Below are 72,089 nucleotides of genomic sequence, written 5' to 3' on the forward strand. Positions count from 1 at the left end.
GAAATCTGGGAGATGTTGATGGACAGGGAGGCCTGGCGTGCTGTGATTCATGGGGTCGCAAAAAGTCGGACACGACTGAGCAACTGAACTGAACTAAACTGAACAGAAGGTGAGAGTTGTCATTGGCATGTATGAAAGAAAGATTGTACTTGTTTTGTGTGATAGAGAATGTAACTGGGACCAAAAAGTTGGTAGATGTTACAGAGAAAATGAATTCACCTTATTTTAAGAACATTTTTTTTCCTGACTGCATCTGTTGTGGAGGGTTGAGATATTCATATTTCTCATTGATGGCACATTGATATCATTGCTGCTTACAAGGCCCATACTTGTTTATTTTTACCTATTTCCATTTCTCAACCCCTCCAAGTAATTGTTGGATCTCCATGCAGTCCAAGGGACTCTCAAGAGTCTTCTCCAAAACCACAGTTCAAAAGCATCAATTCTTTGGCGCTCAGCCTTTTTCACAGTCCAAATCTCCCATCCATACATGACCACAGGAAAAACCATAGCCTTGACTAGACAGACCTTAGTCGGCAAAGTAATGTCTCTGCTTTTGAATCTACTATCTAGGTTGGTTATAACTTTCCTTCCAAGGAGTAAGCGTCTGTTAATTTCATGGCTGCAATCACCATCTGCAGTGATATTGGAGCGCAAAAAAATAAAGTCTAACAGTGTTTCCACTGTTTCCCCATCTATTTTCCATGAAGTGATGGGACCAGATGCCATGATCTTCGTTTTCTGAATGTTGAGCTTTAAGCCAACTTTCTCACTCTCCTCTTTCACTTTCATCAAGAGGCTTTTCAGCTCCTCTTCACTTTCTGCCATAAGGGTGGTGTCATCTGCATATCTGAGGTTATTGATATTTCTCCCTGCGATCTTGATTCCAGCATGTTTCTTCCAGTCCAGCATTTCTCATAATGTGCTCTGCCTATAAGTTAAATAAGCAGGGTGACAATATACAGCCTTGACGTACTCCTTTTCCTATTTGGAACCAGTCTGTTGTTCCATGTCCAGTTCTAACTGTTGCTTCCTGAACTGCATACAGATTTCTCAAGAGGCAGGTTAGGTGGTCTGGTATTCCCATCTCTTTCAGAATTTTCCACAATTTATTGTGATCCACACAGTCAAAGGCTTTGGCATAGTCAATAAAGCAGAAATAGATGTTTTTCTGGAACTCTCTTGCTTTTTCCATGATCCAGTGGATGTTGGCAATTTTATCTCTGGTTCCTCTGCCTGTTCTATAACCAGCTTGAACATCAGGGAGTTCACAGTTCACATATTGCTGAAGCCTGGCTTGGAGGATTTTGAGCATTACTTTACCAGCATGTGAGATGAGTGCAATTATGAGGTAGTTTGAGCATTCCTTGGCATTGTCTTTCTTTGGAATTGGAATGAAAACTGACCTTTTCCAGTCCTGTGGCCACTGCTGAGTTTTCCAAATTAGCTGGCATATTGAGTGCAGCACTTTCACAGCATCATCTTTCAGGATTTGAAACAGCTCAACTGGAATGCCATCACCTCCACTAGCTTTGTTCGTAGTGATGCTTTCTAAGGTCCACTTGACTTCACATTCCAAGATGTCTGGCTCTAGATTAGTGATCACATCACCATGATTACCTGGGTCATGAAGATCTTTTTTGTACAGTTCTTCTGTGTATTCTTGCCACCTCTTCCTCATATCTTCTGCTTCTGTTAGGTCCATACAATTTCTGTCTTTTATCGAGCCCATCTTTGCATGAAATGTTCCCTTGGTATCTCTAATTTTCTTAAAGAGATCTCTAGTCTTTCCCATTCTGTTGTTTGCCTCTATTTCTTTGCATTGATCACTGAAGAAGGCTTTCTTATCTCTCCTTGCTATTCTTTGGAACTCTGCATTCAGATGCTTATATCTTTCCTTTCCTCCTTTGCTTTTCACCTCTCTTCTTTTCACAGCTATTTGTAAGGCCTCCTCAGACAGCCATTTTGCTTTTTTGCATTTCTTTTCCATGGGGATGGTCTTGATCCCTGTCCCTGTACAATGTCTCGAACCTCATTCCATACTTCATCAGGCACTCTATCTATCAGATCTAGGCCCTTAAATCTATTTCTCACTTCCACTGTATAATCATAAGGGATTTGATTTAGGTCATACCTGAATGGTCTAGCGGTTTTTCCCATTTTCTTCAATTTGAGTCTAAATTTGGTAATAAGGAGTTCATGATCTGAGCCACAGTCAGCTCCTGGTCTTGTTTTTGTTGACTGTATAGAGCTTCTCCATCTTTGGCTGCAAAGAATATAATCAATCTGATTTCGGTGTTGACCATCTGGTGATGTCCATGTGTAGAGTCTTCTCTTGTGTTGTTGGAAGAGGGTTTTTGCTATGACCAGTACATTTTCATGGCAAAACTCAATTAGTCTTTGCCCTGCTTCATTCCGCATTCCAAGGCCAAATTTGCCTGTTACTCCAGGTGTTTCCTGACTTCCTACTTTTGCATTCCAGTCCCCTATAATGAAAAGGACATCTTTTTTGGGTGTTAGTTCTAAAAGGTCTTGTAGGTCTTCATAGAACCGTTCAACTTCAGCTTCTTCAGCGTTACTGGTTGGGGCATAGACTTGGATTACCGTGATATTGAATGGTTTGCCTTGGAGACGAACAGAGATCATTCTGTCGTTTTTGAGAGTGCATCCAAGTACTGCATTTTGGACTCTTTTGTTGACCATGATGGCTACTCCATTTCTTCTGAGGGATTCCTGCCCACAGTAGTAGATATAATGGTCATCTGAGTTAAATTCACCCATTCCAGTCCATTGTAGTTCGCTGATTCCTAGAATGTCGACGTTCACCCTTGCCATCTCTTGTTTGACCACTTCCAATTTGCCTTGATTCATGGACCTGACATTCCAGGTTCCTATGCAATATTACTCTTTACAGCATCAGATCTTGCTTCTATTACCAGTCACATCCAAAGCTGGGTATTGGTTTTTTGCTTTGGCTTCATCCCTTCATTCTTTCTAGAGTTATTTCTCCACTGATCTCCAGTAGCATATTGGGCACCTAATGACCTGGGGAGTTCCTCTTTCAGTATCCTATCATTTTGCCTTTTCTTGCTGTTCATTGGGGTTCTCAAGGCAAGAATACTGAAGTGGTTTGCCATTCCCTTCTCCAGTGGACCACATTCTGTCAGACCTCTCCACCATGACCTGCCCATCTTGGGTTGCCCTGCAGGAATGGCTTGGTTTCATTGAGTTAGACAAGGCTGTGGCCCTAGTGTGATTAGATTGACTAGTTTTCTGTGAGTATGGTTTCAGTGTGTCTGGCCTCTGATGCCCTCTTGCAACACCTACCATCTTACTTGGGTTTCTCTTACCTTGGGCGTGGGGTATCTCTTCACGACTGCTCCAGCAAAGCACAGCCACTGCTCTTTACCTTGGAGAAGGGGTATCTCCTTACCACTGCTGTTCCTGACCTTCAACGTGGCATAGCTCCTCTAGGCTCTCCTGCACCTGCTCAGCCACTGCTCCTCGGGTTGCTCCTCTGGCCGCCGGCCCTGGCCTTGGACGTGGGTTGCTCCTTCCAGCTGCCGCCCCTGGGCTCAGACCTGGGGTGGCTCCTCAGGTTCACCGCCCCTGGCCTCGGGTGCGGGGTGGCTCTTCCTGGCCGCCCTGACCTCGGATGACAGGTGTCTCCTCCTGGCCGCCACTGACCTCGGATGCAGGGTGGCTCCTCCCAGTCGTTCCTGCGCCGTCGCAGCCTGGCACTCTGGGCTGCTGTCCCTGACTTCGGACGTGGGGTAGCTCTCGGCCGCACTTAGTGGGCCGGCCCACCCCCGCCGCCTGCGCTTAGTGCCCTCTTTATTCTACATACACAGTTCTAGCACCTTGATGAATTTCCAAGTATGACTACCAGAAATGAACCTAGTATAGGCGAATCATCGTGTAGTTGAAACAAACAACTGATTTCATTCCAGACACTATACTTCTCTCAAAGATGTCTAACCTGGAATAAGCAATAGGGATCATGTACTCTAACTGTTCCCTAACTTGCTTCACACTTAACACTGTACTAGATATACAGCACTTTGCAAACATGCTTTGGTTAACTGATTGTACACAAGCTTACAGCTCTCTGTTGCATACAACTGAATAATAAATCAGCATAGGCTTAGTTTCTTATACTAATGTGTCTAGAACTGAACATCTATCATAATCTCAAGTGGCAAATTTCAACAGAGAACTAAAATTTCTACAAGTAGTTAAATTCAAAGATCTAATCAATGAACTTAAATGGGGTCAAGTGTGTGGTATTTGAGATAAAATGAATCAACTATTTTCTGTTGGTTTGGAGGTTTGACACAGTGTTAATGTCAAGTGCTTATTTAACTTTTTTTTTCATTCTTTTTTATGGCTGTAGTATTTTTTTTATTTTTATTTTTACTTTCTTTTACTTTACAATACTGTATTGGTTTTGCCATACACTGACATGAATCCACCACGGGTGTACATGCAATCCCAAACATGAACCTCCCTCACACCTCCCTCCCCAAAACATCCCTCTGGGTCATCCCCGTGCACCAGCACCAATGCGGAGTACATCATGTAAAACGCTGGACTGGAAGAAACACAAGCTGGAATCAAGATTGCCAAGAGAAATATCAATAACCTCAGATATGCAGATGACACCACCCTTATGGCAGAAAGGGAAGAGGAGCTAAAAAGCCTCTTGATGAAAGTGAAAGAGGAGAGTGAAAAAGTTGGCTTAAAGCTCAACATTCAGAAAACAAAGATCATGACATCTGGTCCCATCACTTCATGGAAAATAGATGGGGAAACAGTGGAAACACTGTTAGAATTTATTTTGGGGGGCTCCAAAATCACTGCAGATGGTCACTGCAGCCATGAAACTAAAAGATGCTTACTCCTTGGAAGAAAAGTTATGACCAACCTAGATACCATATTCAAAAGCAGAGACATTACTTTGCCGACTAAGGTCCGTCTAGTCAAGGCTACGATTTTCCCAGTAGTCATGTATGGATGTGAGAGTTGGACTGTGAAGAAGGCTGATCGCTGAGGAATTGATGCTTTTGAACTGTGGTGTTGGAGAAGACTCTTGGGAGTCCCTTGGACTGCAAGGAGATCCAACCAATCCATTCTGAAGAAGATCAGCCCTGGGATTTCTTTGGAAGGAATGATGCTAAAGCTGAAACTCCAGTATTTTGGCCACCTCATGCGAAGAGTTGACTCAGTGGAAAAGACTCTGATGCTGGGAGGGATTGGGGGCAGGAGGAGAAGGGGGCAACCCAGGATGAGATGGCTGGATGGCATCACGGATTTGATGGACGTGAGTCTGAGTGAACTCCAGGAGATGATGATGGACAAGGAGGCCTGGTGTGCTGTGATTCATGGGGTCGCAAAGAGTCGGACATGACTGAGCGACTGAACTGAACTGAACATATAAAGGAATATATTTGGTTGATACACTTATTTTAGTTGTAGAAATAACTATGTTGTTCTTCTGATGCCACAATTATTTATCATTTCTCTGACTTTTAATTCAAATCCACCTAAAATGGTGAAATCAATATGACTGATAACCACAGAAATGGTTATCATGTTATGAAACAGAAATGGTTAACATGTGGATAAACAAAAATTTAATTAAAATAAAACACTTTAATCTTTAAAGCTGCAAAGAATCTATGCCGAAGAATATCTCTGCAGATTGTATTTTGGATTATGTGTTTCTAGTGCTGAATTATATGAATATTTTTAGAACACATGAATGAAGGAAAAGTAGAAAACTCAAAGAATATTCGAGGTCTTACTGAACTTGTTTAGAGATATTAGTTTTTATTCTCACCAGTGCATTCCATAGTAGACACAATTTTTTTTTACCTCCTTGCAATTCAGAACACTCTGAAACACAGCATAAGCTTTCAGTGTATCCCTCTAAAATTGAAAGTTTGCTTATGAATCTTAAGAATACATTTTTCAGGCTCTGAAAGTGAATATACCATAACTTTTTGCTGCATATCTGCCTGAAAACTTTCCCAGAAATTAAGCATGCTTGGATAAGTTTTATTTACATATCTGCAAGTCGACAGGGACACAAAGCACTTTTACAAGGAAAGGAAAAATACAAAGTAGAGCAGAAACAGATGTGACTCTTCAAACTTCAAGAAGTCCTATGAGCATCTGATAATCCATTTCACTGTCTCTTCATTGCCAATAGGCTTATTTATCACAACTTCCACAGTTTGATTTTTAAGCACTCTTAATTATAAAGTGCTGTTGCAATTAGCTCACTAAAGAACACAAGGCAAATTGAAGAATTATAATTCATTTCCTAAAGACTCAGGAAGATAGGAAGTCAGGAAGGGATTCATGAACTTTTGCTAGGATACTCTTTGGGCTTTGGTAGAAGTCAAGAAACTGAACTGATATTCACTTCTGATTGTAAAATATGATTATATATCTTTTATGCAATTTTCATTTCTCTCATACATAATGCCTGAAGAGGAAGGAAGCAGTTAATTTGGTGAGATGTATCATATTTTGGGGGGCCCAAATTATGAAACTGGTTACATGAAAAACTGTGATAAGCAAGCCTTAGTTGAAATATAAATTTGATTTGAATGCCAATCAGCTTCATATTAGACAGAGCAGAATACTTACTAGGCAAAGTATCATTGGGGAAATCAACTTTTTCTTTCCTGATATGCTCATCAAAGCTATAGGTACTAATTGGTTGCCTACAAATATCTACTCCTCCCTCTTCTCCCTTGCAAAGACACAATTTATTTCATGTTTCCACTCCTTCCCCACCTGACTCAGAGGCTTAGCCTTAGGCATAAATCTTGATCAATTCATAGGAACAACCATGTGGTCCTATATTCTCATTGCCAGTGTTTGGTTTAAGGGTAATCACTAATTGTGGCCAATGAGACATAAGTGAAGATTTGTTGGGAGCTTCTGAGAAATAGACCCTTATTTCTCAGAAGACACCAATGGCATGGCCCCATTTCTCCCTCTGGACATTGTCATATCTGCATGAGATATATGAAACTGCTGCAGCTGTTCTGTGACTACAAGGGCGATCATTACTAGGATGAAGCTGATAACTCCAGAGAAGTAGAGAATAACAGAATAACAGAGAGTAACAGAATAAACCAACTGAATACATGTGTTTATCTCTTCTCACCTGAAAATCTTAAATGATAATATAATAATAATATTAATACTGATAATACTAATACCAGTTGCCATTTATTCATCAGTACTTGGGCCAGACACTGTTCCAAGTATTTTACATGTACTAAATCCTATGATATAGGTGATTTTTTTATCCTTATGTTTCAAGAAGAAAATAAATGAGAAGAAACAGAGACCCAGACAAGTTGCCTATGATCTCTTAATGGTAATATGGAACAAGGACTCAGACCCAGAGAGTTCAGTTATAGAACCTGTACCCTTAAACACTATGAGTGATTAAAAAAAGCATAAATCTAAAAGGACAAAGGAGATGAAACTTGATAAGTAATATTAGATTTTTGAAAGACAGAAAATGGAGAAATGCTGACTGAACAAATCTGATAAAAACCCATGTCAAAGGCCTACAGAGGGAGTGCTAGTAAGGAGCAAACTAATACAATACCTGGAACTTGGGAAAGGCTCAGGAGTTTAAGACATCTCAGAAGATGATGGGAAAGAAAATACAAAACAGGAAACAGAATTATGTAAAGACTATGAAAACTAGTTAGATTCTCAAAGGCCCTTCTTCACCTTAATAGTTGACTAGGTAGGTATCTATCCTTTAGAGAAATTAAAGTCTCCAGTAAAATCAAGCAAAGTGGCAGGTGGAAGAAAGAAACATTTTTTTTTTTTAAAAACAACGGGATAAAGTAAAAGTTTTCATACTGACCACTAAGATCCCAACACTCTTTCTGGCTCCCCAGATATAAACAACCAGCCAAGAGATGAAAGAAATCATCTCTGAAGAACCAGGGCTTCCCCAAAGGGACAAAACCTCACACATTAAAAACCTCATACAGATACAAATCGGAAGCACTCTCCCCCACATCCATGTCTCTGTACAATCAGTCTGCAGGGAAGATTACCAGTTAACTAACAGAAGAATATGGTGTTGGAGAAGACTCTTGTGAGTCCCTTGGACTGAAAGGGGATCCAACCAGTCCATCCTAAAGGAGACCAGTCCTGGGTGTTCATTGGAAGGACTGATGCTGAGGCTGAAATTCCAATACTTTGGCCACCTCATGCAAAGAGTTGACTCACTGGAAAAGACCCTGATGCTGAGAGGGATTGGGGGCAGGAGGAGAAGGGGACGACAGAGGATGAGATGGCTGGATGGCATAACTGACTCGATGCACATGAGTTTGGGTGAACTCCAGGAGTTGGTGATGGACAGGGAGGCCTGGCATGCTGTGATTCATGGGGTCGCAAAGAGTCAGACACGACTGAGCGACCGAACAGAAGAATAATGAAGGAACAGAAGAAGAGAAGGATGGCAGAAGATGAGATGGTTGTATGGCATGACCGACTCAGTGGACATGAGTTTGAGCAGGCTCCGGGAGTTGGTGATGGACAGGGAAGTCTGACGTGCTGCAGTCCATGGGGTCACAAAGAGTGGGACACGACAGTGAGACTGAATCGAAACAGAAGAACGAGGAGCTTTCAAATCGCTTTTCAGTATCACTCTTAAATATAAATATAAATTGACAGCTCTTTTTTCACTCTTAAACATGTGTGTAGAGTCAAGAATGACTAGAGATGTAATACAACTTCCAATGTGAAGGGCTTCCCTGGTAGCTCAGATGGTAAAGAATCTGCCTGAAATGCAGGAGACATGGGTTTGATCCTCGGGTTGGGAAGATCCCCTGGAGAATGGAATGGCAACCCACTCCAGTATTCCTGCTTGGAGAATTCTGTGGATAGAGGAGCCTGGTGGGCTACAGTCCATGGGATCACAAAGAGTCAGACATGACTTAGCAACTAATACTTTCACTTTTCCAATGTAAAACACAGACCAAAATGAACAAACAGATATAGGGGAAAAAAAGAGAGACAATTCAAGAACACATAGATAAAAATATTTTTAAAACCCTCTAATTCACACCTTTTTCATACTGTAGAAAGCTGAGCGCTAAAGAATTGATGTTTTTGAACTGTGATGATAGAGAAGACTCTTGAGAGTCTCTTGGACTGCAAGGAGATCCAACCAGCCAATCCTAAAGGAAATCAGTTCTGAATATTCATTGGAAGGACTGATGCTGAAGCTGAAACTCCAATACTTTGGCCACATGATACAAAGAACAGACTCACTGGAAAAGACTCTGATGCTGGGAAAGATTGAAGGCAGGAAGAGTAGGGGATGACAGATGACAAGATGGTTGGATGGCATCACTGACTTGATGGACATGAGTTTGAGCAAGCTCTGGAAGTTGGTGATGTACAGGGAGGCCTGGCATGCTGCAGTCCATGGGGCCAGTTGGATACAACTGAACTGAACTCACACCTTAGACAGACAGAAGATTTAATGTCCATGAAAAAAAAGGGTGCAACATAAAAAGAGGAATGAGAGAATAAGAATAATATCTTGGAAACTAAACAATATCCAATTATTTTTTAATTTTATCAAAAGAGGTGAAAAGAGGAATTGAACACAAATACAGAAGGTAGAACAAAAAAAAATCCAAGTGATAAAATAATAATTACAATAATAATAGCAAATTCTGTACAGCTTTAATGTCAGTCACTGTTTTGAGCACTTTACATGTATTAATCCATTCTTTCTTCAAAATAATCTATAAGATGGACATTATTAACTTCCCATATGAGAAAAATGAGTCACAGAGAGCATATGTGACTTGTCCAAAATAAAAACCTAGTAAATAGGGAAGCTGATTTAGAATGCAGGCAGTCTAGCTTCAGAGTAAATGCTAAAATAAATACTATACTGCTTCCTTAGAGAAAAGGAAATAAATGGTCAAGAATTATACAATAATTATAGGATCAATCCAAGAAGTCTGACAATTTCTAGCAAGAAATAATGGAAAATTAGGAGAAATTAAACTAATAACTAGCATTTACCTAAAATTTTATATAGAAAAAGTACAACACTGGACTGTTAAATAAAACATAATCTCCTTATTTTTTCAGGAAAGAGACAAAGAACTACAACAAATTATGAAGGTATGTGTAGCAGCCTTCAAAATTCAATACTTTCTTATAAAAGTAAAGTGCTTATGTCCTTTTTCTCCCCCTTACTTTGTAAGGCAACAAGATTTCTCATGGTGACCTTCCTTCTCTGAAGGTCTCTGTTAATTTCTCTCCTACACCTTATAGGAAAGGTTTAAAATTTTTCTTTCCTCTTCATGCAGGTACTCTGCAACTGAGTTCATGCTTGAAAAAAGATTAAAAAACAGACTCATAGCATTAGCTATAAAGTCAGGCTTGGGTAGAATAGCCCTAACAATGGTAAAATGGAAATGCCATTGAAGAATACAGCAAAGATTGCAACTAGGCACCAGGGGATTTAAAAGCCCTATCTCTGGGACTTCCCTGGTGCTCCAGAGGTTAAGACTTCACCTCCCAATGCAGGATGTGCAGGTTCCATCCTTGATAGGGGAGCTAAGATCCCACAGGCCTTGAAGCCAAAAAAACACAACATACAACAGAAGCAATATTGTAACAAATTCAATAAAGACCTTAAAAATTTTAAAAAATAATAAAAAGCCTTGACTCTTGTGTTCCTATAATAGTACCAGTAATATAGTAATATCTCAATAAATACATAATTAATGAATGATTCTTTGTTACAGTGTTAGAGATAATAAGAACTTTTTTTACACGTAATTTGTTTAAAAATATTTCCTTTCTTACCTATCATAGACTGAGATATGCCCATGTTGCTCTGTAGGTGAAAAAAAAAAAAAACCTTTAATAAAGACTCCCTCAAGAAATTTTAAGTGACAGTCTCTAAATGATTTGTCAAGTACAAATGGTGGTATTATATAATTATATATCTGTTACAATCCAGATCTTTGAAAAAATGGGAACAAATCAAACATTTAATAGATGCTTCACCATATCCTATTGCTCTTTGTCTCTAGCCACATAAAACCAAATCAAGGTCCAGTTCTCAATTTTAATATGATGGTAGCCTGAGGATACCACCATTTACATGTCCACTTAATTTCTGGTTATTTAAAATATATAAATCATAGAAACACTATAATTATTCTATAAAATATAAACTACAACTTTCTATTCAAAAGTTATTAATGCTCTCTTTGCTTTGTTGAAAACTGATTTATCATCCATCTATCTACATATTTATCTATACCTACCTACCTATTTTATTATTTTAGCTCAGTGAAGCTAAAACAGTATTACTAACTTTGGAATAGAAACTTACAGTCTATTTCACAGAATAGCTTCATGGACAATTTAATAGGAGAAAATACCATTTCCACAGAATGAACTGGGCTCTCTAAAGTTATAAGAACCTATGAAAACCATGGTATTCTAGGCACCACAACACCATCCAAGGTCTTAACACAGACATACTTAAATTCTTACTCATATCTTATTAAGTAGGATTCTCAACCTACTTAAAACAGTGGTCTTCATTTTCTTAATGTTTTTGTGCCCTCATCTTGACATGTGTATATAGCAGAAATACCTCTCTCTATTTTCTCAATAACAAATGGTAGAAAAAAGAAACTTTAAAACAGAAATCTGGCTAGGATTCCACTAGAACAACAGGGTCCAAGAATGTCATCACTGTTCTTTTGACTATGCATTCAACCATGACCCACAGGATTTTATTGTCTTTGATGTTGCAAAATATTGCAGTGTTGTGTGGTAGTGAGGAGGTGGGAGAAGGACAGTGTATAATGTTGGTCTTTCTTTCCTCCTTAATAGAGCACAGAGGTTTTCATACCTGGTTTATGTAAGAATCCTCATTTCTAAAGCTTTCTAGGTGATTCTGATGGTTAATGAGGCCTTAGAAAGAATGGGATAGAATATCAGATAAGAGCATGAACTTTGAAGTCACATAGATTTGCATTCAGAACTTGAATATTCCTTACCAGTCTGTGATCTTAGACAAGTTACCTAACCACTGTAAACCTCAGGAAGATAATGCTTATCTTGTAGTATTATTTGAGGAGAAACTGAATTAATATATGTACATCTACATGGTCTATTGTCTAACAATAATGACCAATCTAGAAATGGAGACTATTTGTGAATTCAAACAACAAAACCTAGAAAGTACAGAAAAAAATAACATGTTAAATCTTTTGATATACACAGCCCTAGATGACAGAAATGCTTCCCCACTGCCCCACTCTGGCTTTATTTCCACCCCCAACACACATACAGCCTCTCAATGGCTGCAAAGATAACTTTTCAGCATGAGGGAAACTCTAGCAATGTTGATTTAGAACTTCATTGGGGCACTTCAGTATCTTACACCATAAGCCTTGGTGCAAGTCACACGTTACTCTTTTCAAAGGGAAAGACTCATTTCTATTATTTCAGAGATGTCACATATTATGAGAGTAACCCAGAAAAGAAATTGATCTTGGGAAATGCAATTTCAGCAGAAAAATCTGGACCAGGAAGTCTGTAGCAAGGTCCTAAAATGTGCCTGGCTCTCAGGGAATCATTATCACATAAAGCAAATGCTGATAATCTGCTTTATTTATAAAAGACTGACCAGGTTGAAATTGTCAAGCAAGTGACACCTGTTGCTCACCACCAGGAGCAGCAGTCTTAGGATGTCAACTCATTGCATGGTGTGTAGGTGTCAGGGTCATCAAGAGACAAGAATGACACAGGCACTGGATGGAAAAATGCTTCACTTACATAAAGAAGAGCCATAGCAAGATCAACTTCAATAGTGAGTGTTGGTCTCCCCTGGTCAGCGGGTCTAACCCCACAGCCAAAGATAGAAGGTTTACACAAGCTCGTTTTGTCTTGAAAAGGAAGGATGCTGTCCCTCCCCTTAAAACATATAGCAGTGGGCCAGCCAGGCACCGTATGCCACAGGTGCTTAAGGATAACAAATAAGTTCATATCAAGCCTGAAATAGAAAATGGGGAAAGATATTCCCAAATAAATAGATATGTCCAGCTTACAGTTAAGAATTCTTTATCTCCTTGCAAAGAAGTATTCCAGGCCAAAGGCATGAATATTCACATGTGACTGCACAGGTCAAAAGACTACACAGAAGTAGCTGTCTTTTCCAATGGGAATGTATCTGCAAATTTCCTATATATACACTTGCCAAGTACTCAACTCAGATGCTTACTTTTCTATGGTAATAAACTGAATACTGTAAAGTTTTGACTAGGCAGAAAGACTTTAAAATGTATTATACTTAACTAAGGATTGAGATAACATGACTCTTCCATGGTTGAAAAACTTTCCATGTCTTCCTGATCCTAAACTCTTCTGCTCTTGTCTCAAAAAAAAAAAGAGAAAAAAAAGATCTCTCTTTCTTGAAAAAGCTAACCTTTTCCCCAGAGCTCATTATTCCATCCTAAAAGTATATTCTGATAACTCATATCATCAATTGTCCATTTTTCTCTCCTCTATCTTCAATTTTCACATTACATGCAAGCTTGCTCTCTACCTACAAGCACTTTGAAGCAGATCAAGTCTATGCCCCTAACAAAAAGCAATTCCCTTAACTTTCAGTTCAGCTCAGTCATGCCTGACTCTTTGCGACCCCATGAATCACAGCACGCCAGGCCTCCCTGTCCATCACCAACTCCCGGAGTTCACTCAGACTCACGTCCATCGAGTCAGTGATGCCATCCAGCCATCTCATTCTCTGTCGTCCCCTTCTCCTCCTGCCCCCAATCATTTTACTTCCCTTTATTTCTCCCTTTCTAGTTATCCTTCTTTCAGAGAAGCGCTCTCTAGCTATCCTTCAAAACCATTTTACTGACATCTGGATGTAACACCAACGAAACAACCCTGTCAAAGATCAATAATATCCATCAATAATAGTCTTCTGTGGTTTCTTCTTCCATTTGTCTCCTCTTTAAGCTCTGTGGCTCCCTTACTTCCTGTTTCTCCTTCTAATTTAAAAATTTCCTCAAACTCTTTAATTGGATCCTTTTAAACCTATCTCCATTCTTTAAGCATCTCTCACAAAATGATTTTTGCATTAAAAAATAATATTTTTAAAAATTAAGTATCTCTAAAAATTCTATTATTGCTTGGTTCTGTGTTCTGCTTGGGATCCCCAGGTGGCTCAGTGGTAAAACATCTGACTACAGTCCAGGAGCACAAGAGACCTGGATTCAATCCCTGTGTTGGGAAGATCCCCTGGAGGAGAAAATGGCAATCCACTCCAGTATTCTTGCCTGGTCCATGGGGTCACAAAGAATTGGACATGACTGAGCTTGCATGCACATGTTCTGTTTGGCCCATATTCTCTTGTCTCATAACATGACCTACTTCTATAATTTTAATAACTCTATCTCCAGCCCCAATCTAACCCCTGAATTCCACAATTTAAGCAATTTCCAAGTAATTGCTCTGTAACTCCTCATGACTGGCTAAAAAAAATCACACCATGTCCAATCCAGTATCACTTTTCCCGACTCCTTTACCTGCTCCCAAGGCTATGGTTTTTCCTGTGGTCATGTATGGATATGAGAGTTGGACTGTGAAGAAAGCTGAGCACCAAAGAATTGATGCTTTTGAACTGCAGTGTTGGAAAAGACTCTTGAGAGTCCCTTGGACTTCAAGGAGATCCAACCAGTCCATTCTGAAGGAGATCAGCCCTGGGATTTCTTTGGAAGGAATGATGCGAAAGCTAAAGCTGCAGTACTTTGGCCACCTCATGCAAAGAGTTGACTCATTGGAAAAGACTCTGATGCTGGGAGGGATTGGGGGCAGGAGGAGAAGGGGACGACAGAGGATGAGATGGCTGGATGGCATCACTGACTCGATGGACTTGAGTTTGAGTGAACTCTGGGAGATGGTAATGGACAGGGAGGCCTGGCGTGCTGCAGTTCATGAGGTCACAACGAGTCAGACACGACTGAGTGACTGAACTGAGATGAACTGTGATCAGTTCTTAGATCAGGCCAATAGCATCATCCTGTGCTAAGTCGCTTCAGTCATATCTGACTCTCTGCCCCCCTATGGACTGTACTCTACCAGGCTCTTCTGTCCATGGGATTTTCCAGGCAAGAATACTGGAGTGGGTTGCCATTTCCATCTCCAGGGGATCTTCCCAACCCAGGGATCAAACCCACATCTCTTATGCCTCCTGTATTGGCAAGTGGGTTCTTTACCACTAGAGCCACCTCAGAAGCTTCACCATCATCCTAGTTGCTCTAGTAAAAGACTAAAAATCAACTTCTTCCTCAGCCATAAAAAATATTATTTACTTTATTTTCAAAATAACTGATATTTATCTTCTACTCTAACCCAATGGAATTGTGTTAATAGAGATATAGACATATACAGGAAATCCAGAAGTCCCCACACACCTTAGAGAATGGTTACAGAACTCCTGAAGAAGCCAAAGTTGTGGGGTCTGGATAAGAAGATGCATAGGATAGAAACTTCATGACTGGAAATGTTGACAAGTAACACTTCAGCAGGCACCATCCAAAGCTCACTAGTGACTGGACATGATGAGGAGAATTTTCGTTAAGATGTCAAAGAAGACTCAGAAGACAGAATGAGGAGTTGCATTTTCTTCCCCATGCTGTAAGAATACATACACTTTCCTGAGCATCTAAACACTGTCCCTAAGAAGGAAGAAAAGAAAAAGACATCTCTTGAAACAGAAGATATATACTGACAGGCAAGCTTCATATTAAATTGGCTTGATATTTACAAGAATTTAGATAGCCTTTGACCAAGTTCAAGTTTCCTATCAGCAGGCGTGGGGGCTTGAGATCAAATGCATTCATAAAATCAGGGCAACTTCAATTCTTTAAAATGTCATATTGATAGGTTTTTACTCTATTCCATGGGTATTCTCTGTGACCTGGCCCCAACTTTTCTTTATACCTTTAAGATAATATTTCCCTTCATGTGTTTTTTAGGTTCTAGCAAAATTAAATTATTCACTATGAAATTTCACTCCTCCAGTGACTTTACTCATGGTGTTCACTCAACCTTAAATGCTCTACTTCCTTCACCCATGAAAATATGACTTACACTTCAAATCTCAGCTTGCTTATCAGTTCTTGCACAGAGCCTTCCCAGTTGCCCCAGGCCTGACCTCAACTGTGAGTAATTGCTCCTACTTCTACCATCCCAATCACATTCTGAATCTCTCTCTGATTGAAAAAATTCTGCAAGCCTCTGCTGAACTCACTGAAGCTCCTCTGCTTAACACGCTTAATAATATTTTATTAAATATTGAAACTCATCAGTTCACTTCAGTTGCTCAGTCGTGTCTGACTCTTTGCGACCCCATGAATCGCAGCATGCCAGGCCTCCCTGTCCATCATCAACTCCCGGAGTTCACTCAGATTCACGTCCATCGACTCAGTGATTCCATCCAGCCATCTCATCCTCGGTCATTGCTTTCTCCTCCTGCCCCCAATCCCTCCCAGCATCAAAGTCTTTTCCAATGAGTCAACTCTTCGCATGAGGTGACCAAAGTACTGGAGTTTCAGCTTTAGCATCATTCCTTCCAAAGAAATCCCAGGGCTGATCTCCTTCAGAATGGATTGGTTGGATCTCCTTGCAGTCCAAGGGACTCTCAAGAGTCTTCTCCAACACCACAGTTCAAAAGCATCAATTCTTCGGCACTCAGCCTTCTTCACAGTCCAACTCTCACATCCATACATGACCACAGGAAAAACCATAGCCTTGACTAGACAGACCTTAGTCGGCAAAGTAATGTCTCTGCTTTTGAATATGCTATCTAGGTTGGTCATAACTTTTCTTCCAAGGAGTAAGCGTCTTTTAATTTCATGGCTGCAGTCACCATTTGCAGTGATTTTGGAGCCCCCCCAAAATAAAGTCTGACACTATTTCCACTGTTTCCCCATCTATTTCCCATGAAGTGATGAGACCAGATGCTATGATCTTCGTTTTCTCAATGTTGAGCTTTAAGCCAAGTTTTTCACTCTCCTCTTTCACTTTCATCAAGAGACTTTTTAGTTCCTCTTCCCTTTCTGCCATAAGGGTGGTGTCATCTGCATATCTGAGGTTAGATATTTCTCCTGGCAATCTTGATTCCAGCTTGTGCTTCTTCCAGTCCAGCGTTTCTCATGATGTACTCTGCATATAAGTTAAATAAGCAGGGTGACAATATACAGCCTTGATGTACTCCTTTTCCTATTTGGAACCAGTCTGTTGTTCCATGTTCAGTTCTAACTGTTGCTTCCTGGCCTGTATACAGATTTCGCAGGAGACAGGTCAGGTGGTCTGGTATTCCCATCTCTCTCAGAATTTTCCACAGTTTAGGTCTCAAATTATCATTCTCAATATCAGTGATCACAAACAAGGCTGTAGCTGTTGAAGATGTGTAAGGTTACTCAGTCATAAAAAGAATAAAATAATTCCATTTGCAGTACTATGGGTGGATTTACAGATTATCATACTAAGTGAAGTCAGAGAAAGACAAACATCATATGATATCACTTACATGTGGAATCTTAAAAAATGATACAAAGCTACTTATTTACAAAATGTAAACAGTCTCACAGACTTTGAAAATCAATTTATGGTTGCCAAAGGTGAAAGCTAGGGGAGGGGGATAAATTAGGAGTTTGGGATTAAGATATACACTTTGCTATAGATAAATTGGAGAAGGAAATGGCAACCCACTCCAGTATTCTTGCCTGGAAAATTCCATGGACAGAGGAACCTGGTGGGCTACAGTCCATGGGGTCACAAAGAGTCGGTCATGACTGGGCACATCAGCACATATATAAAATAGATAATGAACAAGAACCTATTGTATAGCACAGGAAACTCTACTCAATATCCTATAATAACTTATATGGGAAATGAATCTGAAAAATAATGGATATATGAATATGTATCTACTACTGAATCACTTTGTTGTACTCCTGAAACAATATTATAAATCAATTGTACTTAAATATTAAATAAAAATTACAAAGAAAATGTGGAAGATCTTTCTGATTTATCATTGGAGATATTTTACTAAAGAGTGCTTTAATAAATACCTGATGCTTTCCAGCTTTCTATAGTTGATAAAATCATAAAATATTTAAAGTATACAACATGATGATTTGATACATGTATTTATTGTGAAAAAGATCCCCTCAATTGAATTAACACCTTTATCACCTCACAGATTTCTTAAAAAAAAAAAAAAAAGAAAAACTGACATTTTAAAGTCACTTGCTTCTGTAAATGAGATATCTTTTCTAGAGCTACCATTTGTCTTCAGAAGATACTCTGGAGACTGTTATCGAATCCATTAGATAATTTGAGAGAAGAAATAATGTACTTTACCCTGTCACACCACAGAAAAACTACATTTGAATGTATGAGGGTTCATTGGGAGATCAGGAAATGTTCAATAGGTCTACACTCTGCTTTGGCTTAGATTTAATTGCCTGGGCTAAATCAAAGGGTATTGAGTTAATTTAGAGGAGCTAACCCCTGAACTCTTGCCTGGAGAAATCCCATGGACGGAGGAGCCTGGTGGGCTGCAGTCCATGGGGTCATGAAGAGTCGGACACAACTGAGTGACTTCAATTTCACTTAACCCCTAAAAAATCTGAGTATTTCCATAGTTGCCACTAGAGGGCTCAGTAGGAGCATTGGTACTGGCTATCCTGGAAAGGTGCTGGGAGACCATCACAACCAGGAAGAGAGATTTTGGTGATGCTGACCAGCATCCTGTAGATGCAATCAATGGACATAGGATATTGGCCATCTGTATATAGAGGAAGGCAACCTCGGAAATGCCAAACATCATTCTAAGAAGACATAAAATGAGCCTAACACCTTAGGAGTTATGTCAGAAGAAAGAACTTACGACATTGAGAACAGCCAATGAACAGGATATCTGGAGCTCTACATAGAGGAAAAATATATTAAGGGACATCAATAAGAAGATAAAGCATTGATCTAAGGAAAATCTTTCTACCTGGAAGCCACCAGACCTTCTTATCCCCCAGAGTGGGTCACCCCATGGGGTAAAGGGATCAGTCATCCAATTTGTTTTGTGTACCTTGGGGAGGGTGTAAAATGATATAGTGGGCTTCCTGTCACTAAACTCTTAAAATTTACAGCTAACAGATGCTAGCCACTTTCTTCCCTTGGTTTTGGAGCCAGTATTATTCCTGGTCAGGGTGAATAGAAGGGTGTTTTAAACCATTACTTCAGGAATTCATGATTATGTCAATCTAGTTATTGATACCACTCTAAATTTGTACTCTAACTCTGTTGACTTATTCTCAAAATCCCTTGTTCCTTCCCATTTCTATTTTTTCTTTTTTTTGCCAATTATCCTAGGAATTTCTTACTTGAATTCAACCTTCAAAACTTTTCCCCTGCCACCTCTTCCTGGATATTTCCAACAGCGGCTTTACTTTCTCCTCTTTGATTATTGTTTATACCTCTGAGATTGTGATCATAATTGTCTGCCATTCCCTGAAGTTCTCCTAATTGTCCTAGATCTGCTCTCTTCCTTTCTCTGTAGTGTTCTCTTACTTTACAAATCCCAGGTTATCATTATTACTAGCTATTTAGAAAAGTTCCATTAGGTAGCTAGAATAATGGTTATTTGTGGATCTATAATCTTGTTTAGTAAGATATCATAATCATCTAAATCCTTAAAATTGGGTATCATAGTGCTAAATAAAAATTATTCATGACACTTCTTAAAAATGGTAAGGCAGATTTTTATTGGTGAGGGGTGCTACTATGATGGGGTTTTTACAGCAGAGGAGAGAGATTGAGATCAACTCCTACAAGAGCAAGTAGGAATTGATAGACAAAGAGTAGGGGGGGAGTCAGTGGATGGAAAATTAATGACAGGAAGCCTCTGAGGTAGGAGAATTTTGGTTCAACTGACAAGAAAAGATTTTTGTTGAAGGTTGACCAGTATGATAATATATTGAGGGTGGGAGATTGAGGAATTTGCTCTGTCAAGCTTGGGTGAATTTCATTAAACTGATCCAGCAGGATTTTTCCTAATACTGAAATAAATAGGCTAAGGACAAAGTTCAAAGGTGAGGCTTTGTCATAAACAGGCCTCAGTGGAGCCTACTTAATCTTTGTTCAAAAGATACAGTCTTTGTCTGTAGCCAAGCCAAGAAAGACAGCCTCCATTATACTCTGGGTCCAGAGAGCCTGTGGCCCAGGAAGAAAGTTACAATAGCTTCTGCATTTCTTTCTTAAAATCAACAATCTCTGGAACCTGCCAGGGCAGAATTAGGCAAGGATTAGAAAAACAGACATATGTAATCAGCACAGTTGTGCACTATTTGACAAACCTAGTTCTAAAATAAATCCACAAAATTGTTCTTTATTTTTGTATACTTGTGGTTAGCATAGTAGTTTTCTATCAACTGTATCTAGCTTCCCATATCTGTCTCTAATTTTATGAAGCCAAAATCATTCTCCTGAAAACATGAACTTAGTCCTGATTGCTCCTTCATGTATTTTCTTATTTAAGTGAACCTTGGGTCAAAGATGGAAGTCAGTTTTTTTCTTAGAGAACCATTTAGGAAATATAATGCTGCTAAATTTCTGCAACAAAAAAAGGGAGTTGTCAGTTCTCTAAAGTCACACTTTAAAGCTTATAAAATGCAAAACAACTGTGTATCTCCTCTACTCCCACCACCCTACCACCAACAGAATCTCAATGGAGATTACAAATGTAAATTTCACCAATTGCTATCTCCCTTAGAGATTAATCCCCATCTGTAAAACTTGTTCAATGAATCTGTGAATTTAACTGGGGAATCACTCTGGGGAAATAATAAACTGTGCACACATTTCTAGAATGTAAGTATTCATTCAGTAAACATTTATTGAAGGTTTATAGTGGGCCAGACAGTGCTCTAAGTAACATGGACACATAGGCAAAAGGCATAATGCCTCCCCTCAAGGAACATATTGTTTAGTGTCTGGGAAAGGGTTGGGGACAGGCAAATGAATGGTTAAAATACAATGCAATTAGCTCTAAAATCAAACCATTCACCATGGAGGAATCCTTCTACTTCAGTCTTGGGAATGAGATAATATTGTATAGTTTTAAGAACTTTTCAGAAAAATACATCTGGGTTCAAATCTCAGCTCTATCTAACGTCTAACATTGTGTTTTTAGGCAAATTTTCCATCATTCTAAGCCTCAGTTTTCCTATCTGTGAGATGGGGGTAATAACAATTCCAGATTTACTAATGCGTACTCTCAATGCTAGAGGAAAACACAGTAAGTGTTCAAATAATGTTAGCCAATGTTACCATATTATTAAACTAGGATAGGCTTTACAGAGGAAGTGGCACTAACTGAGTGGAGCAAGATTTATCAACCTCATCACTTTTGGTCTTTTAGGCCAAAAATTCTTTGTTGTGGGGGGCTGATTTATGCTTTGAAAAATGTTTAGCAGCATCCATGGCTTCTTTCTACCCACTCCTCCAGTAACAACCCCACTTCCAAGTTGCAACAGCCCATGGACTATAGTCCATCGTGTTCTCTAGGCAAGAATACTGGAGTGGGTAGCCATTCCCTTCCCCAGGGGATCTTCACAAGCCAGAGATCGAACCCAAGTCTCCCGCATTACAGGCAGATTCTTTACCAGCTGAGCCACAAGGGAAGCCCATAAACTGTCTCTAGACATGGCCAACATGTCCTAGAGGCAAATAGCACACATGTTTGATAACCACACAGATAGTTTCATTATCATAATATTCTGTTACAAAAACAACACTGACACTATTTATGACAATGGATTTTAAGAAGGTGAAACTGGAAGAAGAAAGGCCAGTTATAAAGAAACATTCTGATTTATTTTTTCCTCATCTCTTCATTAGCAACTTCTGTCAGCTCCAACTCTAAAATACATCTCAAATCTATTTCTTACCATTCCAGTTTCTATCATTCTAGTCATCTTTCACCTGGACACTTGCATTAGTTTCCTATCCAATCTCCCCACATCTATACTTTCTCCTCTATACTAGCCTGTTCCCTACACAGAAACAAAAATATGTATCAGATCACAATAATTCCTTGATTTGTATTTCCATTAAACCTAGACTAGAAATACAAGCTCAGTAGCACAGCCCAAAACGGCCTATGTGATCTTATCTGGGCTTCTAACTTCATCTCCTCTCACTTTTCTCTACTAAGCTTCTGTCACAGTGACCCTTTTGTTCTACATGGAAATCACTAACGTCATTCTTCATCCAGGGTTACACTTGTTTCTTTCAAGAGAGTTCTTCCCCCATTCACTTGACTGGTTCCTAGTCATCATTCAGATTTCTATTCAAATTACATTTCCTAGTAAGTGTGTCCCACCTGGCAACTCTGTCTGAAATACGCACACACATGCTCACCCAATCCTGAGTCTCTTGCATTACTTTCTTAATTTGAGTATATGCTAAGTTGCTTCAGTCGTGTGCAACTCTTTGCAACTCTATGGACTGTAGCCCACCAGGCTCCTCTGTCCATGTGATTCTCAAGACAAGAATACTGGAGTGTGCTGCCATTCCATTCTCCAGGGGATTGTCCCAACCCAGGGATTGAACCCCTATCTCCTGTGTCTCCTGCATTAGCAAGGTAATTCTTTACCACTGAGCCACTGGGGAAGCCCCTACTTTCTTAATAATACTTTCAAAAATTGTATTATTTATTCACTTGTTTATTGTCTTCCAGTAGAAAGTCTGATGAGAATGGGGATTAGTCTGTTTATTATTATACTGCCAGCACTTAACAGTGGCTAGCACATAGTAGGCTGTCAGTAAACATTTTTTGAATAAATATCTTCATAATATAGGAATGAAATGATGTGGGACAGAAATAAGGCAGTGAAAATGGGGAAAGAAAAGAAAACTATATTAATATGGTAGAAGAAACAGGAAATCTGGTGAGTAATTGGATAAAAGATATCATAATAGACAAGAATTAGGGGTAACTTCTAGATTTTTGTCTTCAACAAATAGATGAATGGTGGCAGATAATAAGAAAGGGAATATGTGATGATGAAAAGGTTTGGAGGGAAAGTTTGAAGATATTGAGTCAATATGCTTAGTCCAGTCATGTAGACGTTATGATAGGTAATTTTGAAGACCAAGTGACATTTTCGCAATGAAAGGAAACATGTGGGAATCATCCACTTACTGTGATAGGTGAAGCCATAGTAACTGATGAGATCACCCAAAGAAAGTATGCAGAGTAAAAGAAGAAAATTTAAGTCTATAGTCAACCTAGACAGCATATTAAAAAGCAGAGACATTACTTTGCCAACAAAGGTCCATCTAGTCAAAGCTATGGTTTTTCCAGTAGTCATGTATGGATGTGAGAGTTGGTCTGCAAAGAAAGCTGAGCGCTGAAAAAATGATGCTTTTGAACTGTGGTGTTGAAGAAGACTCTTGAGAGTCCCTTGGACTGCAAGGAGATCCAACCAGTCCATCATAAGGAAGTCAGTCCTGGGTGTTCATTGGAAGGACTGATGTTGAAGCTGAAACTCTAATACTTTGGCCACCTGATGTGAAGAACAGACTCATTGGAAAAGACCTTGATGCTGGGAGGGATTGGAGGCAGGAGGAGAAGGGGACAACAGAGGATAAGATGGCTGGCTGGTGTCACCAACTCAATGGACATAGGTTTGAGTAAGCTCCAGGAGTTGGTGATGGACATGGAAGCCTGGTGTGCTGCAGTCCATGGGTTCACAAATAGTCAGACATGACTGAGCGACTGAACTGAAACAGCATATGGCAAAGCTAACATGTAAGATTTATATTAAGAGGCATGAAGGCATATCACAGAGGAGATAAAAAGTGAAACATTTCAAAAGGTAGGAGAGTTTGACATCAAAATGTCAAGGGAGAAGAGTTTCATGGACTGTAACATAGCAATGAAGAAGCCACCAGGAATCTTGGCAAGAATAGTCAGTGAACCTCAGGAGATATAATCCAAACAGAAGTAATGGAAAAAATTAGAGATAAAGACAGATATGTTAGAGTAGACTATAATTTTCAGAAGGCTTTCATCCAAAGGAAGAAGGGACAGAATAATAGGAATTTTAAAAAATGAGAGCAGCTTGAATATGTATATGTATATATACTAAAAGAGCAGAATGGAAACAGAGTAGCTACATTTAATAAATATTAAAATATATTAAGAGAGTAGAGGTCCCTGAAAGTATGAGGACTATAATCCAGAAAAGAGGTAAATGGCTTAGTGACAAGAAAGTGTTCTCCTTAATTTTAAGGATGGGCACAGCTTTACAGAAACTCCATACAGTCAGCAAAAACAAGACAGAGAGCTGACTGTGGCTCAGATCATGAACTCCTTATTGCACAATTCAAACTTAAATTGAAGAAAGTAGGGAAAACCACTAGACCATCCAGGTGTGACCTAAATCAAATTCCTTGTGATTATACAGTGGAAGTAACAAATAGATTTAAGGGACTAGATCTGATAGACAGAGTACCTGAAGAACAATGAACAGAGGTTTCTGAAAATGTACAGGAGGCGGTGATTAAAACCATCATCAAGAAAAAGAAATGCAAAAAGGCAAAATGATTGTCTGAGGAGGCCTTACAAATAGCTGAGAAAAAAAGAGAAGTGAAAAGCAATGGAGAAAAGATACATCCATCTGAATTCAGAGTTCCAAAGAATAGCAAGGAGAGATAAGAGAGCCTTCCTAAGTGAACAATGTAAAGAAATAAAGAAAGCAATAGAATGGGAAAGAATAGAGATCTCTTCAAAAAAATTGAAGATATCAAGGGAATATTTCATGCAAAGATGGGCATAATAGAGGCCAGAAATGTTATGGACTTAACAGAAGCAGAAGATATTAAGAAGAGGTGGCAAAAATACATAGAACTATACAATAAAGATGTTAATGACCCAGATAACCACGATGGTGTGATCACTCACCACGAGCCAGACATCTTGGAATGTGAAAATCAAATGGGCCTTAGGAAGCATCACTACAAACAAAGCTAGTGGAGGTGATGGAATTCTAGCTGAGTTATTTCAAATCCTAAAAGGTGATGCTGTCAAAGTGCTGCACTCAATATGCCAGCGAATTTGGAAATCTCAGCAGTGGCCAAAGGACTGGAAAAGGTCAGTTTTCTTTCCAATCCCAAAGAAAGGCAATGCCAAAAAATATTCAAATTACTACACAATTGTTCTCATCTCACATGCCAGCAAAGAGATCCTCAAAATTCCCCAAGCTAGGCTTAAACAGCACGTGACCCGAGAACTTCCAGATATTCAAACTGGATTTAGAAAAGGCAGAGGAACCAGAGATCAAATTGCCAACATCTGTTGGATCATAGAAAAAAGAAAGAGAATTTCACAAATACATCTACTTCTGCTTTATTGACTACACCAAACCCTTTGCCTGTGTAGATTACAACAAACTGTGAAACATTCTTAAAGAGATGGGAATATCAGACTACCTGACCTGCCTCCTGAGAAATCTATATGCAGATCAAGAAGCAACAGTTAGAACTGGACATGGAACAACAGATTGGTTCCAAATTGAGAAAGGAGTATGACAAGGCTGTATATTGTCACCCTGCTTATTTAACTTATATACAGAGTATATCATGTGAAATGCTGGGCTGGATGAAGTACAAGTTGAAATCAAGATTTCTGGAAGAAATATCAATAAACTCAGATATGCAGATGACACCACCCTTATGGCAGAAAGTGAAGAGGAGCTAAAGAGACTCTTGATGAAAGTGAAAGAGGACAGTGAAAAAGTTGGCTTAGAGCTCAACATTCAAAAAACTAAGATCATGGCATCTGGTCCCATCATTTCATAGCAAATAGATGGGGGAAACAATGGAAACAGTGACGGACTTTATTTTCTTGGACTCCAAAATCACTGCAGATGGTGACTGCAGCCATGAAATTCAAAGAGACTTGCCCCTTGGAAGAAAAGCTATGACAAATCTAGACAGCATATTAAAAAGCAGAGACATTACTTTGCCAATAAAGGTCTGTCTAGTCAAAGCTATGGTTCTTCCAGTAGTCATGTATGCATGTGGGCTGCTGCTGCTGCTAAGTTGCTTCAGTCATATCCGACCGTCTGCAACTTCATAGACAGCAGCCCACCTGGCTCCCCTGTCCCTAGGATTTTCCAGGCAAGAATACTGGAGTAGGTTGACACTTCCTTCTCCAATGGATGTGGGAGTTGGACCAAAAAGAAAGCTGATTGCCAAAGAAATGATGCTTTTGAACTGTGGTGTTGGTGAAGACTCTTGAGAGTCCCTTGGATGTAAGGATATCCAACCAGTCCACCCAAAAGGAAATCAGTCCTGAATATTCATTGGAAAGACTGATACTGAAGCTGAAACTCTAATTCTTTGGCCACTTGATGCAAAGAGCTGGCTCATTAGAGAAGACCCTGATCCTGGGAAAGATTGATTGCAAGAGAACAGGACAACAGAGGATTAGATGATTAGATGCCATTACCAACTTGATGAACATCAGTTTGAGCAGCCTCCAGGAACTGGTGATTTACAGGGAAGCCTGGAGTGCTGCAGTCCATGGGTTCTCAAAGAGTTGGACACGACTGAGTGACTGAAGTGAACTGAAGAGCTTTACATTATGTAGATCAGTGGTAAATGGGGTAGAAAGTTCTGAGAGATCCAAAGGCCTGGCTACTAAGACTAGAAGAAACAAGAAGTAATCATAGCTGAAATTTATTGATCTCTGAGACTTACTGAGTCACATATATTTTCTCTGTGATGTAGGAGACATGGTCACCAACTAGAAAGGAGGTAGTTGAGGACAGTGGTGAAAATGTGAAACACTTTTGGTGGAAGATAGGGACAAATTTCTTCCATGTATCAAAGACATACAAGAGGGATATTATGCTAACCCCTTTGCTTATTTGCTCTTTAAAAACATCTGGAGACATAAACAGAAAGTGGACAAGTCAGTTAAATTCTTATGAGTCTTAGATGTCCTTCTCTGTAAAATGAAGGGTTTAGACTTGCTGGCCTAACTCTAAGGTTTTTCACAGATCTGCCATTCTATGACTTTGTTCTGTTGTCTCTAAACCAGAGGTCTTTATAAGACAGAGGACTTGATCATGTTTTGCTTCAATTGTGAGACACACTGGGACACCATCAAACCCATAGTGAAGAGGAAGGAGCAGGAAACAGACTATAAGGCTCTGTGAGGAAATAGAGGTTAGAGTAAGGAGTATGGTAAAGTTACAACACAAAAGGGGCAAAGCAATCTTGGGTGTAACCTGTATTAGTGATACCTAGGAATTATTTGATATCATGGTTGTGGTATGGCAGCAGTAATTTCAAAGTAGTGGTGATTTTTAGAATCAGATGGGTTTCCTTACCATAGTTCTGAGTTTAGAACATGATATACTAGTCTGGGAACACAAAACACTAGACACAGTCCATAAAAAGAAAGTGAAAGTCACTCAGTCATGTCCGACTCTTTGCAACCCCGTGTACTATGGAATTCTCCAGGCCAGAATACTGGAGTGGGTAGCTTTTCCATTCTCCAGGAGATCTTCCCAACCCAGGGATCAAACCCAGGTCTTCTGCATTGCAGACAGATTCTTTACCAGCTGAGCCACCAGGAAAGCCCAAGAATACTGGAGTGGGTAGCCTATCCCTTCTCCAGGGGATCTTCCTAACCCAGGAATCGAACTGGAGTCTCCTGCATTGCAGGCGGATTCTTTACCAATTGAGCTATCAGGGAAGCCCGCCTAAAAGGAAGGGGTCAGCCAAAGAGACAGTGATTAACAATAGGACTCTAATCTAACAAGAGAAATTGTGGATCAAATGAGAGAACAAGGCAGCATCCAAGATTTCACAAATCTGCTCAGTGGGCAGGTAGAGGCTCAGGTTTTCTTACACAAGCTCTATCAGATTTTAAGCTGCAAGACCAATTCCATTCCCCACTTGTAACTCCCATGGTACAGCCAGTCTTAGTGAGGACATCCTCATCTTTGTATTTAAGAAATAACTCTATATTATCCAGTCTCTGTCTCCAGTTTTATTCTTTACTTCCCAGAGTGAATTCCTTGCTGCATTCAGGCAGATGTATTCACTGGCCATTGAGTGCTTACACCTTTGTCTGCATAACTGCTCATGTAATTATATTTGGAATGCTCTCCATCATCTTTTCCATCTATCTGAAGTCCACTTATCCTTCAAGGCCCAATTCAATGCCATCTATATCTTTTATTACTCACCATCTGATGTCATTCCATATATCTACACTCTTACAGTAATTACTGCCTTCACCAAATTGTTATTTAAAAGAGGATTTCACCTTGAAACTATTATTTCTATCTGGTTCACCTTACTGTGTGAACCTTACTTCTATGAATAGAGAAGATACCCAGTGTTTGATGAATTAGTGCAAATCTTTACATACACGCTGAGAAGAGCCAACAGATAGAAGGAGGGAAAAAGGATTATTCTCATGATGTACAAATTTTGTGGCAAATCTTGTATATCCTCTTTTTTATTTTTTAATTTTCAGATTTTTTTTTCAACTTGGAAGGCCCTCAAGTGAATCATTCAGGATATTAGTAGAAGGAAAAACACAGCACTTTCCTAAACAATCTATACACATTTCAATACTTTTTTAGAAAACATGCCCTGGAAAGGGACCAGAGTGCCTTACAATGTGAATAAAAGGTGAAAGAAGAGTAGAAAACAAAGATTTGAGGTAATAAATCATGAATAGTGAACTAATTTCATACAGACTAGAATTACTAAATCCCCATCCTCTTAGAAGATGGTTTTTTCAGCGGAGTTAAAGGAATACATATTTGAAGAATAATCTGAGCAGAACCAATATCTTTAGAGTTCCTGTCACCACCACCAAGTTCCATTTTAAACTTTTAGATATTAATGTGTAGCTGACATTTTAACTTTGGCATAAGGCTGTAAAGAAATGAGTTCATTTTTAAAAGGGTAATATGACAAATGAATGGTGCTATGGTTTATGAATCTAAAACATGACAAATGCCACCACATTCTAGAAAATAACCCTTCTATTATTATTGTATTTCATCTTCCAAAATGTTATCTAAAGTGCTAAAAGAAGGACCACAAATGCGAGATGGAAGGAATTCCTAAGGAGAATGTAATCAATGTGATCAATAATTTCAAAAGATAGGTGCTCCATTAAAAAAGTTGTCTCTGATAGGGCCTTATTTCAAGGTGATTGTAATTCTACTTAGCTATAATGTTAAATGGAGAGTGAGCAACTTTCAAATTCTGAAACTGCCTCCATCATCAAAGAAAGTTGAAACTGGAAGTCAGTCACCATGTAGTGAGTGGTCAATTCTTATAGCTTCAGGACTATATTGCTTCAGTATGAAATATTGCTGCTAAGTCATAATATCATAATGCTTATACTAATAATGCTAGAATTGTATTTTGGTGAATGCTGCCAGAAAGCAGAATGACTTCTTTGACTTTTTCAACTGACTTCTTGGTGAAAGAGGAAACATTAAAAAAAAGGATAACAGATATTTCTACTATATTAGGGAATCAAAATAAACTCCAAGTGGTTTAGCATTTAGGGCAGAATTTAGCATTTCTAGAGTAGAGTTAGGTCAATGGCTGGAGTAGTTTTGAGGAACAATTTGCAAACTAAATGATACCACTGGGAACATACAAAGAAAGATTTTTGCACTGGTAGTTCCTTTTGATAAGAATATTTTAAAAAATTATATTAGCATTCATAATTTCACCATGGTTCATAGTAAGTGAAAATTCTTATAGGTTGATAATAGATGGCAATATCTCCAGATATCAACAGAAATTGTTAAGACGACTGGCAAATGGCACCATTTGTAGCGACTTTATTTCTGTTTAGGATCTGACCCTTGTCAAACCAGTTCATGCATGTTAACTCACTTCAGTCATGTCCTACTCTTGCAACCCCACAAACTTTAGCAAGCCAGGCTCCTCTGTCCATGGGATTCTAAAGGCAAGAATACTGGAGTGGGCTTCCAAGCCCTTCTCCAGGGGATCCCAGGAATCAAATTCGCATCTCTGGCATCTCCTGCCTTGGCAGGGTTTTTTTGTGTGTTTTTTTTTGTTTTTTGTTTTTTGTTTTTTTGTTTTTTTAATCACTAGCACCGCTTGGGAAGCCCTGTCAAACTAGTAGTCAGATTCATACAAAAAGTATGTTCATTAAGCAGACTGTCAATTTATAACAATAGACAATCTTTTCCAATTGCTGTAATACTTGTGCTTCTACCAGGATACCCCTTCCTGGAATTTCAAAACTCCAGGAAATTAATTGAGTAATTAGGGTGTTACTTGGTAAACATGGAATCACAACAAAGTGAAAGTTGCTCAGTCGTATCCGACTATTTGCAACCCCGTGGACTATACAGTTGATGGAATTCTCCAGGCAATTCTCCAGGCCAGATTACTGGAGTAGCCATTCCCTTCTGCAGGGGATCGTCCCAACCTAGGGATCAAATCCAAGTCTCCTGCATTGCAGGCAGATTCTTTACCAGCTGAGCCACCAAAGAAGCCCAAGAATACTGGAGTGGGAAGCCTATCCCTTCTTCAGGGGATATTCCCAACCCAGGAATCAAACTGGGGTCTCCTGCACTGCAGGTGGATTTTTTACCAACTGAACTACCAGGGAAACCTGGTAAAATGGAGGACTGCTTCACATAGGCCACAACAAAGTCCAGTATATCATCCATGATCCCACACAGAATGAATTTCTCTACAGACTAGAAACTATGCTCTGCAAATTTAACCTCTGGACAATGCTACCTTACTGGCTCTTTAGGCTCCTCTGTCTGTCCTTATGACCAGTGTTACTCCAACTCTTGGTCAGCCCTCGTAGGCTGACTTATCCAAGCCCTCCTTAGCCAAATTATCCAGAGGTGCATGCATTCTCACTTTTTTTGTGTGGGGGGAGAGGTGGGTAACTTCAGTGATAACAAGGAATTAGAAAGAAAATAACATTAAAACCATGACCAAAGAAGAAAATGATAAACAAATGTAAAATTAATGATAATAACAATTTAACTCCATTACTAAAAGGAGAAAGCACTGATTGATGCAGAGAAATGGAGCATCCTTCCTAAAACTTTTAAGGACTCCACTGAAGGCTTTGCACAATTGCCAAGCATTTCATAATGGCCATGTAATATAATATAATGTACTCTAAGAACTTCTTAGTGCAATACTAAATTAAAATACTCAACTTTAGTACTATGCTAATTTGTCCAGATATTCTAACTCATACTATTGAATTCTTAAAAAATACATAAAAATATATAGAGCATATGTAAAAATTAAGCCTATGAAATTACATGATATTGATCTATAAGGACTGAAAAAAAATTCATTATGTATCAGCTCTTGGCCCATTAGGACTCTTTGGAAATCAGAAAAAAGGTTGTCAACCACTTTTTAGAATAACTTTTCTAGGGTAATTCTTGCCTGTTTATATACACAGTCTTTTTTCCAAATAGTATATAATAAAGTTGATTAGTTTTCTGTTGCTTAAATTACAGTCACATTCAAGTTCTGTATTCTTGGAATTGTTCCCAGATTATTTTAATTAGGAGTTTTGGGGACTTCCTTATTGGTTTAACCATATAACATTGTGATTCATCATCTACCAGATGGGTATTCACATTAATTCCATGTGAGTTCAACTAGGTTGGCTATTAAATATCATCATTATTTCCAAGTCATTAGCAAAGAAATAGTACTTTGTTATTACCATCATATACAACAATAAGAATGTTTGTATTTCATAAATATTTTTTTCAATTTTTGCAAGTTGTTTCACATTCTCTATGCAGGAACCAGATTAGCAAATATTTTCATGTGTTCATACTTCTAGTCAAGGCAACAGATCTTTCTTAAGTAGCTACCACTGACCACATAAACAGCTCTATACAATGAACATGCTCATTGTTCCTCTCTATTCTACTTATTAGGCTGCTAAAGATATATGCTATTATTTTACAATTATTTCAAATGAAGTGATCTCAAATTCTATATATGAAAAATAACAGGGAAATTGTATGCTATAAAACAAAGTATAGCTGATTATGTGTGTGTGTATGAGCATGTCTACTCTGTAATTTGAGGTTTAACTGAAGAATTACGTGTCTCAAACTAAATTATGCATAGAATTATACTAGGAGAATTATACTAGGAGATACATGCCACAGGACAAACGTACAACATTTTTGTAAATTTTTTTTTATCTTAACTAATTGGAAACATTTCATATATAAACAAGTATAAATGAAGAGTAGAATGCAAAATGTGCTCTCACATTTTCTAAGATAAAACAGCAAGGCTACTGTGCTTCATGCTGCTAAGTCATTTCAGTCCTGTCTGACTCTATGCGACCCCATAGACAGCAGCCCACCAGGCTCCCCGTCCCTGTGATTCTCCAGGCAAGAACACTGGAGTGGGTTGCCATTTCCCTCTCCAATGCATGAAAGTGAAAAGTGAAAGTGAAGTTGCTCAGTCGCTCAGTTGTGTCTGACTCTTTGCAACCCCATGGACTGCAGCCTACCAGGCTCCTCTGTCCATGAGATTTTCCAGGCAAGAGTACTGGAGTGGGGTGCCATTGCCTTCTCAATGCTGAAGCTCCAATACCTGATGCAAAGAGCCGACACATTAGAAAAGATCCTGATGCTGGGAAAGACTGAAGGCAGGAGGAGAAGGAACAGAGGACAAAATGGTTGTATGATATCACCAACTCAATGGACATGAGTTTGAGCAAGCTCTGGAAGACAGTGAAGGACAATGAAGCCTGCCATGCTGCAGTCCATGGGGTCACAAAGAGTCAGACATGAATAAGCAACTGAATAACAACACTGTGCTTTCACAAGTGTCTTTTGGATATATTCTAGGTACCCTGAATATATCCCAGAATTCTGAGTGTATCCCAGAATCTTGGCTTTTTTTTTTGCGGGGGGGGGGGGGACAGAGATCCTATAGATAGAGTAGCAGTGAATCCAACTACAGTTGTTGAGTCCAGTAGTACAAAATGTCACTTTAACACCAAACTCAGTTTCTAAGAGGACACGCTGGTCTTGGTTGATTTTTATTTTACATTTTTAAATCCATATTAGATAACGGACTGTTTAGTTTCATATCTCTGGCAGTATCTAGCTCATATTAGCACTTCCTAGATACTCAGAAAATATTTGTTGACTCTAAGTTATTATTGAGTTTACAAATAACCCTCAGCTCATTTTTTTACAACTAAGAATCTTTTTGTAGCAAAATGTCCTTGAGCCAGGCTAATTTCTGACCTCAGTGTCCTTTGTGTTAACATTATTCCCACAGAACGGCACTGACTCTGCAAAATGCTCCACGATAATTTACATAATGCACTGTGCTTATCCTCATACTAAAAGACCAGATGTTCCAAAAAAGCTTAAAGGAGCTTCTAAATCTGGTCTAGGTCTCAGCACATTTTCCTTGCTTTATTCTCCATTTTAAGTTTTCCCACATCAATTATATCATTGGTCAGAGGTACAGAACTCTCCTTTACTCCAATTTATTGTACAATTAACAATGGTTTCAAAGAATCTCATTGAAAACTCTCCACACGGCTAAACAAAACAAAACAGGCCACACATGGTGAGCACATAGGAGAGAAACAAATTCTTTACCTGTCTTTTCCTAACAAAGAGAAAATAAGCTTTTGACAAATAAAATAATGTGTTTCTGACAAAACGTAGAATTGTGACACAGCCCTTTAAAGAAAATGCACCATCAAACTGCTTATATCACCTTAATTAAACAACATTTATGTCTTGGATTTTCAAAAAGGGAGAAAAATCTTTCAAAGATGGAAAGGCGACTAGAAACAAAGAGAAAAGATTGGAAGTGCAATCTGCTCAAAATTTAAATTTATATCAGCACCTCACCAGTCTATTTAGCTCTCTCAAAGCCACTTTAATAATATATAAAAATTGAATGAATGAACTTTCTCCCACCAAGTTGTTTTTTCCCCTTGTGTTTCAGTGAATGTTATCATCATATGTCTAGTCCTATAAGAGGAAAATGTAGGAAGCAACCTTGACACCACACTCTTCCTTCCTCCATATCTAATATATAACAAAGCTTTTTTGATTTTACCTCCTATCTTTAAAATCTGTTTACTTTTCTCATTACCACTTCTACCACAAAAGCTTAAGTTATCTAATATACTATTATCTCTTTGGGGGATTACAGCAATAACCATATACTTTCCCTGTATCCATTCTCTGTGCCCCACTCCATCAATCTCTATATAGCAGTCAGAGAAATCTTTTGAAAATACAAATCTGATGTCACACATGAACATTTCCAACTCATAATCTTTTAATAACCTTATAATATTAGACTAAAATCCTAAACAATCTTCTGTGGCCTGTTTCTTATCTATGTCTCATTTTTCCTCTCAACCAGATTTCAGCCAGCTGTCTGTGTCCCATTTGGGTTGACTTTTATTTCCCACTAGGCTTCAGGGCATGCTCTTTTTACAGTTGTGAACATTCTTTACCTGTACCATCTTCATTCCATTTTTATACAGTTAACCTCTGTTCATCATTCATATTTTATCAGATGTCTCTTCCTCAGGAAGTATTCTCTAAACCCCCAGGGTAAATCAAGTCTTCCGATTTTACAGTCTCCCTGATGACACTTTCTAACAATAGATACATAGATAGCCCATTGTGGTGTATGACATATAAAAATCATTAGCTTCTATGGCTAAGTACCATAACTGGCTTTAGTATTTTCAATTTGTTTTGTTTATAGCCTACTTTACCATAATGATCTCGCTTTTTAAACATTTTAAATAAAATCTATTGAGATATATTACACCAAATACACCATTTTAAGTCTACAGTTCAAAAAATTTCAACAAAACGATACCCATGTAACCACTAGCACAATTGAATATAAAACATTTATTTCACTCTAAAAGTATTCCTTGCACTCTTTCCAAACTCCAATCAAAGATAACTAGATATCTAGCTTCTACCATTCTGGATTAGTTTTTCCTGCTTTATAATTTCTTTTAAGTAAAATTATAAAATAAATGTCTTGTTTGAGGCCTTTTTTACTCAATATAATGCTTTTTTATGTATACAAGTCATCGTGTGTATCCGTAGTTTGTTCCTTTTTGAAAGTTTGTTCCACTGATGAATATTTGGATTAAATTCAGTTTTGAGCTATTATGAATATTTTCTATAAATATATGTTTTTTAAAATTTGTAGGAATATATGTCTTTATTTCTATGGGTGAATAGCTAGGAGCAGTATGGGCACGTAACATGATAATTGCATGTATCTCTTTGTAAGAAATTGTAAGATCACGTTTCAAAGTGATACTACCATTTTAAACATCCATCACCAATGTAGGAAAGCTCCAGTTGATACACATGTTCCCTAACACTTGACACTGTCTTTTAATTTTAATCATTTTACTGAATGCATTGTTATCAAACTGTGATTTTTAACTTGCATTTTCCAGATTAATGAATTAGACCATATTTTCATGTACTTCCTGAGCATTTGTATGTCTTCTTTAGTGAAGTATTTGTTCAGATCCTTGACCCATTTTTAATAGTTTTTTCTTCTTCTTACTGAATTGTAAGGGTTCTTCATAAATTCTAAATAAAAGTTCTTTGTCAGATATGTGTTTTTCCAAAAGTCTTTGATTGCTCTTTTCCTGTCCTTAATAATTATGCTTCAAAGAGAAGTTGCAAAATTTGATAAAGGTCAATGTATTAATCATTGTCTAAGGTAATCACTGACATGTTAGAGTTTAAGTCTGTCATCTGTTTCTGGTTTGTTTTTTTTTTTTTTTCTCCCTTTCTTTTGCCTACCTGTGAGTTATCAAACATTTCACACGGTTCCATTTTTTGAATATATAGTGTTTGGGGTATACATTACTGTAAGTTCAGTTTGTAGCTCTGGGTAATCCATATAAATATTTGACTTGCCAGTCTACTGGAATCAACATTTACCACAAATAATATAAACACACACACACACACACACACATATTACAATTCTGATAGAGGAAATATGAAGCCATGGACACTATAGCTACATCTGCATTTCAGCACTCTGGAGTTTGCAAATAGACTCTGCTAGACCGCTGAAGTTGGTTATAGCATGTATTGAAAGTCAGCATAGCCTAAGGGGTTAAAAGCCTGCCCTAGAGCCATGTGACTAAAGACTTCCTATCTCTACAATTCTTTGCTTTCCTTTGCCAAGTTTCCTCATCTGCAAATTAGGGATCCTAATACTAGCAGGCATGGCTTGGTTTCATTGAGTTAGACAAGGCTGTGGTCCTAGTGTGATTAGATTGACTAGTTTTCTGTGAGTATGGTTTCAGTGCGTCTGCCCTCTGATGCCCTCTTGCAAAACCTACCATCTTACTTGGGTTTCTCTTACCTTGGGCGTGGGGTATCTCTTCACGGCTGCTCCAGCAAAGCACAGCTTCTGCTCCTTACCTTGGATGAGGGGTATCTCCTTACCACTGCTGTTCCTGACCTTCAATGTGGGATAGCTCCTCTAGGCTCTCCTGTGCCTGTGCAGCCACTGCTCCTGGGTTGCTACTCCCAGCTGCTGGCCCTGGCCTTGGGCATGGGTGGCTCCTCCCAGCTGCCCCCCCTGGCCTTGGGCTCAGGGTGGCTCCTCAGGGTCACCACCCCTGGCCTCGGGTGAGAGGTGGCTGCTCCCGGCCGCCCCGACCTCGGATGTGGGGTGTCTCCTCCCGGCCGCCACTGGCCTTGGATTCGGGGTAGCTCCTCCCAGCCACCGCCCTGTCCTCAGATGCGGGGTGTCTCCTCCAGGCTGCACCTGACCTCGGACACGGGCTGTCTTCCCCCGGCTGCTGCCCCTGACCTCGGACGTGGGGTAGCTCCTTTCAGCCACGCTCAGTGAGCCAGCCGGCCCTCGCAGCTGCCTGCGCTCAGTGCCCGTGCCAGCCAGGTCATGGTAGAGAGGTCTGACAGAACGTGGTCCACTGGAGAAGGGAATGGCAAGCCACTTCAGTATTCTTGTCTTGAGAACCCCATGAACAGCATGAAAAGGCAAAATGATAGGATACTGAAAGAGAAAGTCCCCAGGTCATTAGCTGTTGAATATGCTACTGGAGATCAGTGGAGAAATAACTCCAGGAAGAATGAAGGGATGGAGCCAAAGCAAAAACAATACCCAGTTGTGCATGTGATTGGTGATAGAAGCAAGATCTGATGCTGTAAAGAGCAATATTGCATAGGAACCTGGAATGTCAGGTCCATGAATCAAGGCAAATTGGAAGTGGTCAAACAAGAGATGGCAAGGGTGAACGTCGACATTCTAGGAATCAGCGAACTACAATGGACTGGAATGGGTGAATTTAACTCAGATGACCATTATATCTACAACTGCGGGCAGGAATCTCTCGGAGGAAATGGACTAGCCATCATGGTCAACAAAAGAGTCCAAAATGCAGTACTTGGAGGCAAACTAAAAAACGACAGAATGATCTCTGTTCGTCTCCAAGGCAAACCATTCAATATCACAGTTATCCAAATCTATGCCCCAACAAGTAACGCTGAAGAAATTGAAGTTGAACGGCTTTATGAAGACCTACAAGACATTTTAGAACTAACACCTAAAAAATATGCCCTTTTCATTATAGGGGACTGGAATACAAAAGTAGGAAGTCAAGAAACACCTGGAGTAACAGGCAAATTTGGCCTTGGAGTGCAGAATGAGGAAGGGCAAAGACTAATAGAGTTTTGCCAAGAAAACACACTGGTCATAGCAAAAACCCTCTTCCAACAACACAAGAGAAGACTCTACACATGGACATAATAAGATGGTCAACACCAAAACCAGATTGATTATATTCTCTGCAGCCAAATATCGAGAAGCTGTATACAGTCAACAAAAACAAGACCAGGAGCTGACTGTGGCTCAGATCATGAACTCCTTATTACCAAATTCAGACGTAAATTGAAGAAAGTAGGGAAAACTGCTAGACCATTCAGGTATGACCTAAATCAAATCACTTATGATTATACAGTGGAAGTGAGAAGTAGATTTAAGGGTCTAGATCTGATAGAGTGCCTGATGAACTATGGAATGAGGTTCGTGACATTGTACAGGAGACAGGGATCAAGACCATCCCCATGGAAAAGAAATGCAGAAAAGCAAAATGACTGTCTGGGGAGGCCTTACAAATAGCTGTGAAAAGGAGAGAGGCAAAAAGCAAAGGAGAAAAGGAAAGATATAAGCATCTTAATGCAGAGTTCCAAAGAATAGCAAGAAGAGATAAGAAAGCCTTCTTCAGCGATCAATGCAAAGAAATAGAGGAAAACAACAGAATGGGAAAGACTAGAGATCTCTTCAAGAAAATTAGACATACCAAGGGAACATTTCATGCAAAGATGGGCTCGATAAAGGACAGAAATGGTCTGGACCTAACAGAAGCAGAAGATATTAAGAAGAGGTGGCAAGAATACACGGAAGAACTGTACAAAAATGATCTTCACGACCCAGATAATCATGGTGATGTGATCACTCATCTAGAGCCAGACATCCTGGAATGTGAAGTCAAGTGGGCCTTAGAAAGCATCACTATGAACAAAGCTAGTGGAGGTGATGGCATTCCAGTTGAGCTGTTTCAAATCCTGAAAGATGATACTGTGAAAGTGCTGCACTCAATATGCCAGCAAATTCGGAAAACTCATCAGTGGCCACAGGACTGGAAAAGGTCAGTTTTCATTCCAATTCCAAAGAAAGGCAATGCCAAAGAATGCTCAAACTACTGCACTATTGCACTCATCTCACTTGTTAGTAAAGTGATGCTCAAAATTCTCCAAGCCAGGCTTTAGCAATATGTGAACCGTGAACTTCCTCATGTTCAAGCTGGTTTTAGAAAAGGAAGAGGAACCAGAGATGAAATTGCCAACATCCGCTGGATCATGGAAAAAGCAGGAGAGTTCCAGAAAAACATCTATTTCTGCTTTATCGACTATGCCAAAGCCTTTGACTGTGTGGATCACAATAAACTGTGGAAAATTCTGAAAGAGATGGGAATACCAGACCACCTGACCTGCCTCTGGAGAAGCCTATATGCAGGTCAGGAAGCAACAGTCAGAACTGGACATGGAACAACAGACTGGTTCCAAATAGGAAAAGGAGTACATCAAGCCTGTATATTATCACCCTGCTTATTTAACTTATATGTAGAGTACATCATGAGAAATGCTAGACTGTAAGAAACACAAGCTGGAATCAAGATTGCTGGGAGAAACATCAATAATCTCAGATATGCAGATGACATCACCCTTATGGCAGAAAGTGAAGAGGAACTAAAAAGCCTCGTGATGAAAGTGAAAGAGGAGAGCGATAAAGTTGGCTTAAAGCTCAACATTCAGAAAACGAAGATCATGGCATCTGGTCCCATCACTTCATGGGAAATAGATGGGGAAACAGTGGAAACTGTGTCAGACTGTATTTTTGGGGGCTCCACAATCACTGGAGATGGTGACTGCAGCCATGAAATTAAAAGACGCTTACTCCTTGGAAGAAAAGTTATGACCAACCTAGATAGCATAGTCAAAAGCAGGGATATGACTTTGCCGACTAAGGTCTGTCTAGTCAAGGCTATGGTTTTCCCTGTGGTCATGTATGGATGTGAGAGTTGGACTATGAAGAAGGCTGAGTGCCGAAGAATTGTTCCTTTTGAACTGTGGTGTTGGAGAAGACTCTTGAGAGTCTCTTGGACTGCAAGGAGATCCAACCAGTCCATTCTGAAGCAGATCAACCCTGGGATTTCTTTGGAAGGTATGATGCTGAAGCTGAAACTCCAGTACTTTGGACACCTCATGCAAAGAGTTGACTCAGTGGAAAAGACTCTGATGCTGGGAGGGATTGCGGGCAGTAGGAGAAGGGGACCACTGAGGATGGGATGGCTGGATGGCTTCGCTGACTTGATGGACATGAGTCTGAGTGAATTCTGGGAGTTGGTCACAGACAGAGAAGCCTGGTGTGCTGCGATTCATGTGGTCACACAGAGTCGGACACGACTGAGCAACTGAACTGAGCTGAATACTAGCTCCTAGGGTTAACAAGCATAGTATGAATGCCTGACACTAAGCTTTGGATTGGTAAGAAACCCACTTAAAAAGACATCCTTTTTTTTTTTTTTTTAAAGACATCCATTTTGAATTAACATATTGTCAGCCATATGAAACACCTACTAGCAAAACACTCAGAAAACCCCATGAAAGTTTTCTCCTTTCAAAATTCCTGGGTAAGTAGATGTGTGTCTGTGCATGTGTGTGTGTGTACATTCACTTAGTCATTTCTGACCCTTTGTGACCCCATGGACTGTCATCTACCAGACTCTGCTGTCCATGGGATTTCCTAGGCAAGAATACTGCAGTGGGTTGCCATTTCCTTCCCCATGGGATCTTCCTGACCAGGGATCAAACCTGCATCTTCTGCATTAGGAGGGAAAACCCTAAACCAGGGAAACCCCTCAAAAGAACACAATACATCTTAATATCTGTTGGATTGGCCAAAACGTTTGTTTGAGGTTTTCCATAACATCTTACAGAAAAACATGAAGAGATTTTTGGCCAACCCATTAAAATTCTTGAATCTGTATAAACCTTTTTCTTTGGATTTTAAAAGCCACAAAGATTCTCTCAAACAAGTATCTTGAGATAAAGATCCAGTAATCCCTAAGAGTTTGTCTACAATGTGTAAGACAGATACCTAGTATTCAGTTTAACAAACCACCAGATGTCCTTACAATGGCAAAGTCTAAGAATAATTTTTTTCTCCAATTATCCTTGATCTATACATAATGAGAAATGTTTCTACAAAAAAATCTCCCAAGAAGATTGATATAGATTCCCTGCAAATAAAATTCTGGACCCAAAACCAAGGCCCCGTTCAAAAACATACCTTATATAATATCTATCATCTATAAAAATGTTATTAGCTCTATCCCCCAAATCAACAGTGTATTTAAAATATTTAAATAGTTTAAATGAAGCAGATGGAGAGAAGCTAAACCATATGGGATTTTATATTAGGTTTATGTTCAATGAAAAATTAAAGATGAGACAATATTTGCAATTCATCTGCAACTTACTTTACATAAGACCTAAGGTTTATTTTTAGGGCTGAGATTTTTGTATATTTTTCAAGCCTCATAATTTTCCTCACAAAATCAATTCTTTTGTTATTTAAAAAAATTTTTTTATTGGACCCAAACTTTAAAACTTTAACTACTATGATGTTATTTCTTGTACCTTTGTCCACCTTCAACACTATATTTCTCACCTTTCTATTGGGTTGGCCAAAAAGTTCACTGGGGTTTTTCTGTAAGATGTTACGGAAAACATCCCAATAACTGACATCATGTGATGACCACTGACCATTAACTAACATAGATGCTTTACACAAGATATTGAGAATGGACTATAAAAATAGAAAACAATAATATCTATTACTTTTCCTCCATTAAATTGCATTTTAAACTTCGATCTTTCCTATGAAATTTTAACCAAGAAAGTTATTATTCTTCTATGCTTTCTTATCAATCTGGAGTTATTAACTGGAATGACTTTTTAGCACCATTACTTTTAAAACTCCTCAGGTAAAAATCATTATCTTCCTCTCTGGACTTTCTAGTATACATTCTAAGATGAAGCCTCATTTAAGCCTGTATAATATAAAATGTTATATCGTTAGCTCAATTTTCACATATGTAACAGACTGGCTAGATTAGATGTATTCAGGTTGCTTCTAGGCCTTGACATTAGGTCTTTTAGAAATAACACCCAAAAAAGATGTCCTTTTCATTATACGAGACTGGAATACAAAAGTAGGAAGTCAAGAAACACCTGGAGTAACAGGCAAATTTGGGCTTGGAATGCAGAATGAGGCAGGGCAAAGAGTAATAGAGTTTTGCCAAGAAAATGCACTCATCATAGCAAACACCCTCTTCCAACAACACAAGACAAGACTCTACACATGGACATCACCAGATGGTCAACACCAAAATCAGATTGATTATATTCTTTGCAGCCAAATGGAGAAGGTCTATAGAGTCAACAAAAACAAAACCAGGAGCTGACTGTGGCTCAGATCATGAACTCCTTATTACCAAATTCAGACGTAAATTGAAGAAAGTAGGGAAAACCACTAGACCATTCAGGTATGACCTAAATCAAATCCCTTATGATTATACAGTGGAAGTGAGAAATAGATTTAAGGGTCTAGATCTGATAGATAGAGTGCCTGATGAACTATGGACTGAGGTGTGTGACACTGTACAGGAGACAGGGATCAAGACCATCCCCATGGAAAAGAAATGCAAAAAAGCAAAATGGCTGTCTGGAGAGGCTTTACAAATAGCTGTGAAAAGGAGAGAGGCAAAAAGCAAAGGAGAAAAGGAAAGATATAAGCATCTTAATGCAGAGTTCCAAAGAATAGCAAGAAGAGATAAGAAAGCCTTCTTCAGCGATCAATGCAAAGAAATAGAGGAAAACAACAGAATGGGAAAGACTAGAGATCTCTTCAAGAAAATTAGACATACCAAGGGAACATTTCATGCAAAGATGGGCTCGATAAAGGACAGAAATGGTCTGGACCTAACAGAAGCAGAAGATATTAAGAAGAGGTGGCAAGAATACACGGAAGAACTGTACAAAAATTATCTTCACGACCCAGATAATCATGGTGATGTGATCACTCATCTAGAGCCAGACATCTTGGAATGTGAAGTCAAGTGGGCCTTAGAAAGCATCACTACGAACAAAGCTAGTGGAGGTGATGGCATTCCAGTTGAGCTGTTTCAAATCCTGAACGATGATGCTGTGAGAGTGCTGCACTCAATATGCCAGCAAATTCGGAAAACTCAGCAGTGGCTACAGGACTGGAAAAGGTCAGTTTTCATTCCAATTCCAAAGAAAGGCAATGCCAAAGAATGCTCAGACTACCACACAATTGCACTCATCTCACACGCTAGTAAAGTGATGCTCAAAATTCTCCAAGCCAGGCTTCAGCAATACGTGAACCATGAACTTCCAGATGTTCAAGCTGGTTTTATAAAAGGCAGAGGAACCAGAGATCAAATTGCCAACATCCGCTGGATCATGGAAAAAGCAAGAGAGTTCCAGAAAAACATCTATTTCTGCTTTATTGACTATGCCAAAGCCTTTGACTGTGTGGATCACAATAAACTGTGAAAAATTCTAAGAGAGATGGGAATACCAGACCACCTGACCTGCCTCTTGAGAAATCTGTATGCAGGTCAGGAAGCAACAGTTAGAACTGGACATGGAACAACAGACTGGTTCCAAATAGGAAAAGGAGTACATCATGGCTGTATATTGTCACCCTGCTCATTTAACTTATATGCAGAGTATATCATGAGAAACACTGGACTGTAAGAAACACAAGCTGGAATCAAGATTGCTGGGAGAAATATCAATAACCTCAAATATGCAGATGAAACCACCCTTATGGCAGAAAGTGAAGATGAGCTAAAAAGCCTCTTGATGAAAGTGAAAGAGGAGAGTGAAAAGTTGGCTTAAAGCTCAACATTCAGAAAGCGAAGATCATGGCATCTGGTCCCATCACTTCATGGGAAACAGATGCGGAAACAGTGTCAGACTGTATTTTTGGGGGCTCCACAATCACTGGAGATGGTGACTGCAGCCATTGAATTAAAAGATGCTTACTCCTTGGAAGAAAGTTATGACCAACCTAGATAGCATATTCAAAAGCAGAGACACGACTTTGCCGACTAAGTTTTGTCTCGTCAAGGCTATGGTTTTTCCAGTAGTCATGTATGGATGTGAGAGTTGGACTGTGAAGAAGGCTGAGCACCGAAGAATTGATGCTTTTGAACTGTGGTGTTGGAGAAGACTCTTGAGAGTCTCTTGGACTGCAAGGAGATCCAACCAGTGCATTCTGAAGGAGATCAGCCCTGGGATTTCTTTGGAAGGAATAATGCTAAAGCTGAAGCTCCAGTGTTTTGGCCACCTCATGCAAAGAGTTGACTCATTGGAAAAGCCTCTGATGCTGGGAGGGATTGTGGGCAGGAGGAGAAGGCGACGACCGAGGATGAGATGGCTGGATGGTATCATGGACTCAATGGATGTGAGTCTGAGTGAACTCCAGGAGATGGTCATGGGCAGGGAGGCCTGGCGTGCTGTGATTCATGGGGTCACAAAGAGTCGGACACCACTGAGCGACTGAACTGAACTGAACTGACATTTTATGACCATTGTATGAATTAGAGTTCTGAGCAGAAAGTAACAGAAACTGATTCACTGATTTAATTCAAAAAAGATTTTCCAGAGAAAAATAGTAGTTCATAGGATCATTAAAAAAATAAAAAGATGTTGAAGCAACAAGCCTAGGATATAAACAAAAATGTGGCTGAAATCACAGGCCAAGTCTATTATACCATGGGACCTGTGTACTGAGGACATCCTTCTCGCTGTCACTGACCACCAAAACTTGCACTGGTGCAAGTACCACCCTTGCTACTCTCCCTGGAAACAAGTTGTTGCTATTGTTACAATCACTGCTTATTTTCTCATTCTTTGTTCCTTCTTGTCACTAGTTTTTAACTGTAAATTCCAGGACTATGCATGAGGTTGGCTGACCCTGTCAACCACCAAGCTTCATAAGATGGACAACTCCTGAAACAGAGAGAAGAGACTGAAGGGTGAGGGGAAAAAATGGCCACTACAAACAGGAACTTGTGAATAAATATTAACATGAAAACTACAATCACAGAAAACTAACCAAACTGATAACACAGATCACAGCCTTGTCCAGTGCAATGAAACTATGAGCCATGCCAGGTAGGGCCACCCAAGATGGACAGGTCATAGTGGAGAGTTGTTACAAAACTTGGTCCACTGGAGAAGGGAACGGCAAACCACTTCAGCATTCTTGCCTTGAAAACCCCATGAACAGTATGAAAAGGAAAAATGATATAACACTGAAAGAGAAACTTCCCAGGTTGATAGGTGCCCAATATGCTACTGAAGAAGAGCAGAGAAATAGCTTCAGTAGGAATGAAGAGGCTGAGCCAAAGTGGAAACAACACCCTGTTGTGGATGTGTCTGGTGGTGAAAGCAAAGTCCGATTCCATGAAGAACAAAATTACATAGGAACCTGGAATGTTGCTGCTGCTACTAAGTCACTTCAGTCATATCCGAGTCTGTGTGACCCCATAGATTCTCCAGGCAAGAACACTGGAGTGGGTACCTGGAATGTTAGGTCCATGAATAAAGGTAAATTGGTCAAGCAGGAGATGGCAACAGTGAACATCAACATTTTAGGAATCAGTAAACTAAAATGGACTGGAATGGGAGAATTTAATTCAGATAATCACTATATTGACTACAGTGGCCAAGAATCCCTTAGAAGAAATGGAGTAGCCCTCATAGTTAACAAGAGTCCAAAATGTAGTATTGAGTGCAATTGCAAAGATGACAGAATGATCTCTGTTCGTTTCCAAGGCAAACTATTCAATATCACAGCAATCCAAGTCTATGACCCAACCACTAATGCCGAAGAAGCTGAATTGACTGGTTCTTTGAAGACCTACGTAACTTTCTAGAGCTAACACACACACACACACACACACACACACACACACACACACACACGTCCTTTTCATCATAAGGGACTGGAATGCAAAAGTAGGAAGTCATGATATACCTGGTGGTGGTGGTTTAGTCACTAATTCATGTCTGACTCTTGCGACCCCATGGACTGTAGCCTGCCAGGCTCCTCTGTCCATGGGATTCTCCAGGCAAGAATACTAAAGTGGGTTGCCATTTCCTTCTCCAGGGGATCTTCCCGATCCAGGAACCGAATCCAGGTCTCCTGCACTCCAGGCACGTTCTTTACCAATTGAGCTATGAAGGAATCCCAGAGACAGCTGGAGTAACAGGCAAATCTGGCCTTGGCATACAAAATTAAGCAGGGCAAAGGCTAACAGAGTTTTGTCAAGAGAACACACTGGTCATAGCAAACACCCTCTTCCAACAACACAAGAGACAACACTACACATAGACATCACCAGACGGACAATACCAAAATCAGTTTAGTTAGTCTTTGCAGACGAAGATGGAGAAGCTCTATACAGTCAGCGAAAACAAGACCAGGAGCTGACTGTGGCTCAGATCATGATTCCTTATTGCTGAATTCAGACTTAATTTGAAGAAAGTAGAATAAACAGCCAGGCCATTCAGGCATGAACTAAATCAAATCCCTTACAATCATACAGTGGAAGTGATAAATAGGTTCAAGGGATTAGATCTGATAGAGTGCCTGAAGAACTATGGTTGGAGATTCGTAACATTGTACAGGAGGCAGTGATCAAGACCATCCCCAAGAGAAAGAAATGCAAAAAGGCAAAATGGTTGTCTAAAGAGGCATTACAAATAGCTGAGAAAAGAAGAGAAGTGAAAGGCAAAGGAGAAAAGGAAAGATATACCCATCTGAATGCAGAGTTCTAAAGAATAGCAAGAAGAGATAAGAAAGCCTTCCTAACTGTTCAATGTAAAGAAATAGAAAAAAAAAAAAAAGAAATAGAGGAAAATAGAGTGGGAAGACTCTCTTCAAGAAAATTAGAGATGCCAAGGGGACATTTCATGCAAAGATGGACACAGTAAAGGAGAGAAACGGTATGGGCCGAACAGAATCTGAAGATATTAATAGGTGACAAGAATACACAGAAGAACTAGAAGAAAAAGAGATCTGAATGACCCAGACAACCATGATGGTGTGATCACTCACCTAAAGTCAGACATCCTGGAATGCAAAGTCAAGTGGACCTTAGAAGCATCACTACACACAAAGCTAGTGGAGGTGATAGAATTCCAGCTGAGCTATTTCAAATCCTAAAAGATGATGCTGTGAAAGTGGTGCACTCAATATGCCAGCAAACTTGGAAAACTCAGCAGTGGCCAGAGGACTGGAAAAGGTCAGTTTTCATTCCAATCCCAAAGAGAGGCAATGCCAAAGAGGGTTCAAACTACTGCACAGTTCAGTTCACTCACTCAACGTGTCTGACTTTTTGTGACCCCATGGACTACATCACACCAAGCCTCCCTGTACCAACTCCAGGAGCTTGCTCAAACTCATGTTCATCAAATTGATGATGCTATCCAACCATCTCATCCTCTGTCATCCCCTTCTCCTTCTGCTTTCAATCTTTCCCAGCATCAGGGTATTTTCCAATGAGTCAGTTCCTCTGACTAGTGCACAATTTCACTCATTTTACATGCTAGCAAAGTAATGCTCAAAATTCTCCAAGCTAGGCTTCAATGGTACATGAACTGAGAACTTCCAGATGTTCAAGCTGGATTTAGAAAAGGCAGAGGAATAAGAGATCAAATTGTAATATCCGTTGGATCAGAGAAAAAGCAAGAGAATTCCAGGAAAACATCTATTTTTACTTCACTATGTTAAAACCTTTGACTGTGTGGATCACAACAAACTGTTCAGTTCAGTTGCTCAGTCCTTTCTGACTCTCCATGACCCCATGGATTGCAACATGCCAGGCCTCCTTGTCCATCACCAATTCCCAGAGTTTACTCAAACTCATGTTCATTGAGTCAGTGATGCCATCCAACCATCTCATTCTCTGTCATCCCCTGAACATTCTTAAACAGATGGGAATACCAGACCACCTTACCTGTCTCCTGAGAAATCTGTATACAGGTCAAGAAGCAACAGTTAGAACTGGACATGGAATAAGGGACTGGTTCTGAGAGGGTAACAGGCAGGAAGGCCAGTGGTCTCCAAATGGAGGAAATAGGCTGCAAGTGTCAGACATTTTTTTCTCTCTCTTAAGTGGCAGGAAGAAACAAACTAGTATTACTTTTTTTTCCCCTTCTCTATACAAATTCAAAAAGAGGTTTCTCTTAAAATTATGTGTTGCCATTACAACATCTGGTTCCATCTGAACTTAACTTTTCTTAAACCTTGAGCTAAGCAATGCATTTTTCTTATGGAAATGTTTGTCTTACTGATGTTAATGTACTATGTATTTACCCCAGACTCTGTCTTCAAGTTGGTTCTCCCTAAAGGCTCAGAACCTACTTGACAAACCAGTATGTTATACTCATTTTTCTCTTAATCTATGTTAATGCAACTATATTTGTATGGGAATCTGCCTTTCTTCAAGATTCATGTCAATCATTTTATGGCCTGGGATGACTCACCTGGTGCCAAGATTATCTCAAAATGCATCTTGTGGGTGATGGCCTGGTGCCATTCTCTGGGTTTTGAGACATTTCCTTTCTTTATTAGCAGACTGCTAGTAGCTATATAACATCCAACTAAAGACTAGCAGCGGGGTATTCTTTCTGCCCTCTTCAGGTGTCTATGTCAGAAGCTTTCTCTATCTCTTTTATACTTTAATAAAACTTTATTACACAAAAGCTCTGAGCAATCAAGCCTTGTCTCTGGCCCCAGATTGAATTCCTCTTCAGAGGCCAAGAATCCCAGCATCTTTTGAAGTTCAGCAACAACCTTTCAGTTCCAAATTGGGAAAGGAGTACATCAAGGTTGTATACTGTCACCCTACTTATTTAACTTAGATGCAGAGTACATCATGCGACATGCCAGGCTGGAAGAAACACAAGCTAGAATCAAGATTGCTGGGAGAAATATCAATAACCTCAGATATGCAGATGGCACCACACTCATGGCAGAAATGGAAGAGGAAGTGAAGAGCCTCTTGATGAATGTGAAAGAGGAGACTGAAAAAATTGTCTTAAAACTAAACATTCAAAAAACTAAGATCATGGCATCTGGTCCCATTGAAGGAGGAAACAGAACAGGCTCTATCTTGAAAGCAGGACTCCATCTTGGGCCGGACTGTGGACTTTGTGCTATATGCCCAGTATCTATGGAAATGACATACAAATGAGAAAACCAGGCCCCTGGAAGGAAGAGCCCCAGGGCTCTCCATGCCTAAAAGAATACCCTAATTATCTGTGTAACTGAATAGAATCATGCATTTTATTATGCTTATTGGGGTATGACCACAAGCCTATTGATAACTGTCCACTGTTAACTACCTACGCTTATGGCATAGGAATCACAGGTTTAAGGCATAAGAATCACAGGTTAACTTTGATTGTATCTTTCTTTTCTTTTCTTCAGACTAGTTTCAGAGAATTTGAGGAGGTGTGTTTGGGCACATACGCTTAGGGTATATACAGTTTTCACAAAAACTGGTCAGGGTCCTCGGCTAAGAGGAGACTCTGCCTTGGGCCTGCCGGTGTAATAAACTGCACTCCACTATCTGCATTCTCCTTCTGAGTGGGTTTGTTTCCCAAAACAGGTGGCTACAACACCATCTCCTCATGGCAAATAGATGGAGAAACAATGAAAACAGTGATAGACTTTATTTTTCTGGGCTCCAAAATCACCGCAGATGGCGACTGCAGCCAAGAAATTAAAAGACACTTGCTCCTTGGAAGGAAAGCTATGACAAATTTAGAGAGTGTATTAAAAAGTAGAAACATTACTTTGAAGACAAAGGTTAGTATAGTCAAAGCTATGGTTTTTCCAGTAGTCGCATATGGATGTGAGAGTTGGAGTATAAAGAAAGCGGAGCACTTGAAAATTGATGCTTTTGAACTGTGGTATTGGAGAAGACTCTTGAGAGTCCCTTAGATCACAAAGAGATCAAACCAGTCAGTCCTAGAGGATCCCTTCTCCAGGGAATCTTCCCAACCCAGAGATAGAACCCAAGTCTCCCACATTGCAGGAGGATTCTTTACCAGCTGAGCTATAAGAAAGTCCAAGAATACTGGAGTGGGTAGCCTCTCCCTTCTCCAGTTGATCTTCCTGAGCCAGGAATTGAACCAGGGTCTCCTGCATTGCAGGTGGCTTCTTTACCAACTGAGCTATGAGGGAAACCTAATTCCTAAAGGAAATCAGTCCTGAATATTCATTGGAAGAACTGATGCTGAGAGTGAAGCTGCAATACATTGGCCACCTGATGCGAAGAGTCAACTCATTAAAAAGACCCTGATGCTGGGAAAGATTGAAGGCAGGAAAAGAAGGGGATGACAGAGGACAAGATGGTTGGATGACATCACCGACTCAATGGACATGAGTTTTAGCAAGCTATGAGAGATGGAGTAGGACATAGAAACCTGTCGTGCTGCAGTCCATGGGGTTGCAAAGAGTCGGATACGACTAAGTGACTGAAAAACAACAACATGTATATATTTTCATGTGTCAATTGTTCAACATTGATATAGTAAATATAATTGCTAACACATGAAAACAGTAAAGATTTAAAAAGGATTTCCCTGAATAAGTATAATGAGTGAAATAGATCTCTAGGTCTTCTCTCAAAGGGTGTTACTCTCCTATGGGAAGAGTGTGTTCTGTCTCATCACTTCTGCTATCCACTTAAGAGAATCAGAACTACCAGTAGACAAGTTTATAAAATGAATATAGTTTCTCACCTGAAGTGACATACAACTACATTTTCAGGAGTTTATTGTCATTGTTTTACTAGGCGTTATATCAATTCCTTCACTAGATTCCAGCCAGTACTTCGGTTATGGCCACGGAATCTAATGTACAGTCTACCCCCACCTCTCCTAGTAAACCAAAGAATCAACCTTGTGCTTGAAAGTCTCTTGGAACAAGCTATTAAAATACCAGGAAAAACTGGAGTGTAAGCAGGAAAATAGAGGCAGAAATCAAACTGTAATGGTTTCACCAACATGGTAAAGGGTGAGGGTACCCAGTAATATGGTAGAGAGGTGGTTGACTTGTTCTTGCATTAAGTCAATATATTTTAGTGTAACATTTTAATTCCTTTAATGATATTCCCTTTTTAAAAAACTTATTTTCTTAGTGGTTGCTCTGAGGCTTACCTAATATAAATCTTATTAAAATCTGCTTCAGATTTATACTAACTTAATTTCAGTGATATATAGGAATGTTACACACATAATTTCTCTTGCTTCCCTTTATGTGCTATTATTTTACATATTGCAATCTATATTTATTACAAACCCAACAATACATTGCTATAATTATTTCTTTATACAGTTTTATATTTTTTAAGAAGCAATATACTAATATTTTTTTTACATTAATAATCTTATTTACCATTTCTTAAATAATTTTTTGTATTGAATTAACATGTAGAAATCCAAAGATATTTTTTGTTCTATTTGTAGTTTCAGACTACTGATTAAAAATTTGTCCATTGCAGACAAAAAAAAAAAAATGAGAAATGTCTCATGTTATAAGCTTGGTGCTTTGTTGAATAAAATTGGTTTCTATTTTTTTGTTGTAAACATTCAAACTTAGTGCTAAAAATTTTCCATCTTTAATTTCTGATCACCTAGTTCTGTAATTTATATACACGTTTCTGAAAAACTGAAAACTAGGGGCAAAAATTGATTGGGTTTTCTACACCTACCCCTCCCTGCAATTATAGACTCTTGAAAATGCTTAAGACTGTATTCTTCTATTATTTGTTCATATTTGACTAACATTCCTAATGAATTATTGAGTTTTGTTATGAGTAGTCCAATAATTAAAAGATAATTGAAGTCTCCACTGCTCATGATCTATGCCTTTCAATTAGAATTCCTCATCCAGAAATTTCCCCCTAATTCAAAAATGTCAGAATGTATGATGGAAAAAAATGTGCTCTCTCCACAGTTCTCTTTCAATAGGCTATTTTTATGCTTCACAATCCTAGCTACAGCACTTCAGAACAGACATGGGGGAAGTGGCATGCAAAATTCAAATAGATCTTTGATTCGGTTTACTAAAATGTGTCCTCAAATTTATTTTCACAACATTATATTGAACAAAGTAGGGTAGATGTCTAAGAACACATAGTATATAATTGAACATATATAAAGTTCAAGAAACTGTGAGACTTAATCATGACATTAAAGGTCAAAATAATAGTTATCCTTAGGAAGAGCAGGTGATGAAGGGGCATGAAAGGGAATTCTGCAGTGCTGGTAATATCTTATTTCTTCTCCTGTATGATAGATATTTGGATATATTCAGATTATGGCAAATCACTTGCAATTCATGCCTTTATGACTCAGCCCAATAAAACATTCAAAAGAAATATTCTTAAAATTTGAAGTTGTGATATATAGCATTAGGCTCCACCTAGCAATTAGTGAAGAGAGAAGGCAATGGCAACTCACTCTACTACTCTTGCCTGGAAAATCCCATGGACAGAGGAGCCTGGTGGGCTGCAGTCCATGGGGTCCCTAAGAGTCGGACACGACTGAGCGACTTCACTTTCATGCACTGGAGAAGGAAATGGCAAACCACTCCAGTGTTCTTGCCTGGAGAATCCCAGGGATGGGGGAGCCTGGTGGGCTGCCATCTATGGGGTCGCACAGAGTTGGACATGACTGAAGCGACTTAGCAGCAGCAGCAGCAGCCATTAATAAAGAGGAAAATTTCTTCTAAGAGAAGAAAATAGCATGATGTGATAGAAATATATTTAAAAGTCAATCTAGTACCTGTTTCTTTCATCAAATTAAAGCAGACCTGACTATAAAATAATTAATTTAAAGCATACTGACAAATAAGAATATAGAAAAGAAACTTGATACTTTCAGGTGTATGTTTAGGTCTTTAATCCATTTGAATTTTTATATATAGTGTGATATAAGGGTCCAGTTTCATTCTTTTGCACATGAATATTTGTTTCCCCAACACCATCTGTTGAAGACACTATCCTTTCACCATTGTGTAGTCTTTGTTGAAGGCTGGTTAAGCATATATGTGAGAGTTTATTTCTGGGCTCTCTATTCTGTTCCAGTGGTGTAAACATCTGTCTATTCAGTATCAGACATTTGTGATTATCTCAGCTCTACAATATACTTTGAAATCAGCAAGTGTGAAGCTTCCAGCTTTGTATTATTTCTCAAATTGCTTTGCCTATTCAGGATCCTTTGGAAAAAAAAAAATGACAACTTCTGATGACTGTCAGCATTTCTTGGCCTGTGGCCACATCATTCCTATCTCTGTCTCAGTGGTCACATTGTGTTTTCCTCTTTTCTATCAGTCAAATTTCCCTTTGCTTCCTTTTTATAAGGACATTGATTATTGCATTTAAGTTCTTCCCAGATAATCCAGAATAATTTCCCCATATAAATGGGGAAAAGTTAATCATATTTCAAAATGTTTACCATATACTACAACATTCACAGATTCTAATGTGTATGTGAACATCTTTGGGGGCCATTACTCAGTCAACCATTATAATAGATTTTTCAATAAGTCTGTTAATATGTACATAGACATTCTGAAAAAAAAGGCAACACAGTTTATTGTGCTTCAAGATTAGTGCTTTTTAAATTGTTGTATGATTCCTATTATATTTTCATAGTAAGTAAAACCAACTTAACTTTTCGGAAAAAACAGACTGTTAAAAGGCATGTTCATTTCTTGAGCTTACACTGTATATTGATATGATGTTCTAAAGACAAGTGAATTAGAAATGCATGGTTTACATTCCTTTTTTATATTTGATTACAATGTATAGTTTGCTGAACTGAAAATATTGGAAAATTAATTAAGTTGAATTTTGCATAGTTCAAAAAAACCACTGAACTGACACTGCATGTGTTACCATGAAAATGATTGTTTGCTTAAACTTCAAATCTATATGCTATTCAGAAGAATCAAAAGAATTCAGAAGAATCTTAAAATATGCTATTTTAAGAATCAGTTAATTCTTAAAATTAACTGATTCTTAAAAACAAGAATTATCCAAAGCAAATGTAATAGTTATCATAACTATTAATAAATGTCACTCAACTGCAAAAATGCAATTTATATAAAACAATGATTCAATTTGTTTGAACTCATCTGCACTGAAAAATTTTAATTAAAATCTTTTTCAACCAGTAATTTTTTTGTCAGTGCAGGTAAAAATCCCCGTTTCTCTTTTGAATAGTCCTTTATATTTTTCAAATTGCTTCAATATACATTAATCTCATTTGGACTTTAAAACATTCCCATAAAATATGCAAATAAAGTATTATTACTATCATTATGTTTGAGGTTTTAATTGACTTTTTTCAAACTATTGAGCTATTTATAACAGAATGTGTATGTAACCCAAATTCAGTGCTTATTATTTTTTAACCTTGATGAAATCTCTATAAAATCTGACTTAGACCTACAAGCTTCAGGAAACAAATTTATAAAATTTTCCATACGCTATTTAAATAATATATCCCCAAACATTTGTACTTTAAGGTGTCTACCCTTGGATATCTCACACTCACACACACACACACACACGCACGCACGCACACACACACACACACACACAAAGATGGCATTTACAAAAGAAATTCATACAGAGATTGTTGAAGCCATGAGGGCAAATAATTTCTCTAAGGAAGACTGGAAAGAGATCAAAAATCAGAAAAGAAACTTAGAAAATGCCCACCTTGTTTAACTTTGTTGACTTAATTTTCTCAAACCTAGATGAAACAGCTGACAGTTATTAGAGCTTCTCCAGCTAATCTGAGATACTAATAAATAATTTCATTTTTTTGGCATTTAAATCTGCCATTCATTTTATACTTCCTTTTACATTGAGCTCTGTTCTGTCTCCGGCTGTTGAGTTTTACAGAATTTTTAAGATGTTCTAAGATTCTTCTCCTCTGGCTATTGAATTAAACACAACTCAAAACACCTGCTATGAAGGGACTTGCAGATAGAATTAAGGTCTTAATTACAGTTGACCTTAATAGCAAGATTAGGCTAGATTGTCCAAGTGGGTCCAATGGAATCACAGGGGCACTTAGAAAAGGAAACTACAGTAACCGGTAACAAAGATGCCTCGGAACAGAGGAGATAGAAGAGTCAAAGATATTTCAACACGGAGAGGGCTTCTCTCCACTGTTACTAGTGCTGAAAGGGATAAAAACTAGGGGATGTCAAAGGCCTCAAGAAGGTGAGAACAACAGCCAGCTAACAACTAGCAAGGCAATGAGGCTCTTAGTCCCACAGCTGAATGAAAATGAACTCACTTTTCAACCAGTATGAACCTAGAGGATTCTCCCCTAGAGCAACCAGGAAGGAATACAGCACCACTGACTCTTACAAAGCCTTTGGAGCCCCTTAGCAGAGAAACCGTCTCAGCCATATACAGAATGTGAGATAATAAATTTGTTTTAAGCCCTGAAGTTTGTGATACAGTTATAGTAGGCAGGCAGCTAGGTAGGAGCAGAGAAAGGGGGGCAGGGGCCAGATGGCAGGAAATCACGCATCTTGTAAACAGCGGGGATCCATAGACAAAGGAAAGCAGGAACTTCCAGACTGACAGGAAACCACACATCTTGGATGATAGACAAAGGTCTGGGTAGCAAACAGAAAGGTGGGGAAAAGCAGGAATCTCCTGCCTCAGATTGTAACCTGTTGCTCATTTTGCTCTCATAAAAATAGCCTTACAGATACGAAGTACCCATCAAGCACTGATGCCATGACACTTCTGATCTAAACTACATAACGTAAAAAATCCCTCCTCTGGGGAAATTGGAGCTGGGATTAAAAAAAGAAAAATTTCACTCCTTTCCCAGTATGTCCCTCAGAACTGGCTTGCCAAAGAAACCCAGGGCAGCAGCAGCTCTTCACCTGTCTGCCCACTCTCCCTCTGAGAGTGGATCCTTGTTTAACTAAACTTTACTTTCTTAACCTTTTTCACGATGAAGAAAAAACCTTAATTCACCGGCAGCAATACTATGGCAGGAATAGAAAATTAACCGAGCTGGGAATTCTGGAGTGAGGAAGAGAGACATGGTTGGCACCCTCTATATTTTCCCATGTTCTTACCTTCTCATCCGCTAGCTCTGACTCCTCCAGGATTAGAAAAGTTCTTACTTGCTTCATGCAGTTATGATCTAGAATTGGTGCCTCCTGAGAAACAGAACCAGTAAGGTGTATACAGATATATGTAAAACAGAAGATAGGAATTGACACACGTAGTTATGGATGCTGAGAAGTTCCCTGGTCTGCCGTCTGCAAGCTGGAAAAATCAGGAAAACCGGTGGTGTAGTTAAGTCGGAATCCATAGCCCTGAGAACTGGAGCACTGATTTCACAATGTGGGTCCAAAACCCAAGAACCAGGAGTGCCGATCTAGTAGGCCAGGAGGAAATGAATGTCTCAGCTCAGAGAAAGCAAATGCTCCCTCCCTCCATCTCTTTGTTCTCCTCAGGCCCTCAATCAATTGGATCACGCCCATCCTCCTTGGTGGGGGCTTCCCAGGTGGCCAGGTGGTAAAGAATCCGCCTGCCAATGCAAGAGACACTGGTTCGATCTCTGGGTGGGAAAGATCCCCTGGAGAAGGAAATGGCAACCCACTCCAGTATTCTTGCCTGGAGAATCCCACAGATCCGGGAGCCTGATGGGCTATGGTCCATGGGGCTGCAAAGGGTCAGACACAACGGAGCACGCACACAAGCATTCTCATTGGTGAGGCTGATTTTCTTTACTTGGTCTACTGCAAACACCTGAGACTTTTTAACAATCCTGCTAAAGCTGAAGCTCCAGTACTTTGGCCACCTCATGCGAAGAGTTGACTCATTGGAAAAGACTCTGATGCTGGGAGGGATTGGGGGCAGGAGAAGAAGGGGACGACCGAGGATGAGATGGCTGGATCGCATCACGGACTCGATGGACGAGAGTCTGAGTGAGCTCCGGGAGATGGTGATGGACAGGGAGGCCTGGCGTGCTGTGATTCATGGGGTTGCAAAGAGTCAGACACGACTGAGTGACTGAACTGAACTGAACTGAAGTAGCATCCAAACCAATTAGAAACCCTGCTATTAGCATCTTTAAAGCGCCACCCAGGTAATCTAATATGCTGCCAAATTTGAGAACTACTGGCCTAGTATGCTAAGTCGCTTTAGTCGTGTCCAACTCTGTGCAAACCCATAGAGGGCAGCCCACCAGGCTCTGCCATCCCTGGGATTCTCCAGGCAAGAGCGCTGGAGTGGGTTGCCATTGCCTTCTCCACAGCATGAAAGTGAAAAAAGAAAGTGAAGTCGCTCAGTCGTGTCCGACTCTTAGCGACCCCATGGACCGCAGCTTACCAGGCTCCTTCGTTCATGAGATTTTCCAGGCAAGAGTACTGGAGTGGAGCCTAGTATGGCTTCACCTTGTTTTTAAAATCAAATTCAAATTCTTCTAGGCCCTCATCAAACACTTTTCCCATAAAGACTGTCCTTCAAATTCTTACAAGAATATAGTATCTAACATGTTACTATTTATACTTTTCTTTGAGACATATTCTACTACTTACCAATCAATAAAAATTTATTATCACACAGTTTCCATAGGTCTCTAATAATTGTCACCTGGTCCAAACCACTCTCACCCACTGCCTAGTCTGTTACAATTGTTTCCAAAGTAATTTAACTTTTTTTCCCTCCATCCCTTGCCCAATCCAATCCATACTATAACTAGCAAACTGAATTATTGTTAAAATTTCATTATGTTACTCCTTTGCTTAAAAAATAAAATCTCTATTTTACAATGGTCGAAGGCATGATCCAGTTTTTTTCTCCTTGTCCACCATTCTGTAGCCACACTGGCCTTCTTTTAGGCAAAGTTCTCTACTCAAGACCCCACATGGCAAAAATCAAGGTGTCAGTTGGGGCTGCATTCTTATATGAAGCGCTGGGTTCTCTTCCAAACTCATTCAGGTGCTTGCCATAATTCAGTTCCTGTGCATGTAGAACTAAGTTCCTATTTTCTGATTGGCATAAACTTGGGGTCGCTCTTAGCAACTGGAAGTTGCTCTAAGGTCCTTTCCATATGGATCCTTCCATCTTGAAGCAAGCAGCAGTTCCATCGACGTACTGTGATTTAAATCTCTGATTTCTGCTACTATGCAGAGAAAACTCATTGCTTTAAAGAGATTTGTGTAATTAGGTTAGACCCACCTGAACAGTAGCGCTATTTACATTGACTGGATGTAAAATATGTAAGCTTATTTACATCTTCAAAATCTCTTTTCCTATGTAACATAATCATGTGAGTAACACGGGGGGGTAGAGGGGATAGCTGATGGGGGCCATCTTAGAACTCTTCCTACCACACTTGGTTTTATATATATTTATATATTTGTTTGGAGGTTGAAAGCTGTTTAGGACCAAAATTAAATCATAGGTTTCTTTTTCTTTTCCCTACTCTTTCTTCCACAATCCACAACTCAGTAAATTTCTAGAAAAATAGAAGTTGTTCAATAAATACTTGTTGACTGAACTAATGGCAAATTATGGTCAACCTACTAGCTTGCAAAATCTACACATATGGTTCACACTTGAAATAACCATTACCCCAAATCATACATTGTGGCAGATAAATTGTGGCATGCATGCTAATTCACTTCAGTTGTGTCAGACTCTCTGCAACCCTATGGACCATAGCCAGCCAGGCTACGGAATTCTCCAGGCAAGAATATTGGGAGTGGGTTGCCATGTCCTCCCCCAGGGGATCTTCCCGACCCAGGGACCAAACCGTGTCTTTTTTGTCTCCTGCATTGGCAGGCAGGTTCTGTACCACTAGCGCCACCTGGGAAGCCTGTCTAAAAGTTGTAATTCAAATAATTCTGTTGCAAAGTATGGTGGGTGAGGTGAAAATGGTGATATGTCTCTATTAATGGTCATATTTAGTCAACATGTTCTCTGAGGAAAGCTATTTTTCAACTATTGTGTTATAAAATAAATGACAAGAAAAATCCTAGGCTACCATTCATTCTGTCAAAGTACCAGTGATAAATCAAAATATTTATAAGGTTATCAGCTATCCATTGCCCCCATACAAACAACACATGACTTTTATGATACTTGCTTTGAACATTTAAAACACGTGTACTTTCATGATCATGTAGCATAAATTTATTTTATGCTTTAAAATTCTCCACTGGCAACGTAAGCTTGCAATTTTTAAATCCAGGAACATCAAACTTCTAAAAGGGTTAACATTTGGGACGGTGAATGCTTCAGAATATGGATAGCTTTGTTGCTTTACTCTCTGTGGGGCAGTTTGTTCTGCTTGCTTAGAAATCTCCATACATTTGAGAATTTTTATGGCACAATATTGCACATAATGCTATCAAGGGGTAACATCAACACCTATTTATTCACAGTGGGATTTTTTTTAAACTTTAAATAGTAGTTTCTTATAAGTAGTCTGATTTTCCACAACTTGAAAATGAAATCAACCAACTGGAGACATTTTCCCACAGTTGGTTTAATGCTACAAATTGAAATCATGACTCCTGCCTATACCTATGACATTGCTTTGCCATTGAGGGTATCTTCAAATGTAAAGCTATATAAGTGTATGCAGTTTTTATTTAAACATTTGACTTAAAAAAAGAACTGTTGTTTGTACAGTATATATTATTTAACCTAAGTGCTTTCAGAACACATATATACAAGGGAAATAATTCTCTGCCAATTAGTATAAACCAGACATATTTATATCATGTATTAGAAAATGACTTTGTTCAGTCATGGTAGTTTAAGTAGAATTAATATTAACTAGATTTGGCTGTACTCACAGAACTTGCAATTCCCGTCGTCTAAATACTCTGGAGATGGGTTTTTAAGGGATTGAGATAAAACTCAAAACCAGATTTTCCTCTCAGTGATTTTTTAAAATTCATATTATTATTCTCTTATAATTTGGCTTCATACTTTATCACCCTTCCTCATTTGCCCCTACTCTGAGTATTAGTTTTCTACTTTCCTTCACTTCTTTTGAATTTAGAGCTCAACTTTGTTTCTTAATTCTGCCTGCTCCCACTCTGCAACCAAAACAACACTTACTTCTAATTTTAAAGCTGAGAATGTCAAATGTTTTCATCCCAAAAGAGAATAAGTTTGCAGTAAAACATTGCATTTTCAATTAAGGTCACAGAAGTATTTATTTCATAAGTGTGATTATTTATACTGTCTGCCTAAATTATTTTGTCTTACTAGAATTTTTCTTCATTAAATAATGCACCGATAAGCAGGCCAGTGGTACTTGTTTGGGAAGTATTTTGTTCTATAAAGAATTTTAACAATGGGCTCAAGCCAATTGTAACACAAGAGCATCTAAGTCCATTGTAAGTGTTTATCTTATTTATTTCCAACAATCCCACTAAGTAATTACTATGTCCATTTTACAGAGTGGAAAACTGAGAATAGGGGAGGGAGTTTGCAATTAGTGAGGGTCACATTGCCAGTAACAACAAAACTAAAATTTGAACCTAGGCAACCCACCATCAGAGCTAGTACCACTGCCATCTATTATCACCTCCTGATTTTGTTAAGAGGTCAAATGCTTATGAACATGTTGCTGTTTCCCTAAAGTGAGGCACCAAACCTTTTGGTTTACATAAATGTATACCTTGCTATGTAGCTTTTTTCCTGTGTACATGTTTCAAATACTAAAAGACAGAAACCTTGTATAACTTAGTGATAGTTGGAATAAAGGAAATGATAATTTAACAATTACCAGCTAAGATTTAACTATTTGGAATTTTACTAAAGGTAGTAATGACAACTTTATACACTTTTATTGCAAGGAAGGGAAATGTCCTGTGGTAGTAATTTCCTCAAGTTTAAAATTGATTTCAGAAACAGATTTTTTAGAAGTTACACCAAGCAGAGGTATTGCTCTGTGAAAATATAATCCCTCTCCCAGTGTGAGCATCTTAGTAGTGTGGATGTAGGCTTTAAAGGTGTTGCTATTTTAATATTTTTTTAAATTACATATGTATATATCCTATTCACTCATCATTGCATTGCCTAACCTGTTATATATTCAGGCTCCTGCAGGGAATAGCTTCATCAGGCATCCTCATACTGCCTGAAATTTCTGTAACAATTCTCTACCTTAATCTCATTGCTCAGAGAAAGCAATGGCACCCCACTTCAGTACCCTTGTCTGGAAAATCCCATGGACAGAGGAGCCTGCTAGGTTGTGGTCCATGGGGTCGCGAAGAGTCGGACACGACTGATCGACTTCACTTTCACTTTTCACTTTCGTGCACTGGAGAAGGAAATGGCAACCCACTCCAGTGTTCTTGCCTGGAGAATCCCAGGGACAAGAGAGTCTGGTGGGCTGCTGTCTATGGGGTTGCACAGAGTTGGACACAACTGAAGTGACTTTGCAGCAGCAACCTCATTGCTAATCATAATTATAGCTGTGCTCCTGTCACAGGCAGCTGTGAGAAAATCAGAATGTTGAAAGCTAATCAGTTCACAGATGGTCTAAACTTGTTTGCCAGATTCAGATAAAATTTATGGATTATACAAATCAAAAGTGATCTAACCAGTTTGTTATAAAGTCAAAACAAAAATAAAAGACCTAAGTGAATGATGCTAAAGCTGAAACTCCAGTACTTTGGCCACCTCATGCAAAGAGCTGACTCACTGATAAAGACTCTGATGCTGGGAGGGACTGGGGGCAGGAGGAAAAGGGGACGACAGGGGATGAGATGGCTGGATGGCATCACTGACTTGATGGATGTGAGTTTGAGTGAACTCCGGGAGATGATAATGGACAGGGAGGCCTGGTGTGGTGAGATTCATGGGGTCGCAGAGAGTCGGACATGACTGAGCAACTGAACTGAACTGAAGTGAATGAAAATCAATCAAAAATCTGAAATGAAAAGTCTTTCCTAGTGAATAGAGTCATTATGGGACTTAGGTAAAACAGAAAAATACCAAATGTCTTGAAAGTGCCAGGGGATTAAATGAGATAAGCATAAGTGTCATGGGGGGGCCAGGTCTCAAAAATTACTGAAGGCTAAAGATATAGGTGCCATGGAAGTCTAACAATTTCCAACTCTCAAAACAAAACAAAACAAAACAACAAAAAAAAATTTCCAACCCTCTAACTAAATTTCCAATAATTTGGCCACCTGATGCAAAGAGCTGACTCATTTGAAAAGACCCTGATTCTGGGAAAGATTGAAGGCAGGAGGAGAAGGGGACAACAGAGGATGAGATGGTTGGATGGCATCACTGATCCAATGGACATGGGTATGGGTAGACTCTGGCAGCTGGTGATGGACAGGGAGGCCTTGCATGCTGCAGTTCATGGGGTTGCAAAGAGTCGGACACAACTGAGTGACTGAACTGAATGGAACTGAAAAAATTTAACTTTTTTGAGTTTTTGTTTACTTTGCCCACATAAAGATTGGAGCCTCTCTGTGTATAAATATGGAGAAATACAGAACTGAAAAATAGTTAATTAATGAATTTTCCATTTTAATGGCAGTTATTGAGTTGATTGTGATCCACACAGTCAAAGGCTTTGGTATAGTCAATAAAGCAGAAATAGATGTTTTTCTGGAACTCTCCTGCTTTTTCCATGATCCAGCAGATGTTGGCAATTTGATCTCTGGTTCCTCTGCATTTCTAAAACCAGCTTGAACATCAGGGAGTTCATGGTTCACATATTGCTGAAGCCTGACTTGGAGAATTTTGAACATTACTTTACTAACATGTGAGATGAGTGCAATTGTGTGGTAGTCTGAGCATTCTTTGGCATTGCCTTTCTTTGGGATTGGAATGAAAACTGACATTTTCCAGTCTTGTGGCCACTGCTGAATTTTCCAAATTTGCTGGCATATTGAGTGCAGCACTTTCACAGCATCATCGTTCAGGATTTGAAATAGCTCAACTGGAATTCCATCACCTCCATTAGCTTTGTTCATAGTGATGCTTTCTAAGGCCCACTTGACTTCACATTCCAGGATGTCTGGCTCTAGGTGAGTGATCACATCATCATGATTATCTGGGATGTGACAATCTTTTTTGTACAGTTCTTCCATGTATTCTTGCCACCTCTTCTTAATATCTTCTCCTTCTGTTAGGTCCAGACAATTTCTGTCCTTTATCGAGCCCATCTTTGCATGAAATGTTCCCTTGGTATCTCTAATTTTCTTGAAGAGATCGCTAGTCTTTCCCATTCTGTTGTTTTCCTCTATTTCTTTGCATTGATCACTGAGGAAGGCTTTCTTATCTCTCCTTGCTATTCTTTGGAACTGTACATTCAGATGCTTATATCTTTCCTTTTCTCCTTTGCTTTTCAATTCTCTTCTTTTCACAGCTACTTGTAAGGCCTCCCCAGACAGCCGTTTTGCTTTTTTGCATTTCTTTTCCATGAGGATGGTCTTGATCTCAATCTCCTGTACAATGTCACGAACCTCAGTCCATAGTTCATCAGGCACTCTATCTATCAGATCTAGTCCCTTAAATCTATTTCTCACTTCCACTGTATAATCATAAGTGATTTGATTTAGGTCATACCTGAATGGTCTAGTGGTTTTCCCATCTTTCTTCAATTTAAGTCTGAATATGGCAATAAAGAGTTCATGATCTGAGCCACAGTCGGCCTCTGGTCTTGTTTTTGCTGATTGTATAGAGCTTCTCCATTTTTGGCTGCAAAGAATATAATCAATCGGATTTCGGTGTTGACCATCTGGTGATGTCCATGTGTAGAGTCTTCTCTTGTGTTGTTGGAAGAGGGTGTTTGCTATGACCAGTGCATTTTCTTGGCAAAACTCTATTAATCTTTGCTTTGCTTCATTCTGTATTCCAAGGCCAAATTTGCCTGTTACTCCAGGAGTTTCTTGACTTCCTATTTTTGCATTCCAGTCCCCTATAATGAAAAGGACATCTTTTTTGGGTATGAGTTCTAAAAGGTCTTATAGGTCTTCATAGAAAAAGTTGGCTTAAAGCTCAACATTCAGAAAAGGAAGATCATGGCATCTGGTCCCATCACTTTGTGGGAAATAGATGGAAAACAGTGGAAACAGTGTCAGATTTTATTTTGGGGGGCTCCAAAATCACTGCAGATGGTGACTGCAGCTATGAAATTAAAAGATGCTTACTCCTTGGAAGAAAAGTTATGACCAACCTAGATAGCATATTCAAAAGCACAGACATTACTTTACCAACAAAGGTCAGTCTAGCCAAGGCTATGGTTTCTCCAGTGGTCATGTATGGATGTGAGAGTTGGACTGTGAAGAAACCTGAGCACCAAAGAATTGATGCTTTTGAACTGTGGTGTTGGAGAAGACTCTTGAGAGTCCCTTGGACTGCAAGGAGATCCAACCAGTCCATTCTGAAGGAGATCAGCCCTGGGATTTCTTTGGAAGGACTGATATTGAAGCTGAAACTCCAGTACTTTGGCCATCTGATGCGAAGAGCTGACTCATTTGAAAAGACTTGATGTTGGAAAAGATTGAAAGCAGGAGGAGAAGGGGCAGACAGACGATGAGATGGTTCGATGACATCACCGACTCAATGGACCTGAGGTTGGGTAAACTCTGGGAGTTGATGATGGACAGGGAGGCCTGGCGTGCTGCGGTCTGTGGGGTCGCGAAGAGTCAGACATGACTAAGCTGAATATAAGACAAGTTGTAAAATGTGGTCATCTTTTTTTTTTAATTAATTAATTTGTTTTAATTGGAGGCTAATTACTTTATAATATTTTGGTGGTTTTTGTCATACATTGACATGAATCAGCCATGGGTGTACATGTGTCCTGCATCCAAAACCCCCATCCCACCTCCCTCCCCATCCCATCCTTCTCAGTTTTTCCAGTGTGCCAGCTTTGAGTGCCCTGTTTCATGCATCGAACTTGGACTGTTCATCTGTTTAATATATGGTAATATACATGTTTCAATGCTATTCTCTCAAATCATCCCAGCCTCACCGTCTCCCAGAGTCCAAAATTCTGTTATTTATATCTGTGTCTCTTTTGCTGTCTCTCATATGAGGTCGTCGTTGCTATCTTTCTAAATTCCATATATATGTGTTAATATACTGGAGAAGGCAATGGCAACCCACTCCAGTACTCTTGCCTGGAAAATCCAATGGACAGAGGAGCCTGGTAGGCTCTGGTCCATGGAGTCACTAAGAGTCGGACATGACTGAGCGACTTCACTTTTAGTTTTCACTTTCATTCTTTGGAGAAGGAAATGGCAACCCACTCCAGTATTCTTGCCTGGAGAATCCCAGGGATGGGGGAGCCTGGTGGGCTGCTGTCTATGGGGTTGCACAGAGTCTGACACGACTGAAGCAACTTAGCAGCAGCAGCAGCATTAATACACTGTATTGGTGCTTTTTTTCTGGCTTACTTCACTCTGTATAATAGGCTCCAGTTTCATCCACCTCATTAGAACTGATTCAAATGTATTCTTTTTAATGTCTGAGTAATATTCCATTTTGTATATGTACCACAGCTTTCTTATCTATTTGTCTGCCAATGGACATCTAGGTTGCTTCCATGTCCTAGCTATTGTAAACAGTGCTGTGATGAACATTGAGGTACACGTGTCTCCTTCAATATTGGTTTCCTCGGTGTGTATGCCCAGCACTGGGATTGCTGGGTCATATGAAAGTTCTATTTCCAGTTTTTTAAGGAATCTCCACACTGTTCTCCATAGTGGCTGTACTAGTTTGCATCCCCACCAATAGTGTAAGAGGGTTCCATTTTCTCCACACCCAAATGTGGTCATCTTTACATTAGATTCTGCCAGTTATATGTGTCACATATATACTTTGGCTGCTGGAGTATGGACTGAGGAAAGCCATGTGAATAAAATGCTTTATGAAGTAGTGTGTGGCATCCTATAGCTAGAGATCCCATAGCTATAGATTTTCAGGCTGTCAAATGATTGTGATAAGTTGAGTAAGAACAGGACTAAAACTTATCCGTCAGAATTAGCAACAAAGATCTGTAACATTGTTTTTTCAGATGGTGGAATATTAAGTTGTTGTTCAAAATATTAGTTGCTTTTTCTTCCATTCACTTTTATGAGCTCCTCTCAATGGGGTTGGGGATTATTAAATATTCTCGTACCATAGATCAGTGCAGAGGTATATACCCCCTCTATCATTCTCTTTTGTCACAGAGATAGTGATAGTCTAGGCACAGTTTTTCATTTAGCCTAGACCTTGAAGTGAAAAAGGCATGTTGCAGAATGTCAGCTGACCTACCACCAAAATGCAATGTACAAAAGAAATACATGTATGTTGTAGGCAAGCTACTGAAATTTTGGAATCGATATGCAGCATAATCTAGTCAAACCAATGGTTGTGAAAGTGGAAGTGTTAGTCGCTTCAGTCACGTCCGACTCTTTGCAACCCTATAGACTGTAGCAAGCCAGGCTCCTCTGTCCACGGAATTATCCAGACAAGAATACTGGAGTGGGTAGCCATTCCCTTCTCTACGTTACACTTTGTAAAAGCAATTTTAATGGAGTGATACTGATGTGAGAAGATGAGAGTAAGTTGAAGAATGAAAGGATAACTTATTGTACTGACAATATTTTAAATGAAGTTAACTGAAAAGCTTTCTATTGCAAATACACGGAAATGCTAAGTATAACAAATTCTTATCTTAAATACAAAGTTGGGCTCAGAAGAAACATAAATAACTAGGAAAGACAGAGGTCATCCATCAACTGTATACTGATTTCCTCCTATGTGTCCAGCACTGTTCTAGGTTTAGGGGATGCAGAAGTAAACCAAACAGATGAAGTACAGGTCTGCTTGGAACTTACATTCCAGTGGGGGAAGACAGACAATAAATAGAATAAATGAGAGGGTTAACAGGGAGGAAGGCCAGAGGTCCCCAAGCGGCAGGAGGAAATTGACTACAAATGGCAGATTTTTTTTTTTTCCTTCTCTGTTGATGACACCTGGTTCTGCCTAAGACTAACTTTTTTTTTTTTTTCCTTTTCTCAAACCTTGGGCTGATAATGGCTCAACAAACCAATATTCATGTCAATTGCTTTATGATGGGGGATGACACACCTTGTGTCCTTCTATTTCAAAATGCACCTTGTGGGAGAGAGGCCTGGTGAAACTCCCTCAGCCTTGAGGTGTTTCTCTTATCTGATTAACAGACATAAAATGCCTTGTTAGAAGCTAGCAAAGGGGCATTCTTTCTGCCCCCTTCTGATGTCTATGTCAGAAGCTTTCTCTATCTCTTTTATACTTTAATAAAATGATTTTACACAGAAAGCTCCGAGTGGTCAAGCCTTGTTTCTGGTCGCAGATTGGTCCTCTCCTTCAGAGGTCACGAATCCCAGTGAAGCACATGGCTCGCAGCTGCATGCAACCTTTCATAAGGAAACACAAAGGATGCTGATAGCAAATGTTAGTTAAGGAGACAGGAAACGCTGTGGGGTGTGGTGGAGACATGCTGGTTTAAATAGAGTGGTGGTAGGGAATACTTCGCTGATAAGGTGAAATTTACACAGAGTTAAAAGAAACTGAGGCAATGCGGCTGATGATAATAAATTAACGTCAATCTATAATTTAATTCTACCTATATTAAATTAAATTCAGACTGTGTATTACAGTCCCAAGTGTGAAACAAAAATCACTGAGAGGAGAAAAAAAAAATGAGAAGAGAAAATTTTTATAACATTAGGAAGCATATATAATGTTAGAATACCACACACAAAGTGCTTTTTTCTATGTCCATACACAGAATCTGACACATAAAATTTAGAAAACACTTTCTTTACAAGCATACATGGAACATTATGAAAATTGAACATCGGTTCGGTTCAGTTCAGTTCAGTCACTCAGTCATGTCCGACTCTTTGCAACCCCATGAATCGCAGCATGCCAGCCCTCCCTGTCCATCACCAACTCCAGGAGTTCACTCAGACTCACGTCCATTGAGTCCGTGATGCCATCCAGCCATCTCATCCTCTGTCGTCCCCTTTTCCTCCTGCCCTCAGTCCCTCCCAGCATCAGAGTCTTTTCCAATGAGTCAACTCTTCACATGAGGTGGCCAAAGTACTGGAGTTTCAGCTTTAGCATCATTCCTTCCAAAGAACACCCAGGACTGATCTCCTTCAGAATGGACTGGTTGGATCTCCTTTCAGTCCAAGGGACTCTCAAGAGTCTTCTCCAACACCACACTTCAAAAGCATCAATTCTTCGGTGCTCAGCTTTCTTCACAGTCCAACTCTCACATCCATACATGACCACTGGAAAAACCATAGCCTTGACTAGACGGACCTTTGTTGGCAAAGTAATGTCTCTAGTTTTCAATATGCTATCTAGGTTGGTCATAACTTTCCTTCCAAGGAGTAAGCGTCTTTTTTTTTTTCCCAGTTATACTTTTATTTTATTTATTCATTTTTTAAATTTAAATTTATTTATTTTAATTGGAGGCTAATTACTTTACAATATTGCAACCGTCTTTTAATTTCATGGCGCAGTCACCATCTGCAGTGATTTTGGAGCCCCCCAAAATAAAGTCTGACACTGTTTCCACTGTTTCCCCATCTATTTACCATGAACATATATGGGATCAAAAAGCCTATCTCAACATAGTACAACCTATTGACATAATACAGACCATATTCTTTAAATACCATGGAATATAATTAGAACCCAAGGAGGAAAAAAGTACCTAAAAATTAAAGCTTGCACAAATTTGAAATTTTAGAATCCATGTCTAGACACTTCATTAACCAAAGAATATATGACAATGCATCCATTTGTGCTAAGTCATTTCATTCGTGTCCGACTCTTTGCATTCCTGTGGACTGTAGCCTGCCAGGCTCTTCTGTCCGTGGGATAGTACAGGCAAGAATACTGGAGTGGGTTGCCATGCCCTCCTCCAGGGGATCTTCCCGACCCAGGGATCAAACCCAGGTCTCCTGCGTCTCCTGCATTGCCAATGAATTCTTTACTGCTGAGCCACCAGGGAAGCCCAGTGCACCCTACATGTAATAGTCAATCCTTTTGATCCAAAAGATTAACTTCTGCTGACATTCCATTAGAGGAAACTACATATGAGTGACAGGTTATTGTTGTCCCTGGTTGGGCAGATACACATTAGCAACAACTCTACACTGTAGAAGGAGAGAAGAAATCTTTGGTGGAAAGTTAGCTTTACCTGCTATAGTGTTTAACTCAAGAAGTTAAACAAAGAACAACAAAAACAGAAATCAGTAAAAGAAAAGATAAAATAAAGATAAGTATAGCAGATACTTCTTAAATAAAATATACTTAACAAAACAAAAATCAAGGGTTAGTTCTTTGCAAAGACAATAAACTGGACAAATATGTCAAAATGTAGTAAATAAATAAGCAATACTAAGAATGGAAAAAACAGCAAGCAAAAATAGATTTCAGATTAAATATAAGACAGAACTTGTGCACGCTTATACTACTAAATTTGACAATTTAGATTAAATAAACAATTTCCTAGAAAATACATATATCAAAAATGGTTTCAATATTTTTAAAACCCTGTAGGTACATATAAGCATGAAGGAAATTAAATCACTAATTTAAAAGTATACCCAGCAACAGTCCTCCTCTAAGACCATACAGATCAATAACAGGTGTGTTTCACCATATATTAAATAAGAGATATTGTCAATCTTAGAGAAAGTGTCAATCTTATACAAAAGTTCAAAGTATATAGAAAATAGCAAAGTACTCAATATTATTTTGTTATACTACTATATTCTTTTTGAATGTCTCTTAGCTCCTGGAATTGGCTTAGACTTGCCAGGTTCTGCCCTGTATCATTAAAGAAGCAATGTAGCCTGAAAGTACATTCTCCAAGGTTCCTATCTAGTTCCCTCCACAGCTGTTTGGATCAACCAGAACAAAAGATTTCAACCTGATTACTGTGCCAAATACTCAATGCACAGTTTCACTTTTTTTCTGAAGAAAGTGATTTCCAATACTGTCTGGAAACATATAGCATATTCTCTTAACAGCCTGGCGTTATGTTTAAATATCCACTGCATGATATTGTGTGACACATTCTCTTCTGCTCAGTCTTGGTGTGCTGAATGCAAAAAGAGAATCCTCGAAAACCAAACACCATTTATTCTAAGACAAACCCAGTATGATCTCACTTATATGTGAAATCTAAAACAAATGAACACTCTCATAGAAAAAGATATCAGATTTGTGGTTACTATAGATGGAGGGGACATGGGGTTGCAGGAATTGGATGATAGTGGTATAAATTTCCAATTATAAGATAAATAAGTAGTGGAGGGGTTGCCCTGATGGTTCAATGGTAAAGAATCTGCCTGCCAATGCAGGAGATATGGATTCAATCCCTGGTCCGGGAAAATCTCACATGCTGCAGAGCAACTAAGCCTGTGCACCACAACACGACTACCGAGCATGTGCTCTAGAGCCTGCACACCACAACTACTGAGCCCACATGCCACAACTATTAAAGCTCACGTGCCCTAGAGGCCTTACTCTGCAACAAGAGAAACCATGGCAATGAGAAGCCCCTGAACTGCAACTATTGAGCTTATGCTTTAGAGCCTAGGAACTACAACTGCTGAGCCCACGTGCTCAATTACTGAAGCGGGCATGCCCTAAAGCTCATGCTTCTCAAGAAGAGAAGCCATTGCAATAAGAAGCCTTTACACTGCAACTAGAGAGTAGCCCCCTCTCATTGCAACTAGAGATAAGCCTGCACAGTAATGAAGACTCAGCACAGTCAACAATAAATATTTTTTTTTAAGTGCTGGAGATGTAATGTATTCCATGATAACTATAGCTAACACTGCTATATGATATATTTGAATATATAAGCAATTCCTGCAGCTCAATTCCAGAAAAATAAACAACCCAATCAAAAAATGGGCCAAAGAACTAAACTGACAGTTCTCCAAAGAAGACATCCAGATGGCTAACAAACACATGAAAAAATGCTCAACGTCACTCATTATCAGAGAAATGCAAATCAAAACCACAATTAGGTACCATCTCACACCAGTCAGAATGGCTGCTATCCAAAAATCTACAAACAATAAATGCTGGAGAGGGTGTGGAGAAAAGGGAACCCTCTTACACTGTTGGTGGGAATGCAAACTAGTACAGCCACTACGGAGAACAGTGTGGGTCCTTAAAAAACTAGAAACAGAACTGCCATATGACCCAGTGATCTCACTGCTGTGCACACACACTGAGGAAACCAGAATTGAAAGAGACACATGTACCCTAATGTTCATTGCAGCACTGTTTATAATAGCCAGGTGATGGAAGCAACCTAGATGCTAGATGTCCATTGGCAGACGAATGGATAAGAAAGCTGTGGTACATATACACAATGGAATATTACTCGGACATTAAAAAGAATACATTTGAATCAGTTCCAATGAGGTGGATGAAACTGGAGCCTATTATACAGAGTGAAGTAAGCCAGAAAGAAAAACACCAATACAGTATTCAGTTCAGCTCAGTTCAGTCTCTCAGTCGTGTCCAATTCTTTGCAACGCCATGAATCGCAGCACGCCAGCCCTCCCTGTCCATCACCAACTCCCGGAGTTCACTCAGACTCGCGTCCATCGAGTCAGCGATGCCATCCAGCCATCTCATCCTCTGTCGTCCCCTTCTCCTGCCCCCAATCCCTCCCAGCATCAGAGTCTTTTCCAATGAGTCAACTCTTCGCATGAGGTGGCCAAAGTACTGGAGTTTCAGCTTTAGAATCAGTCCTTCCAAAGAAATCCCAGGGCGGATCTCCTTAAGAATGGATTGGTTGGATCTCCTTGCAGTCCAAGGGACTCTCAAGAGTCTTCTCCAACACCACAGTTCAAAAGCATCAATTCTTTGCCGCTAATGCATATATATGGAATTTAGAAAAATGGTAACGATAACCCTATATGCAAGACAGCAAAAGAGACACAGATGCATAGAACAGTCTTTTGGACTCTGTGGGAGAAGGCGAGGGTGGGATGATCTGAGAAAATAGCATTGAAACATGTATATTATCATATGTGAAACAGATCGCCAGTCCAGGTTCGATGCATAAGACAGGGTGCTCTGGGCTGGTGCACTGAGATGACCCAGA

Source organism: Capra hircus, assembly GCF_001704415.2.
Source record: "Capra hircus breed San Clemente chromosome X unlocalized genomic scaffold, ASM170441v1, whole genome shotgun sequence".
Taxonomy (NCBI): domain Eukaryota; kingdom Metazoa; phylum Chordata; class Mammalia; order Artiodactyla; family Bovidae; genus Capra; species Capra hircus.